The 72,089-nt window shown below is 41.7% G+C and overlaps 3 protein-coding genes and 1 long non-coding RNA gene across 4 annotated transcripts; 2 read left to right on the top strand and 2 right to left on the bottom strand.

The window, feature by feature from the left end:
• Positions 1-24,803: 24,803 nt before the first annotated feature.
• On the bottom strand, positions 24,804-26,009 carry LOC119656138 (probable ribosome production factor 1). Its single transcript, XM_038062471.1, has one exon. It carries the CDS (start codon positions 25,894-25,896, stop codon positions 24,841-24,843), a length of 1,056 nt encoding a protein of 351 aa, XP_037918399.1. The 5' UTR covers positions 25,897-26,009; the 3' UTR covers positions 24,804-24,840.
• Positions 26,010-26,115: 106 nt separating this feature from the next.
• On the top strand, positions 26,116-33,189 carry LOC119656137 (phosphoglycerate kinase). The gene is made up of 5 exons (XM_038062470.1): positions 26,116-26,283; positions 26,358-26,466; positions 26,520-26,780; positions 32,036-32,610; positions 32,669-33,189. The coding sequence occupies exons 1-5, from the start codon at positions 26,222-26,224 to the stop codon at positions 32,907-32,909; spliced, it is 1,248 nt and encodes a 415-aa protein (XP_037918398.1). The 5' UTR covers positions 26,116-26,221; the 3' UTR covers positions 32,910-33,189.
• A 20,884-nt stretch (positions 33,190-54,073) lies between these two features.
• On the bottom strand, positions 54,074-66,594 carry LOC119656139 (peroxisomal biogenesis factor 19). Its single transcript, XM_038062472.1, has 6 exons — positions 66,384-66,594; positions 66,211-66,328; positions 54,872-55,055; positions 54,718-54,801; positions 54,496-54,662; positions 54,074-54,444 (listed from the first exon to the last, which is right to left on the bottom strand). Exons 1-6 carry the CDS (start codon positions 66,445-66,447, stop codon positions 54,249-54,251), a joined length of 813 nt encoding a protein of 270 aa, XP_037918400.1. The 5' UTR covers positions 66,448-66,594; the 3' UTR covers positions 54,074-54,248.
• Positions 65,690-66,556, top strand: LOC119656140. The gene is made up of 2 exons (XR_005250004.1): positions 65,690-66,119; positions 66,172-66,556. It is a non-coding gene; the product is annotated as an uncharacterized LOC119656140 (long non-coding RNA).
• Positions 66,595-72,089: the final 5,495 nt, after the last annotated feature.

Raw genomic sequence — 72,089 nt, 5'->3', positions numbered from 1 at the left:
CGTTCTCACAGCATGTGCCTTGCTGCCTCGTAATTTCCGTTGTTCACATCGAGATGTTGAATGACTCTTGCAGCATCACCTGGAACATGAGTTTTCAAGTACTGCATCTTTTCAACCGCAGACAGCGTCTCGTTGCAGTGAATTAACGAATTGAACATGCGCCACTGACTGTATTTCCCATCAAACTTCGGGAGAGTCAATCTTTCCAACTACACCCGGTTCGTCGCCGCTGAACCGCTGCTGTCCGTATGTTGCGTGATGGGCTGGTATGCCACCAAGCCCGACTTGAAACGAGTAAGCAAATCCAAATACGTTTCTTCGGCGCTCTCATACTCTTCTAAATAGGACTTCTGTTTACTGGAATCTCCTGAAAGGTCATCCAGGACTGTTCCATGTCGTTCTTGGCAAGCTTGTCACAGTTCCTCCAGTCGTTGTATTCTGGCCTGGAAATAGCCAAGGGAATGTCTCCCCCTGCTGTCCTTCAAATGATTTCGGCTCAGTCTGTTCAGACTGGCGAAATTATCCCTCTGTACTAAGATCACCTCCTTGGTCATCTTGTCACGTCACGGATCTACTTACTACGGTACTTTTAAGCTCTCTAGCAACGGAGTCTTGCCACTCTTTTGCACCAAATTGATTTGTTCAATATACACGGTGTAAAATATTGAGCGCAAAGATTGCGGTAAAGAACAATTTCTCCAACTCGTTCAGTATCCGGCTCGACGGACCAGAAAATGTTGACTTTTCTAAGAAATCAAACTGAATATGGCCAAGTGCTTAGGCAGTCTCACCTAAGCTTTAAACAAATTAAAGACTTGTGTGCTTGAACCATATTGAAATTTTATTGCATTTGAACACTTATTATATACACAATTTTAGCTTACAGGGAAAATTCTTAGTAGACTAAAAAACCATAGGTACGAATATTACAGAAAAAAAACGCTATGTCAACCAATTTCTCATGCAATGTATTTTGAGCTGATTTTGTTCAATACATTTTACCACAGTAAATCTACTATAGGCAGTACCCACACTAAAATGACCCCACTTGCGAATGCGCTACAAAAGCTTATCTCTACACATCAGAGACGCTAAACAAGGAAAACGCATAATCTTTCTTCAAATCCTATTGGTAAGAGAGAGAGCAGTGACCTTTGGCTATTGGGGTACTACGGCGTGCTTACCCATCTAGCAAAAAGTTGTTTCACGTATTCACTTATGCATAAGCAAAAACTTGCCGATCTCACCAATACATTGGCAAGTCCGGACGGTATGTCAAACACAGTTGATCGGATTTTCGTTACATCTCGCTCATGGTCACGGGCCAAACAATTTGAAATCGCGCGTACTCGCACTGATTTTCCCCCTTGCGGGGCAAATACTTTGCATGCAAATTATTGCGAGTTAACATTATACTCTAGATAAAATGTTAAATAGTGTACAATGTGTTATATTTCGTAAAAAGACTTATTCTGATTATATTCTAAACAGTCCGACTTTTAATGATGCTGATGGAAAATTTAGTCACAAATCACAGGCATTAGTTTTTGTCAACCAGTCCCTCAACGTTCACAACTAAAACGTTGGAAACTTGGCGCTTCTAAAACAAAGTGTCAATAGAAAACTTCGCATTTTCAATAAAAGGGCTACAGCAGTTCGCGTGTATTGCCCGACAGCTGTCAACTCAGAACTTTTTTCGAAAACTATTTCGCGCCATGGTTTAAACTTCGCGTTATAAACTACAAAACGGGCAAACTATGCTAAATACCGATTCGAAAAAATAATTAACTTCGCATTAATTATTTTTTTACTCGGCGGACCAAAATTCTTATGGTGGAAAGAAAACACATTCGAACGTTATAAATTCGGTATCTACTGCTTTATTGCACACGAAAGACTCACCACTCTTAATCGATATACTTAACATGAAACCTAACAAGGTCGTTTACCGCGGTAATGCATAGATTCATAAAATATCTAGCCATCCGATCGACTCATCAATTAAAATTAGTATAAGAGTATAAGTCTCAAATTTTAATTGAGTGCTGGTTTTGTAATCTTGTTGTTACGAAACCAGCACTGAAGAAGGACACATGTTGTGTCCGACACACATATCTGCTATCCTTAAATAAAAAATCTATAGTTAAACTGGAAACTTTTCTTTTTAATAGTTTTACTTGACTTATGCAATTCGATGTCAGCAATTTTGATATCGATCAATAACCTGTTCTATAAAAACGTGCACTTTGTACGTAAACAAAAACCTTGCTAGAAGATCATGAAGCTGCGGCTGGTATTCCAGGTCCTGCATGCGTCGACCTGAAAGCGAAGTGAAGACGTATCCTGATATCATCAATCAATCACAGTTTGCGACGGTGGTATGGAACCATTTAGTAAGCATGTAAAGGGATACCGCTCGAACCATTGTGTGTTTGGGTCAACGGCATGTGCTTGATTTGTGTGAGGATATTTGTTAACAAAAGTCAACCCGCCATATGCCGAAGGCTGCCCACAATATTTACCTGAAATAGATAAGTAACGTTTTTAGCATTTACCTGACGAATGAGACGATGTCAGATTTTCGGCGACGGTTTGATGCTCTGGAGGACGCCGTTTCGAGCACGAGGGACGATTCTTGGTAGTCGGTAACTTTAATGCTAGGGCCCTTGAATGGGGCATGTCTCAGCCACACTACTGGGGGAAACGGATTCTGGAAACGGCGGCGAGAACCGGGTTCGTAGTTTTAAACACCGGATCCACACCAACGTTTCGGCGCCCAGGTTGTGAAGGAATCATTCCTGAGATCACTTTGCGTCGGAATCTCTGGCACCACCGGTGAGCATCAACCCGACGCTTGGGTGCGTGTAGAACGTCGGGAGGGTGAACATCGAGAAGTTCGTCGAAGTTCTTGGAGCAGGCAGAGCCGCGCTGGAGGGCGCTTCGGGGGTGGTAGCGTCGCAGCTAACACCGTAGCAATGAACCTGATAACGATGGCGTGTGAGGCTTCCATGCCCCCGGATGGGTCCCAGCCGTGGCAAGCCTTCTATGTACTGGGGGACGCCAGAAATCAAACGTTATGAGGAGCACCATCCGTCGAGATCGGCGACTGTGTGCCTCGGCTCTATGAACTGCATCCACGACCTCCATAACGGCATTAACTGTGGCTCTACCAGTTCTGAACCCGAACTACCTTGGGGATAGGTCCCTGGCTTCTCTTTCATTGTAAAAAAGGGGCAATCTTCGGCGCTTTCCGCGTTATTGACATCAATCCGTACAGAATATCTGGGGAATAATGTCCGTTCAATGCGGTCCATCAGGTCGGTACGGGTGAAAAGCTTATAGCCGTCATTATGGGAGCAACGCAGTCGGTTCTGCTCAATGACGGGAAGGTATGAGCTGATTCCCTTGACCGGGAGGTGCATCGTAAGCGCAAGCGCCGATTGCTTTGCAAGTGACGTCTGTTTATCGCCCGCCACAGAACCGGCCGTGATGGTGATCGCGGGAGTGATCCCCGTTGTCCTCCTTGCCAAGGAGCGTAAAGCCATCTACCGCCGCAAGGGCGAAAACTGAAGGTAAGGTGTTGCCCGTGAAGAACGTCAATGCACCCTTACCGAGTGGAGACTCCCTTAGCAAAATGAGCCAAGTGACAGGCTCATCGACAATTTAGATCCATGGCTGAACCCAACTTCTAAGCGGGCATGGAGGTTTCCAGTCTTACCTGCACAGGATTAGGAAGGCGCGATCTCCTGATTGTGTGTTCTGCAATGAAGCAGCGGACGACGCTGAACATACCTTTTTCTCTTACGAAAGGTGCAGAAGCTTTCCTCAGCAGCTTTATGCAGACATAGGGGAGCATTCTCCAGACATCATTCTCAGAGAGATGTTGAAGAGCTCTGGCAACTGGAGTCGTGTTGCGCATTATGTTCGGGCTCTTCTTATTGCGAAGAAGATTGAACTCGACCGGCGGAGGGACCGGATGGAAAGGGTTTAAAGGTTTAAACTAATAACTCCCTTCCTCCCCTCCCCTCCCGTTGGTGAAAGGAATTCCCTGACTTGAAGGCTCGCAAAGCTAGGAGAGCGGGAGGGCTAGCCCGAAGTAATGTGTCAAACGGTTCCAGGCTAGTTTTCTGATCACAGGGAGGTGTTTAGTTGACAATCCGACAGCGTACTGTTGTGGGAGTCCAGCACTCTGTGCGTAAACGCATTAACCTACCTTCCAAACAAAAAATACATTAAAATTTTCATTTTGAAATAGTAGAACCCATCTACCTGAACGCGGGTTTAAATCCTTTTTATCAAGTGTTAATTTAACAGCGTTACAGCAAGTAGCGATAGTAAATTCAATTCCGTGTAAATTAACTCTAAAACGTTCAAGCGCCTATACGATAGCAAGCGTTTCAAAAACGTGGGAATATTGTCATTGCTCAGTAGCAGACGTTCGTTTACTAGAGCATGATACGGGACGAAGCTCCCCATCGGTTCGTTTTTGCAAAAGAATAACCGTTTTGAGAATGATGGGGTCCTAAGTCCGCATCAACTTAATGCTGGACCGGACCAAATGGGGAGCAACTTACTCCCTCTTTCCTGGTCCAGCATCTGACGATTTGCCTCTGCCCTGGTAAGAAACCATAAAGCCGCCATCGCTTCACTTTTTTCAAAAGAATAGCACCAAAACCTGTCCGTCAGTATGAAGTTCAGTACTTGCTAGAGGGTTGTAAATAGCTGAGATCGGAGCCTCCGTCAAACAGACCTTTAGCTTCTCGAATGCTTCAAGTTCGGACGGACCAAAAGTTAACTTCCTTTCCTTCTTTAACAAAGCGTAAAGCGGACCTGCAATTCTAGCAAATTTCTTAACAAACTTTCAGAAATAACTTGATATGCCTATTATCGTACATCAGAAAGAATTGGAAAATCAGGGATTGCGGAAATGTGGCTCTCACTGGGCGAGATACCATCAGCAGACACGGTAACCTAAGAATTTCGGACTGGAAAATGCATATTTTAAAGGTTGCATCTCCAATAATTTATCGTCCATTAATTGAAGTACTTCTCACAATACCACCATCGTCCAGGGAAAGGCAATTCATCAGACGCTGCCTCACCTCTATCGTGGGAGCACCGTGACCGAAGGGGTTACAAGTTGTCATTTGCTCCCTTATATTAATTTAAAAACACGATATGTGTATGAATTGTGTGTGAATTATAATGCCCAGGACGCAATCGCAAGTTATGTATTTTGCAACTTGGGTGCTTTCCCAAGGATGAAGCTTCCGTAGACCACAACCGAGAAAGTATGTTGCTTTCCGTCTGGTCAGGTCCGCCATTAAGTGGATGGAGGGAATGGAGGCGAATCCCTCGTTTCTTAAATAAAATTTTAGAATGTTAATACTTTTGGACTAAAATGAATCGGTTTATCATTTAGCAGTTCGATTTTCATTTCCGTTTTTATGTACGACTCTTTACCGACACTCGGTTTTGACATTCATTACGTCTTTTAAAGAAATGATTGAAATCCCGACAGTTATTTTTTATTTATTTTTTAAAGGTCACAACGTTGAATAAAATCTCTGCCTAACAAGCAATGGTATTTCATGATATTCTTGGAAACTACGTAAAATTTGACATTGTTAATAACTATGTCCATCACCACACTACCTAAAATGTTCAATTTTGAATCATTAATACCACACATGGATACAAAAAGGTCGTTTATGTTACCACTTCTTACAACAGAGTTTTTAACTAAACTTACAGTACTTCCAGTATCTATTAGAGTCGATGTCTTGCCAGCTAGGAGTTTTACTTCCAATAAAAATACGTTATTTTCGTCGGTTGCTTCCACACATGTGATGTTCGCTTGCAAGTAGTGTATCTGAGCCGCCTCAATTGTTTTGTGCAATCGTTCCAAAAATGTCCCATCTAGTTACTGTTGTAACATCGGATACTTTGTGTATGTTGGCGGTTGTCAGATATAAATTGATGGTGCACTGACTTTTTAATACGGTGGCATAAAGTGCAATTGTGTTCAAAAATTGCGGCTGATGCGATGCAAATGACGGATGCAATCATACAGGCTACGGTTCGCAAATTTGGCCCTACGTTGGATGCCAACTTTATTACGATGATAGTCCTGCGTTGCATCTCCTTGGCACCAACACGCCACCAAGACTGTCAACCAACCAAACTCCCATGCCAGCCGTGAACATCGACTGCGCGAGATAATATATGGAACCGGGCCGCACGTACCGGAGCTAACCTGAAAGCTACCAGTTTGGCGGAATGTGGGCCGGGATTCTTGGTTCTCACATATTATCCCCTTGACTCAGGAGTTACCGAAAGTAAATCAACCTGGGGTAAACTACTCTAATAGAGACGTGAAGTTTCTAGGCGGATTGATACCACCGAAGATTTAAACTCAAATGGAGCTAAACTGCAAAACGGGCCTAACAAAGGAGGGGACTAAATCACAAAAACTTAACACGCGTGGGATGGATGGGGAAGGATTAGCTCTAAGTCGATTCTAGCATCTACCCGACGAGTGGCCCCCGTTTTCCTTTCCTCTTCGTGGGGGCGAGATGACATGGTGGCCCTGCGGCGGCCTACCCCAACCTAAACGTTTATCCCCCGCCGCTTCATAATGAGGGGAACTCTAAATAAATTGACTGACGCCCTCCAGGTGAGGTTAGAGCAAAAACATTTTAATTCATTTTTGCATTATATTTTGGTTCTCGAATCGCAATAAAAGAAATTACTTTCAATTCAGTTGGTTTGAATTTTTTGGATAAACTCATTCGAATTTCTTGATGTTTACGTTAAAAAAAATTTCCTCTTATCGAACTTTCTCTTTCATCAATTTGAAATATATAAAAACTAATTTACTTTCACATCCTTCACCTTAAATTTTCAATAGAAGGCCACTTTAATATACATAATTGTTTCTGTAAGTTATATTTCATGATTTTTATCCTTAAATTCTGCTTACGTCTATAGTTTCATGTTTCATATGCTTGAACAATATTATACAGATAGAAAATAATTATAGGTATTGTAAAATCAGTGTCCGGATAGCTGAGTGGTTAGAGCACAAGGCTGTCATACGGAAGGTCGCTGTTCGAAACTCACTGCCATGTGATTTGTATCGTGATTTAATGTCGGATACCAGACGACTCAACTGTGAATTAATACCTGAGTCAAATCAGCGTAATAATCTCGGAGGAGCGCAATGCTGAACACATTGCCTACCATAGGGTACTATGATCCTGTAGTGTACCGTTACGATTTTGAATGAAGTGCTCTAACAGACTTCAAGGCCCTGATCCAATATGCATTGTTGTGCCAACGATTATTATTATTATAAAAAAAGTTTGAATACTTCAATGTGTAGTTACTTCCAGGTCGGCGAAAAATTATTTCTTCCAGTTCATGTCAATGTTTGTCATTTGCAATAATCGAAAATTACTCGTGTTTTATAATGGGCTGTTATGTAGATAATGTGAATTTGATCTTGTGCAGTTTTCTAATTTCATTTCATGACCATTTCATGGTCATACATAAATTCCTATTTAAGTATATTGGGGTTTCCCAAATTCCTTCTTTGAAAGCAGCACTTCCAAACAAAAAAACTGCATATTCTATAATATTTCATTTCAACCCCACTTAAGGCCAACGTCCAAGATAATTTGTCTTTTTTTTTATTTTTTTTTTTTTTAATAGTTTTAGCTTAAATGGAACGTATAAATACATGAAATCTGGTTTCCGGAATGTACTCTGAATGTTCAATGCTTGATGATGATAATGATAATATTCACCTATTCAAAATTGCAAATTTCTACTACTACTTTTTTTATTAGATATTTAGTGTTTCTTAAGTATCACATGGGAGTGAGAGTTACGTCAACCACCCCATCATAACCACCCGATGCATCCACGCCAACGACCCCAATGCGAACTTCGATACCAACACATGCCATGCTAACTCATCAGATTGCCACACATGCCATGCACTCTACTTTTTTCTAAATATAATATGTTAACGCACTCCACGCACATGCACCTGAGTAAGCATTATTGTAATATTATAAATGATGCACTCAATTAACGTAAGTTCAGTTATTGTATTGTATTGCATTCGCAAAATAAACGTCTAAAAATAAAATCATTTATTTTTTTTTATGTCTATGGAACAAGTTCCATAACTGGCGCAGTCGACGGTTCGGTTTTCTTTTTGCGAATCCTTCCAATCCAAGTATCGAAGGATTATCGGTAATTTATTCGGAAATTCGCGTAGTGGAACGAGAGAATATCGTCCCCGAAGAACCGGTCAATCTACAATATCTCAACTAATTTTAGAATCAATGTGTTGCGTGTGGAAAGATTAAGGACCAATTGCAGTCATCGGTTATCAAGGAATATGATAGCTCTCTCTTGTCTAATCCATCCTTCTCACTCCTAGATTTAATGCCATTATAGTTTTTGTGTGAAAACATATATAAATTGTGAAATGGGAAATAATAATTAAGTGAAATTCAATTCAGCAAGTACAATCGCGACTGAGTGATCTCGACAAGTGAATTAATAATTAGATCTCTAAAACGAAATCTTTGAACCATCTTATTAGACGTTGTTATACTCAATTCGTTTAGTCAGAATGGCAACAAACGATAACGATAGCAACCATGTTACCACCGCAAAGGACATTTGTGAGGGTTTACGCGTCCCGGATGCGATCAAAGATCTACCAAAGTTCAGTGGTAATCCGAAGTAATTTTTTGAATTCCTCAATAATGTTGACGAAATTCGCTCACTTATTTTGTGTACAGAAGGCACTCCATATGAGAACCTACTATTACGATCTGTCAGAAATAAAATTCAGGAATCGGCTAACGAAATTTTAAATATGTATGGAACCCCACTTGACTGGGCAACCATTAAACAAAATCTCATTCATCATTACGCCGACAAACGTAATGAAATTTCGTTAATTAGAGACCTTCACGGTATCAAACAAGGTAAGAAACCTGTTGAAAAATTCTACAACGAAATTATAGAAATATCTGCAACCATGACAAACTATGTTCAAATTCACGAACAAGACAATAATGTAGTGAAAGCAAAACGGAGCTTATACACCGAAATGTGCCTAAACGCATTTCTATCAGGTTTAAAAGAACCTCTTGGTGCAACGGTACGAGCAATGAAGCCTGATAACCTGGCAACGGCATTTGCCTATTGCATTAAGGAGCAGAACATATCTTACGCAAGGTACGATAACTCTGTACTCCGCATACCGCAATACGTCAGACCTACTAAAAGAACACATTTAGCCCAAAACAACGCATTAAATCCAACCTTTAGACAGATAGCTGGCAATCCAAACTACAATACACCAATGATTTGGAACCCCAGCAAGTTACCCCAATTTCTGCAACATAATAATATACAAGTTAACCAATCGCTGCCCCAAAACCCCAACTATCAATTTAATAGGACAAACATTTTACAACTACCCAAAGCAGAACCAATGGAAATTGGATCTGCTAATACACGTCAAACTCGATCTCAAAACTCCAGGCAAAATGAATACCCACGGAACAATTTTTTCCACCCAACAGGACCAGCAAATTTCGTTTCTAAGGAACTATTCAATGTTTTTTCCTTAGAAAACTCAAATCCAAATATGAGCTCTAACGTTCAGGAACCAACACACTATCGCGACGAAGTGCCCGATCAACTTTTCATAAACGAAAACCAAGACTGGGACTCTTCACAAGATTTTAACCAATCACCTAAGCAAAATCCTTGTTACGAAATTGACGATCAAAATTTTTGGCAAATAGCCTCAACGAGCCAATCGGCTACTTAGACGTCAATAAACATGGATCAGTCCTTCCATACATAATATAATTATAGCATCTCCATTCGGTCGTCCCTTAAGATTTTTAATCGGTACAGGAGCATCAGCTTCCTTCCTAAATCCAGAATTTGTTCGGTCAGAAGATTTGGAGGATGTCAATCCAGTAACAATAACGACAATTTTCAATCAACATAAACTAAGCAAACGAATTACACTACCCAACTTCTTGGAATTTAACCAATATGGTGAGTGTAGTTTCCTCATTTTTAAATTCCACAAATATTTCGATGGACTGTTAGGACTGGACATACTTTCTAAACTCGGAGCCAAAGTTGACCTTGAGAACAAGACACTCATAACAAAAAGCGCAATCATACCTATTCTTTATAAACCCAACTTTGCATCCGCTAAATATACAGTACCAGGAAATTCAAAAATTCTAGCCAAATTGCCCGTAGACGTAAAAGAAGGAGAAGTGTACTTGCCTAAAACAGAAATCTCCCAAAATCTAACTATTTCCGAAGGGATTCATCTTACACAAAATTGGTTTAGCATTGTCGAAGTAACCAACACATCGGATCTCGACGAAAATTTGTACTTGGACCAACCTCTTAAGGCCAAGGAATATGTCAAAGAAAATTTTTGTGAACTTAACAACTTCAACATTTATATGAAGCCCTCGAACTAAATCAACCCTTGTATCATAAGTGATTGTATCCGAACGTCTCACCTGAATGAAGAAGAAAAAGACCAAATTATCAAAATCTGCAGAGATTACCAAGACATCTTCTTTAAACCTGGAGAACACCTTAGCTTTACAAATCCCATCATCAAACGGAAGTCCAATCTCAAATTCAAGACATGTTGGAACAAAGAATAATACGATCCGGCTTCTCACCTTGGAGCTCTCCAATTTGGATTGTTCCAAAAGAGAAAGACGCTAGTGGCAAGCAAAAATGGCGTCTAGTAACAGACTACCGTAAGCTAAATGAAAAGACCATCAGTAATAAATACCCAATTCCCAACATTAACGAAATTCTGGACAAACTCGGGAGATGTCTATATTTCTCAACGATCGATCTGGCAAGTGGATTCCACCAGATTGAGATGGACCCTCGAGACATATATATTAAAAGACATCCAGGGAACCTCATGTCTTGTCTACCTCGACGATATTATCGTCTTTTCCACGTCGTTACAGGAACATATTGAAAACCTCAGAAAAGTGTTTGACAAACTAAGAGCAACAAATTTCAAAATTCAACTGGCAAGTCCGAATTTCTAAAGAAAGAAGTCAGTTTACAAGCCAAGGTGTTAGACCAAACCCCGATAAAATTGATGCTATTAGAAAATACCTTACCCCCAAAACTAAAAAAGAAATCAAGGCATTCTTAGGACTTCTCGGATATTACCGAAAGTTCATAAAGGATTTCGCTAAATTAACAAAACCTCTAACCGAATGTTCGAAAAAGGATAGAACCATTGACTTAAACGAAAACTATGTCAGAACATTCGAGTTTTGCAAACAGCTTCTCACCAACGAACCGATATTACAGTACCCAGACTTTTCCAGGCCATTTGTATTGACCACTGACGCAAGTAATTTTGCTATTGGGACTGTGCTGTCACAGGGACCTATTGTTACAGATAGACCAGTATGCTACGCAAGTAGAACCCTAACCGATACAAAAATAAATTATTCTACGTCAGAAAAAGAGCTTCTAGCAATAGTTTGGGCAACAAAATATTTCCGCCCACACCTATTTGGTCGTAAGTTTCAAATCGTAACGGATCATCAACCACTTCTATGGCTCATGAGTCTAAAAGATCCTAACTCGAAGCTTATACGTTGGCGACTTAAGCTAGAAGAATTCGACTACCAAGTGATACATAAAAAAGGGAAGCTAAACGCAAATGCCGACGCTACTCCGATGTACGACAATACTGACTGACGTAAGAGAAAACGACCAACAAGACAGAGTAATTAACGAATATCACAATAAAAATAACCATAGGGGAATCAACGAAACAACAGCTCACCTCAAAAGAACCTATTACTTTCCATTCATGAAATCAAAAATAACTCAAACAATAAACAACTGCCAGGTGTGTCAAACTTTAAAATACGACAGAAACCCTCCAAAAATCAGATCACCATAACTGACAAATTCTCAAAATTCATCGCAGCCTACACACTAGTTGCCCAAAACAGCCTCACGATAATCAAGTCCATAAGATACTTTATAAGCCTTCACGGCATTCCAAAAACGTTAGTAGCAGATCAAGGAGATGAATTTACAGCTAATCTTTTCAAGGATTTCTGTTCCCAATATGATATTCAACTGCATCTCACATCATTCGCCCAGAGCACTAGTAATGCCCCTGTGGAAAGATCACATTCAACCCTCACGGAAATATACCGAATTATCTACAATAAAGTAACAAACAAAGACCATGACGACATCCTGCATGAGCTGTGATAACGTACAATAACGCCATTCATTCGGCAACCGACCACAACTCCTTACGAGCACGAATTCTTACAAAAACTCAATGAATTCCGTCAACTAATTTACCCAACTATCAAGGATAAACTTCAACAAGCTGTAGAGAAAAATATAGACAAACTAAATCAAAAACGAGAACCCCCCACACCTTTCGATGAACACGAAATTGTTTTCCGTAAAGAAAACAGAAGAAACAAATTAACTCGCCGATTCAGTAAACAAATAGTAAAAAATAATAATAGAGTAACAATGATCACCCATAAAAATAAGAAAATACACGTGCGTTCGTTTCAGCTTTTTGGCAAGTTGATACAGATCTCTCCCGCCATCGTGAGTGTCCAGTTTATCGTAAAAATTTTTGTAATGGGCCGCTCGTGATCGCTTTCTTTGCCTGCCAGTTGGCATTCTTATAAATTTGCCAATTGGCGAGCGTTTTATCGTCGAGAAACTTGTGGTAGAGGCGTTTCTTTTCACGGGCCTTCATTTCAACATCGTCATTCTAAAGCCAAGTCTTCTTTCTCTTTTTCTTCAGCCTTTGTCCCGTTTACAGACGGGGCCGGCTCGGCGTGATCGGTTTCGCCATTTAGCTCTATTGAATGCCTGATCTGGGTGCAATCTCAAGGCTTTTAAATCCCCATCCAGCGTATCAAGCTACTGTTGTTTCAGCCCGCCTTTTGGACGTTTACCATCGACTTGATGTTCAGACCAAACAGCATCTAGCACCGTAGAGCAGTTTTGTTCAGCAGCTGGAGAACTGGAGTTCTTGGACAGGGAAGAGCGACGGAGGGGAAGGTTTGGAACTTCTTGGAGACCGAAACCTCCACTGCATCACTCCTCTCGTCTCGCTCTCAAAACCATCGTAAGCGAGGTATCCAACGATTCGGAATTTACACATCCGAGCGACGAAGAAGATGATAACCAGCTTGAGGCTATAAAGCCTACTCCAATGTGCTGGAACTGTCGAGAGCCTGGCAATCACTGGGATATGTGTCGGGCAAGCCGTAATGTATTTGGCCAAGGATACGGCGTGTGTGCATGAAAAAACGGCGTTCCACTCTCTGCTCCGTCCCTACTGGACTACACGAAAGAGGGCACATCAGTTCCTTTCGACAGTAGTGTTAACGGACAAGCCGAAGGGAGACTTACGACCATATGCGAGCATCATCCTTTGGGGTAAGGATGTACTGGGCTTGGTGGACGCCAGAGTTTCGGTGAGTTGTATCTCCGCTGAACTGGCTGAGCAAGTCTTACGTGAAAAATTAGACTCCATCCGAAAATTACGTCTCACTTTAAAGATAGCAGATGGGGCTTCTCATTCCACACTAGGAAAGGCTTCTGTTACGGTCATGTTTAGGGGATCCACAGCTGAGCTGGAGTTCTGGATCATCCCCAGCCAGTCAAAACTTGTACTTGGAAGTTAATTTTGTTCACGCTTTTAATCTAGCATCTAGGTTCGAGACCTTTAGAGACTTTCGATGACACGCACATCGTTGGTATCGAATCATGTTGATATAGGAAATGCCAAACCGATCAAATAACATACTATCCGTGCAGAAGCTTTTGTACGCGAAGGCAGATCGATTGTTGGAAATGGACGTCGTCGAGAAGTCCGGTGGCGGTTATCGCTAAAGCAAGCAAGGTGGGAATGTTCCTCGATGCCCGCAAAGTAAAAAGTGCTTATCCCAGGCTGCTTATTGATGGGATGTTGAGTGGGTTGCCAAAGGCTCAATGCATTTCCGGTATTAACCTTCAGCCGTATTCGTATTCACTTGTATAAATATCGAGATATTAAATTGTTCGAATATGAATACATTTGTATTCATAGAAAATCATCGTACGAATTTATTCGTATTCATATTTACGAATATAAATATGCACAACACTGTTCGGCACACTCCTAGGCAGCTCGCACCTAACCACCACCCTCGGGGCCAAAGTGCTGCACATCAATCTGTCGCTTCGTTAGAATTGGATCAAGGCCTTGAAGTGTGTTAGAGCACTTCATTCAAAACCGTAACGGTACACTACCGGATTACAGTAGGAAGCAATGTGGACAGGCTTGCGCTCGGAGATTATTACCCTGACTTGACTCAGGTACTCATTCACAGCTGAGTCGACTGGTACCCGACGTCAAATCACGATACAAATTCCACTGCCACCAGTGAGATTTGAACCTCGACCTTTTGTACAAGAGCCTTGTGCTCTAACCACTCAGCTATCCGGACAGGGAGTATTTATACCTAGACGAAATGCTTACTCAGAGTCTTCTCCAACTGGACTCGATAGAGGCGAGCGACTTGGATAACATCCAGGCCGCTCGCAACGAGACCATCAGACGATATAAATTTTCTGGCCGGTTTCGAGGTTTGAATATGCCAATTGGAAATTCAAATTTGAATCTTTGGGCTTCAGCCACGAAAGAGATAATTATCGTTGGGATTTCCCTGCTTTGCCGCACTACATGATTAGCGCAATTGGTTTCTGGAAAGAAAAAGAGAAGGGGAGCTGATGCCGATCATAGGACATAGTATATCTAATAGACCGTACCGACACTAAATGGTCCGGACTTACGAATGTATTGGAAAAGCTCATCCATACACATAAATAAAAATGAAATGAGCAAACTACCCAAGATCAAACTTAAATTACACAACACAACAGTCCTTTATAAAACACGGATACTTTTCGATTATTGACAATGACTAACATTGACATGGACTCTACTGGAAGAAATAATTTTTTGCCAACCTCGAAGTAATTATACATTAAAGTATTCAAACTTTTTAAGGTTTTGTGTGAAACAAAACCTTATTAGAATCGAGTCGATGTCTGTCTGTTTGTCTGTCATACCCAATTTATTCGGAAACGGCTAGACCGATTGTCGCGAAAATTGGTGAGAGCATGTGATCTGTTGTTTTCTTTACATACAGTATGTGACACCATTTTGTGTTAAGTTTAAGGGAGGGCTCCCCATACATGCGAATGGAGGGTGTACAATTTTTTTTCATAAAATGTGGTCATGTGGGGTTTCAAATGAAAGGGCTAAATCAGTACTTTTCGAAACTGGTTCCATATTTGATATCGGGTGAAACGAGTTAGGGCTCAAAATATGACCCCCAAAAAGTGTAACAGGTCTCGTTCTCAGAACCTATCCAACTGAAAAATCTGAAAAAAAAATCACAGTGGTGCATCTCTACGAAATCTAGGCCTCAAAATACATCCGGTTCCGATATCTGCCCAAATAAACTTAATAATAGCATATTTCCACATTTTAGAAATTTACCCGGCAAACCCCCTTATGTTCATTCCAGAAGTACAAAATTCGATATGGGGAAAAGGCATAACATAATGCACAATTTGGCCAAGTTTGAAGAAAATCCAACTATTATTAACAAAGTTGTAGGGGGTGATACTTTGCCATTTTTTGCAAATTTCGTACACTCTACAACCTGTATGATGTCATCATCACATTTCAATTCATCACTACCATAACGAAGGGATTTCGTATGAATGGTGTCGCGAAGAATTATTTTGTTTTAGTTTTTTAGTCATTTGTATATGAATATCAATTACTCCAAACAGACGTGTGTGTATGTAGGTATGTAGCATATGCGCACTAATGAGTTTGCGGGTAGTGTCTAATTCAGGTAGACACATTTGTATTGTATATGTACGTATGTATGCTTTTATGCACGAAGTAAATCGGAAATATGGGTACGATCAATTTATATACGTGCATATATATGTACAGTATTCGGAAATGTTTGTTTAGGGTAAGGATAATATCTATGGCTGTAATATGTACGTATGCCTTGTAGTTTGAAAAAATATGAAGGATTATTTTGGATTTGTAGTTATCTATATAACTATCCTATCTATCTATCCCTATGGATAGAAAAATGTGCGTTGAAGTTTCTTACATAAGATGAACACAAAACCTTTATACCCGAAGCGTGAGCTTCCGGTATTCCGACTAGTTTTATAATAAAATAATAGTAATAATCGTTGGCGCAATAATGCATATTGGATCAGGGCTTTGAAGTCTGTTAGAGCACTTCATTCAAGACCATAATGGTACACTACAGGATCATACACTACAGGCAATGTGTTCAGCATTGCGCTCCCCCGAGATTATTACGCTGATTTGAATCAGGTATTAATTCACAGTTGAGTCCCCTGGTATTAGACATTAAATCACGATACAAATCACATGGCAGTGAGTTTCGAACGACCTTCCGTATGACAGCCTTGTGCTCTAACCACTCAGCTATCCGGACACTGTTTTTACAATACTTATAATTATTTTCTATCTATATAATATTGTTCAAGCATATGAATACATGAAACTATAGACGTAAGCAGAATTTAAGGATAAAAATCATGAAATATAACTTACAGAAACAATTATGTATATTAAAGTGGCTTTCTATCGAAAATTTAAGGCGAAGAATGTGAAAGTAAATTAGTTTTTATATATTTCAAATTGATGAAAGAGAAGGTCCGATAAGATGAAATTTTTTTTTAACGTAAACATCAAAAAATTCGAATTAGTTTGTCCAAAAAATTCAAACCAACTGAATTGAAAGTAATTTCTTTTATTGCGATTCGAGACACAAAATATAATGCAGAAATGAATTAAAATGTTTTTACTATAACCTCCCCAGGTGGGCGTCAGTCCTCCATTTATTTAAAGTTCCCCCCGTTATGTTTGAAACGACAGGGGATGAACGTTTAGATTGTGGTGGACCGCCGCAGGGCCACCATGTAATCTGGCCCCAAGAAGAGGAAAGGAAGACGGGGGCCACTCGTCGGGTAGATGCTAGAATCGGCTTAGAGTTAATCCATCCCCGGCCATCCCGCGCGCGTTAAATCTTTGTGATTTAGTCTCCTCCGTTGTTAGATCGTTTGGTAGTTTAGCTCCTTTGGGATTTAAATCTTCTTAAAACTTCATGCCTCTATTAGAGTAGTTTACCCCAGGCTGGTTTACTTTCGGTGACTCTTGAGTCAAGGCACGTGATAAAATCTCTGTCCTGGCAGGGAGATAATATATGAGAACAAAGAACCTCGCCCCACATCTCGCCGAACTGCTAGCATTCGGGTTAGATCCAGCGCGTGCCGTCCGTTTCCATAGATTATCTCGCACAGTTGGTGTTCTCGACTGGCAAACCTGTTAGGGGAGTTTGGTTGGTCGACATCCTTGGTGCCAAGGTGATTCAATGCTGAACTATATCGCAGCATAGTCGGCGCCCTACGTGGAGCCATAGTTGTTGCGTATATAACCGAGTTGGCGCCGAACGTGGACCCACAGTTGTTGCGTACGTAACAGGGCATTTGTACCTAGCTCGTAATATTTATCCATTTAGTTGGTCAGAACATTCACTTTATTATAATACCGACACTCAAAGCCATGGAATACAATCAATTTATATAAAAGTGACAACTTCGACTTATTATAACTCTGATCGTAATAGTGCGATTTTCACCAAATACTAAAGTATAGCCTTCATTAACTCAAGAGTTGATGATTCTACCAGAAACTTTAGAGGGGTTCCTTAAAAAACGATATGGAGAGTATGAAATCTAGATACCATGTGCATGGACCACCATAATTTTTCATATATTTCGATTGAGTAATTTCTGAGAACGGGTCCATGACCCATTTCATACTCTCGCTATCCTCTCTTTTGCAACCGATGTCAAAACTAATATCGGTTTCGGTGCTAATTGAGACCTTTCATTTGATACTCTACAAGATTATATTCCGTGAAAAAAATGTACACCTCCCTTTTGCATGTATGGGGACGCACCTTAAACTCAACCTAGAACAATATTACTCACTACATGCTATTGTATTCACAGGTCAAAACTTTCTGCCAAATTTCTACCAAATTTTGTATCAATAGGAACAACCTTTTCTAAGATAATAGGTGCGACGGACAGGCAGTCGGTAAAACGATTTTGATAAGGCTTTCTTTTACACAAAACCTTAAAAACCAAAGGAATAGTTCATGATTTAGATTAGGAGGTAATTTCTTAGTCGAAGTCTTAAAATAAAACATTGCCTTGGAAGTTATTTTTCCCAAGCGTCCCCTTCTTCAGCGTTATAATTTTCTCCAAGGAAGAAGAAGAAGGAAACGCATTTGTTTAAATTAGATACATTTAGCCAATAAAACGGAAAAATATCTTCCAAGGCAATCTTTCATTTAAAGAAATAGTAATTTACACAAAAATTGTGGAGGAAATCTGCATATTTTAAAAAATAACCCCTTTTTTTGTTTCACACAAAATCTTATTAAAATCCATCAATGTCTGTCTGTCATCCCCGATTTACTCGGAAACGGCTGAACCAATTTTCACGAAATTTGGTGAGAACATGAAGTCTGTGTGATCCCTTATCACACACATCACAGTGATGTAATTTTGTGAAATGTAAGCCTCAAAATACATCCCATTCCGATATCTGCACAGGCAAAGGTAATAGTATATTACTTTGTTTTAAAGATTTACTTGAAGACCACCCTTAAGTTCAGCCCAGAAATATAAAATTTGGCATCAGCATAGGCAATAATGTAGGACATAATTGTGAAAAGTTTGAACCCACTCCAACTATTACTAACAAAGTTATAGAAGGTAAAAAAATTTCGTTTCTCAACTAAATTTATTGCACCCTAAGATGTATCATATAAATCATATAAAGTGAACTGTATGAGCAGCGGTGGCCATGAGAACGTTTTAGTTTTCCTTTTTTGACCTTTTTTAGTTAAGGGGGTCATCCCGTGTGAAGACCACTTTTGGCTTTTTTAGAAATTTTTTTGTGAAGAACTGGATAAAGATACAAATACGAATTTTTCACCATAAATTTATTAATATCTTAAGCGTGCATAGTACTCTTCCCACCCCGATAGCATAGTTGGTTATTGAAATACAGGGCAATTTATGCACCCATCTCCAAAAAAGTGTGTTTTTCTGTGACCATCTTAAAGAAAAAAAGTAAACGGCATTTTAACGTACAGACGTAACTACAGTCCGCAAACTAGGATTATTAAAAAATATTAAAAGCTAAATTTTCGGTGCCGTGTTGAATTTTTTTTTGCGAATTTTGGTGTTTTTTCACGGCTTCTTCAATAAATAAAAAAAAATACTGAACGAATCGCAATTATCCTTAGGTTTCTGCAAGAAACACATGAAGTCATTCGAACGCCATTCGGATGGATAAATAGGAGCTTTATTACGGCGATCGACATGAATCTGGCATGTGACTTATCACGTGTTTAACACTATAATTTCCGAAGGACTCCGAATATCAAAAAATCACTTTGCCCATATATTCTAGACTATATCTAGATACAATTGGTGCCAAAAAAAATTCGATTCAGCGAATCCGACACATCGTATATCAGTTTCAATTAATTGAGGTAGACATGTGAGTGTTTATTTATGGGCTAGTAAAAGTTGCGGTTAGTAGCCAATATAATAAACATGTGTACCTGCTTACCACCCGTGTTTTTTACGTACATAAATTATATCTATGATTTTGTGCACAGAATAAAGTGGAAATACGTGAAGATGCGTTAAATCAATTTAGATGAGCACACATGTAGGTATACATCGTCATGCGGTAACAAACAATGCTTGTTCAGTTACGGTTAACACAGTATTTATGTCGTCAATATGTATGTATGTACATATGTCTATTTGAGTTTGGATATGATGAAATATTTTGGTATTGTTAACTATGCACGAATGGAAAATTGTGCATAGAGATTTTCTCGCATAATATGAACACAAAACCTTCATACGAAGCACCCAGCTTCCGGCATCCCGACTTGTTTAAATACAAATCAAATTTTTATTATTTTTATCATAGATCATTCATTACATATTCACTTATTACTTACAGTCTTTGATTTCGAGTATCTTTTTTAAGTTTATGCTTCAGATAGTTGAAAAATATGAAAAAATAGAAAAAGAAACAGAAGCGAACAATATATAAACAAGTCGGGAAACCGGAAGCTGGGCGCTTCAGGTATGAAAGGTTTTGTTTGCTTCTTTGTGAGTATATTTAAGTGTAGAACTGTTCCATTTGTACGTAGCGCGTTATGTATATGCATTTAGCATGTCTGACTACCCACTTTAGTGTGATATTGATATTCAGTTGCAGTAAATTTACACGGTAAAGTCAACTTTGAGCTACTGTAACTTTGTTGTAATATTATGATTTTGATCAAACTTAGGGAAAGTATGCTTCATATTATATTTTATATTACTACCAACTTTTATAACTCTGGGATATACTTAAGGGGGGTTTTACTCAATTTCCCCAAAAATATGGCAATATATTATTATTAACTTAATTTGAACAAACCTCGATATGGAGAGTATTTTGAAGCCTGGGCACCATATAGAGTCAGCTTCATATTTTTTTTCAGATTTTTCGGTTGGATAGTTTCGGAGAATGGGTCCGTTAAAGAAATCATCACTTTCAACCCATCTCACTCCCCGCCTTTCTAATAAATCTCAAAAGTAAGATCGGTTTCGAAAAGTACTAATCGAAACCTTTAATTTGATACCCCACATGACTATATTCAATGCAATGTAATTTAATGGAATATTCTGTTTGTTCCTCAGCTTATTTGACATTTCGTCGCAATTTTTTTAAGTCACATCGCGAAGCCGATCAAAAACTGACATAACGCTTGCGATTAGACGCAAACCTCAAACGCCTTGCGTGCACACCGCGAGACTCCCGAGTAATATCGGGATGTCCCTATATTAATCGCTTTTCATAAGTGTCCGATCAAACAAACAGATTCTACTTTCCTATTTGTCAATGCAGAGATTCCGCTGAAGAGGGCAGCAAGTGGCTGCCGAAATTCGGGGATATCAATGACAAAGAATCGTTGACAAAGAAGAAAGTAGAATCTGTTTTGTTGGGAGTCTTAAATTATGGCACAGGTCATCCAGCCTAGTATTTTACTAGGCGCGCTTATTTCTTGGGAGTGACGGTCTCCTGTCCCTTTGCCCCTCGCTACCGAGTACAAATGATAGATGTGGAATAATTCTCCGGGTCTTACCGGGATTTATTTCTAACACAGTTAGTTCAACGTCCTCAATGAAGAAACCACACTTTTGTCTACATTTAACACTTTTATTTACTTTTCCACGCTACTACACTAATTTCCTTACTCAGCCGCTCGGGCACTAAGCAAATTCCACGTGCTAAACAAACCCGTTAATTAAATTCAACTACTTCCGTTATTTCCGCCTCGCTGCAACTTAAATAGCTTCGGCCGTCAAGAAGTTTTGTTTGTAAGTTCTAAATACAGTCAGCCGATGGGCGATGTCGTCAGAATATACTCATGTGCATATATCACTGGATCTATGGTGCTGGTGAGGACATAGTTCGATAGCAAGCCGGAAAATGGAATCGCTTACAAAGTTATTCATTAACACATGGAGGTTGCTAATGTTTGTCATGGAAATTAATGAAAAAAACAAACAATGCCTATTAGATAAACTGTGATGTTAGTCGAATGATTCTGTATTTGAAGTAGGCAAGTACAGTGGGACGGAAGAAAATATTAAGTGGTAACCAAATTACGATGCGTGCGGAATGCGGACGAGGGAAGTTGCGGACCGCACGCAACTTCAATGTACAATGAAGATTTCAAGTCGGCAAAGTTTTCTTCACGTCGGTAAGGTTCGTTCTGACGACAGATTTTTGACTGCTACTTTTGAATGTAATTAATTTGAATGAATTGGTTTTGAGAAATGTGGAAGGTACTATTTGCGTTGTAAGGTTAATTATTAACGTCAATTGCTTTAGTCCCGTCGCTTACATTCATAAAAAATTGAATTTGAGCCGGAGATGTGTGCACTCTTAGTGTCATTTAATTGTATAATTTTCATAACATAAAATATCCACGCAGGTCGATTGTCTGCACACAAAATTGCGGCATTACACATAATCTTCAAGTTTCTACAATTGGCGTATGTATTTTCCTATATTTTATATTATGAAATTCATACAATTGAATGCCGCTAAGACTGCACATATCTCCGGGTTAAATTCAATTTTTATGAATTGCAGCGACGAGACTAAATCAAGTGACAGTGCCTTTTGCAGTTCTCAAAACGAATTCATCCAAATTAATTGCATTCAACAATAACTGTGGAAAATGAAAAGCGCCGCCGCGTCGCATCGGACTTACTGTATATAAGTTCGTGTAATGAAGTTCATTTGGCAGCTCTCTCACTCCTTGCGCATTCAGTCACTCCCCTGTTGTTTTTGGGCTTTTACTCAGATCGCAAGTCTTCCTGTTTTCATTAATGGATAGAATATTGAGGGTGTAGATCAATTTGTATATGTAACAAGCGTTGTTCCGCCCGATAGCGGCGACAAGTTTGCTGCCGCTCGACATATTAAACCTAAATCTAAAAATACGACTCCCTCAACATAATCGAAAAACCCCAGGATGATCGTCGTGTGGAATGTCATAGCTACATGGCGCAGGACAATGAAACAGGAATACAAGCTTCTTAGAAAGTGACACGTCGTGGACGAAGCACTTTGTCAGGAACGGACAATTGTCGTATTCTATGGTTTCGATGGCTGATCGGCCACCAACTTCCTACAATGGCATACCAAACTAATTCGCAGTGACTTGGCGCCAACATTCAAGCCGACTAAAATAATGACACGGTGATTGAGTATCAGCCGTTCGAATCCCGGTTCGTCTTTGTAGAAAAGTCAAGCGACGACGGCTTTACGGTTTCGTACCAGGGCAGAGGCAAATCGTTTGAATGCTCCCTTATATAACTCGTAGAACACGATATGCCTACGAATTATATTGAGCGCAAATCCGCCTTATTGACCAGAGCTTGGCCAGAACTGAAATATTCGTTTTGAGAATGATGGGGTCCTAAGTCCCTTCGGCACTGTAAATGATATGCACTTCTTGCCGTGAATTTAGACATTTGGCGACAAAGTTGGTAAAGTCAAGCAGATTGGAGGCAGTGGACCTACGTTTAACGAAGCCGTGTTACTCTTTCACTATGTTTTGGCCAATGTGGGTGGACAACCAGTCACTGACATATCTTTCCAGGATTTTGGAACAGGAGGAGAGGAGGGAAATAGGACGGTGATTCTCGGCAAGCGAACGATCGCCACTTTTGTGAATGGGGATAATGAGAGCTCCTTTCCACACGCCGGGAAAATGATTCTCTTCGAGGCTTTTGTTGAAAATAAGAGATAGGGGAAGGGAGATGGACTTACTAGTTTTGAGCAAAAAGAGGTTTGAAAGACCATCGTAGCCAGGTCCGACATTGGCATCAAGTTTGCCAATGAAGTATTCGACAAGGATAGGGGTAAGAAGGGGAATGGTAGGCGATGCGGGGCAGGCTACATCCACTATCGGGAGGGATTCGGAGGAAGGAGGGGGAACATAGACTAACGAAAAGTAGCGGCAGAGTAAATCACAAGATAGTTTTGAGGAGTTAACTGAGAAGCCAGAGAATTTAATGGACGGAGGGGATAACTGCGCAGGGCAGCGGGAGTTGCGAATGTGGGACCAGAAAGGTTTCAGGTTAATTGTTAAGCTCCAGATATACATGTGCACATATATATCAAACACATAAATATTGAGCTAATCCTAAATAAACAAACATTGCCCATCTAAATTGATTTGAAGTTGTGCTTTATATTATCCCTTATACCTCTAGAGTTCGGGTAAATTTCTAAAATATAATAATATGCTATTATTAACTTTATTTGAGCAAATATGGGAATGGCATGTATTTTGAGACCTAGATTTCGTATAGATGCACCGTTGTTAAATTTTTCTAGACTTCTTAGCTGGATAGAAACTGAAAACGAAACTGTTTCACTTTTGTGGGCGGCACATGTTCAACCCTTACTCCCGTACGTTTCACCTGATATCAGAAATCCCTTTCATTTGATATCCCGCATGCTTACATTCAGTGAAAACAAATTTTACACGTTGGACATTAGATCGATTTTAATAAAGTTTCGTTTCACACAAAGCCTCAAAAAGCAACCCAAAGCCAACACACCGACAGGTTTACACGTTGAGCAACGACGGAAACGGAAGGATCACCCGGAAAAGCGATGAGCCCAATTCAGACGAATCGACCCCAATGCAGAACAGCAAAAGGTTGGACAAAAAGAACTTAATTTCACAACCAGTTAATGGAAATACGATTCGTAGTTGACCTTCAGTTAGCACCTTTAATGCATTTTAATCAAGTAAAGGTACTTGCAAAAGGGGGAAATAATCGAAATAAAGGATGGTTTGCTTGCGAAGGTAAAAATGCTGAGCCAACTTTTGCACCGACTACCCTTACGGAAATATCAGCATCATCTGCAAGTCGCAGACGAAAAGGCAAAGTCCTTGTAGAAAAACAATGTTTAAATAGACTGCGAATTGATGTATAGAATAATTTTTATTACTAGCGTCAAATTTACAAGAAAAATCTTCTCCTTCCTTCCATTGTGTGACGTTTGTTTGTTATAATCCATGTGTAATCTCCGCATTTACTATCAAACGTTCCTTCCTGAAGCGAACGCAATTTCAGTGTGAATCTAGGCCCGAGTTCTCGCAATTTCGCTCTCTTCCCATCTTTCGTGAATTCGTATCGATGGTGGCGGAAAAAGATAAAATCACGTTGATTGTGGAATGTTACAGCGCGACGCCCCTTGAACTCAGGATCATGGTGGAATAGGGCGCCCAACATACGGCCTATTGTTAAACCTAAACGTGTAGTGAAATTCGTGAGAATAACTTCCGGTCGGTGCCGTGTAATCTCCCGATGATTCCGTCTTATATCTGAAGTGAGCTTCACATTACTCAATTTAAAGTGAGCCGTTGGTCCGCCCGGCAAGTGAATGACCAATAAACCATTGGGTTTCCTTCGATTTTCGTTAATAATCACAACATCAGTGAACCCTTCCCGGGATGCACTTTTACAAATCTTCTTTACCGAGGAGCGATTACGAATTTTCACTAACGCGTTTGGGAAGATTCGAGATAATTCTAACCCGAAGCGACGGGTCCTTGTGACTGGATTGTCCGCAAACGTAATCAGAACTTTTGGGGCATAGCTGCGTTCATAAAACGAGCTGAAGTCGTCAAGTTCCAGTTCTTTGCGGAGTTCTTCATTGTCTTCGTCATTTACGTTCGGTATAGCCGTCTGGTCTGGCTCACGGAGGCTCTCGATAGTGTGCCCCGGATTCTTTGGCACCCCTTCTTTCCGTCGTTGCTTCCTAGCAGCTTTCTTCTTTCGCATTTTTTCCTTAATTATTTTCTTGTAAAGAGCATTCCTTTTTTCCTTATTCTTGATTATACTGAGCGGGTTCAGAACAGGGACTCTTACACAGTCCACGGCCTCTTCCTCGTCCTCTCCCATGCCGGCAGATTCTTCAACACCGTCTTCAACATATTCTGCTTCCTCCATGTCCCCTCCTGAATCTTCAGCATGGAAACTGTCGCTTTCCATCTCACTGTCTGAAGAACTCATTTTCCCGAAATAATTAATAACTCTTGTTGAGATATATTCACAACATAGAACACCACAAGCACGTGCCAAACATACGATGTTTCTCCGATTGTCACTTCTTCTTCTTCTTATATTGTTCTCAGCTGTTTTAAGAAAAATTGTTTAGCCGTAGTGCTTGCAGGTGCCGATGGATACACTTGACGACTGTAATAGCTTTCATACTGTTATACGAGCCGGCTCCAACTATTGGCCACTGACCTTGCGGTGACATTGTTGGGTTCATCAAAGAGTTTCCTTCACAATAGTCCTCTGGCTACTGAAAGTTGCAAAGTTTCTCAACAGGACGATGGCGTTAAATAAATTGAGCATCGAAAATGTTGATCTGAACGGCAAACGAGTACTTATGCGGTAAGTTCTTACATTTTTGTCTGGATTGTTTGAAAGAATTTTACAAAATTTGTTTGGGTTTGTCTGTTTTTCAGTGTCGATTTCAACGTGCCAATCAAGGATGGGAAAATCACGAGCAACCAACGTATTGTTGCAGCACTGGACAGCGTTAAATATGCGCTAAATAAAGGAGCAAAATCTGTGGTACGTATGTCCAAGTCTGCTGGGTAGATTCCGATTAAAATGTAATATCACAGGTACTTATGTCTCATCTTGGCCGACCGGATGGAAATAAAAATCCAAAGTATACCCTAGCTCCAGTTGCGGTAGAACTGAAGAATCTCCTTGGAAAAGATGTATTATTCCTGAATGATTGTGTTGGCCCAGAAGTAGAAGCCGCATGCAAGGATCCAGCACCGGGATCGGTTATTCTTTTGGAAAATCTTCGATTCTACATAGAGGAAGAAGGCAAAGGTGTAGATGCTTCTGGGGCGAAGCAGAAAGCCAATCCAGAAAAGGTATGCATGCATCAGTATTAAGTGGGGAGGATTGTGAATTTTGACTTTGGAATGGGTTCGCCGTGCTATGCTTTTGGTTGCGAACAAATTGATTAAGGTGATGACTTTATATGTTACACATGTGTACTTTTATTTCCGGGAGAAATTCTGACGCTGAATGAGAAGTATAACCATATTCGGAGGGAGAAAATTTTAAATTGGTTGTGTTAGTCTCTATTCCGGAAAAGAACTATTGTTCCCTATACTGTAATTTTTTTTTTAAATTTTCCTTCCACATACAATTGTTTCGTTGTTTGTTTAGTGAAGTACTAATAATAGTCAAATCCACGACCGAAGCAGGACTCCCTTTCCGGTAAGACCTGACCGTCGTTAGTCAATATGATATCCAACTGTACGAAAGCCTCCAAAAGACAGTGACTTCTTGCATTCGTGAGTGAACTTCGCCATTCTGTGGCCTATGCATTGAAGTCACCGGCGATGGCTTTTGGTGTCTGTGCTTTTGCTTGCAGGCTCAATCAGTCCAAAATGTCCTCGAATTCAGCCAACGTCAGACTTGGGCTGTCGCATGCTCACAAAGTCACCCCATCTCTTTGATGTATTACCCACACATTGTTAGGGTTTCTATAGGATTTGCTTATTATAGCTACTTCCACTTCCGATTCGCAGGTAGTCTGCGAGAGCAGGTCTTGAGCGACCCTACCTTGATTGAGGTTGATTCGGATCAACCTCTTTTTACCTACTGCATTTAATGCATTTTTAACTCAGGACACTTGCTGATTCCGACCATATGCCCGCTGCCCAGTCCTCCTCATCGCACAAAGTTCATTTGGAATCCCTGTTATAGACCCGGACAATGCGGCGCGTTTTCCCACATCGTTTTCATCGGCCAGACCAATCAGGGCCCTTCCTCAAAGTAGGCGGCACACCTTTTCGTTTTTTAGGAATTTGCTTCTTTCCTAGATGTTTGTTTTCCTTTTCCCAAACCCTCTTTTTTCTCTGTCCGGTAAGGTCGAGCGTCATCTGCGTTGCCTACATTATCGTCGAAGGAGTAATTTTAGGGCCTTCGATTTTTTCATATCTTCCAACTTGATTGCTTGGTGAACGTTATGTTTGTCTTTGATAAATTCCGACAATAGACCCTCGCGTTAGAAAATAACTATACGTTTTTTTACGTACGTACGTTTTTCACCTCCCCAATTACTATATCTGTTGAAAAAAAAATCAATTCAGAAAGTTCACTTATTAAATATTATGTTTTAAAAATTGAATTCGCACAAGGCGGAAAAGAAAACGCGGTGATTCGCTGACACTTCATGTGACGTCGCGGAGTGAGGGATTTGAATCTTATTGACGTGAAAGCGTACGGTTTAGTGTTTGTTACTTTTGAAGTAATCAGCTTCTACCAGAAAAGTGAAAGGACAATTCTTCCATTTACCTTAGGTTTTGGCAGTAATGGTAGCAGGCTATATAGCAAATTGTGGCAAGTACAACGTCCCCCAAAAAAAGGTATAAAAAAGGAAAGTTCAATATATTTTTTACGGGATTTTCATTATACTAAGTAGAAATTATTAGTTGAATTGAAAGTTATGTCCATGTTTTCTTTACAGTTAATATATAAATTAAGAAAGAAACTATGTATTGTTCCTTATACTGTAAATTTTTGTTTTATTTTTCTTTCGCATACCATTATTTCGTAGATCAGCCTCCTTCATCAGTTCTAGCCTCTAATTAGGTATGGTCTCCGAAACAATTGTATAATAATAATAATCGTTGGCGCAACAAACCAAACAATTGTATGCGGAAGGAAAATAAAAAAAAAATTACAGCATAAGGAACAATACCTAGTTGCACGACGGACATTTTGAATTAATCAGAAGCAAACCTCTTTACCACTGCACTATAACAATACTCCCCGCCTTATTTTCACTAATAACGGAAATCACTTCTATAGTGCAATTTAATAAAACGCTCAAAGACAGTTTTTAAAGAAAAACTGTGTGTTTGAAATTATCAGCATTTGAAATTTCAATCAAATTCAAAGAGACTGAAAAGCACGCGCCATGTTGTGACGTCACAACTCGAGCCTAGAAACTTCAGTAGCCCGGTAACTGGCATGGTACTCATAAAATATAAAACTGTCAATTTTAATTTCCCGCGTGAAATGCTAAGGAAAACAATGAAATATTGTTTCGTGCCTTGCTGTACTAATAACTCCATAAAACCTCGCAGAAAGCTTTATTAGCTGCTCCGAAAGGAGAAAGGGAGAAGTGGTTCGCCATTGTCCGGCGGAATCCAGTTTCTTTGGAGTCAGGTTTAAATTGTGAGGGTCATTTCAATGTGAGTTAACATTTTTTAAACTTTAACTTCAATCTTAATTAATAATATAATATAATAATTAATTAATAATAAATTCAAATCAAGTCACAAGGGAGGAGATTCCGCAGAAGGTTCAACGTACCCAAGGTTCGAATCGCGCTCAGTGTCAATACATTTTTTTGCGTACTATGAGTCCTGTAGAAGCATACGTTTTATTGAAATCGTAGAATCATAGAAAACGTAGCACTGTCTTTGCCGCTAGGAGTTATATTTTATTAAGTAAATATCGATATTTCGGGAACAACTTGTTCGCTTCTTCAGTACACGAGTGTATACATTTTATTGCCTTTCAGGTACAAATGTCAGAATTTGCTATATAGCTTGTTTCCATTACAGCCGAAACGTAAGGTAAATTGAAGGATTGTCCTTTCACGCAACAATTACCGAATTCTCTGTTAAAAACTTATTGATTACTTGAAAAGTAACAAGTAACAAGCACTAAACCGGATGCCTTGACGTAGATAAGATTTAACTTGCTCGCTCGCCTTGTGAGAATTCAATTTTTAAACCATTATAAATAACAAATGAGGGTTTCGAGTTGCTTTTTTTAACGGATATGGTAATTTGGCAGGTGGAACTACTATTTCGGCGTAAAAAACCATAGTCATTTTCTAATCAGTGGTAGGCTGCTTTCGGAAAGAAGGAATCAAGAAGGACGCCAATTGAACTGTGGCTTTCGTTTTTAGTGGGCTAGTCAAAAATTAAATTCCTCAAAACATTTGAAATCTTTTCTTTGAACTTACTACAATTAAAGATTTTGTTATTTGCCTTCCTCTGTTGGCGGTGATTTCCTAAGTTGAAAGCCTTTGTTGTGTCCTTTTTCGATTGATGGATTTAATAGGGTGTCATGCATTGCTGGCGCTTTCTGAAAATCCTTGCTAGTTCCATCGTAAGCACCGAGATACCTGTTGTATGGAATTTATAGGATGTATTTTCATTGTAAAAAATGTCAATCAATCTTGCTTGTCAAGTTATTATCGTGCATGGTAGGAAAGAAATAACCTGCATTGGCTATCAACACATAATTTTCACACGTTTTGACTATTGTTGTTTTCATTTGCGTTAAGTGGCTTTTATTTTTTCTTTTTTTTTGTGTTACCATTTTGGTTTTAAGCCATCTAGACCCGCGTTTGTTGACCAACTTCGCTATGTGTATTTACCGTTATAGGTTTAATCGCTCCCATCGACATTTGTTACTTTATTATATACTATATTTCGGACCAGGGTATAACGATATACAAAAAAAAAATCGAATAAAAACTGTTAAGCGGACGTGCCAGATTCAAGTGTTTCAAATGCTTTATTTGTTTAAGAAAACGAAATATATCTCAATGGAGGGACTCAAAAGGGAAACCTGACCCATGCAAAAGGCGTTGCATATTTATTTCAGTGAATATAGCTATATGGGTTATCAAGCAAACGATTTCGATTAATATTTTTTGAACCGGGTTTTCAAATTGATAAAAATATGCACAAAAATGATACACGTGAATACTACACGCTGGCTATAATGTCCTTTCCTAAACATGTACAAACATACATACGGAGAAGACTCGAACCAGAGCAAGGTACTACATTCACTCTACGAACCTTTTCGACGAAGAAACATGTATGTACAGTTAAGTCCTTAAGGGTTTAACGTGAGCACCTGTCTTGCGACTTAATCCCACGGTCTTCTTAATACATGGATTGATTTTGTGACCACAATCAGAGCCCCGCTGAGACAAGCAACAACGGTTCCAGTCTGTACCAAGTGCATGTTTTAGCATTCATACTGGTGGATACAAGACATACCTAAATCTCTGCCGAACTAAGAAGTACGGCACCCGTGTTGAAACGCAACATCACGCCGAGGCCTGAAGGTCTCTTCTCGCTTGAGCATAACCACAGCCCCCATGAAACTCCCACTAGGGGGCCTACCGCAAATAACCGCGCTGTACTCACATACAACGGGAGTTCACCCGAAGTATGAGAGTCCAGGAACTATCCCAATTCCCATGGTACCAGTATACCCCTGGTAAGGTTTCGTGGCCAATTACCACTTCAGTTGAGTCCCCGCGCAGACTCGGGTCTGATCGCCCTGATTAGGCCTTTGGAGCATTCGTCTACTGCATCACGGCCGGCAAGCCAAAGTGAGTACAGCGCCTCCCGGTGCCACCACTATGGAGGTTCTCCTCGGCTACTTGATTTTGGTTTGGCCGACAGGGTTGCCGCCCCGTCTTCCTCACCGCCACCTCTGAGCACCATATGTATGTACATCGCTGAATAGTCAAGAGCGAGGAGAAAATTAAGAGGTGAGAGTAGCTTACGATTTGGTACCGTGGCAGACAGAACTCGTCAAATGCTGCCTCACCTCTGCCCCGCATCCATGTTGCCCTGGTACGAAACAGCACCTCACCTCTTAATTTAAGAAAACTTGGCTGTTAATCCCGAAACGACGGGTCCGTGTACCAAAAAAAGTGGCAGGATTCCTCAATCCTTAAACAAAAAAGAGTGAGGAGGATATAAGGAACCGCACAAAGATGCGACCGAGATAATAAGAAATCCACTATAATATATTCAATTTCATTCTCTTGCAGGCTAAAATCTCAATCGCAAGTAGGTTTTGTCTCTTTTTGGTATTGCTTTTTTCTTCCAACGGGTTCCAGATAACAACGGGGCTCAAGAAGTTTTACTTAAAAATTATGAAAAGCAATTGTTATAAGGGGTTAAACAAAGTTTGAAAAATCTGGATTATTTCTCGATAAATCACATCAAAATTTGTTTTAACACTTTGGGTGTTTTTTGCACGCATATTTAAGATAAAATTTCTCTTTTTAATCATATGTAAGAATGCTTGAATCAGTTCTGTTTGTTTTTTAATTGTTCTGAATTCCTAGGTTAAAGAATTCCGTGAAAGTTTGAAGAAACTGGGCGATGTATATATCAACGATGCATTCGGTACAGCTCATCGTGCTCATAGCTCGATGATGGGTGAAGGATTCGAGAAACGAGCAGCAGGTTTGCTACTAACAAAAGAACTCAAATATTTCTCACAGGCCCTACATAATCCCCCGCGACCATTCCTGGCAATTCTCGGTGGCGCCAAAGTCGCCGACAAAATTCAGTTGATTGAAAATATGTTAGACAAAGTAAACGAGATGATAATCGGCGGTGGAATGGCTTTCACATTCCTCAAAGTTCTGAATGGAATGAAAATTGGGTCGTCGCTGTTCGATGAAGAAGGCGCTAAAATTGTGCAGAACCTCGTGGACAAAGCGAAAAAGAATAATGTACAATTGCATTTGCCTGTAGACTTCGTGACCGGCGATAAATTTTCCGAAGATGCAAAAGTAGGAGAAGCCACTGTGGAAGGTGGAATTCCGGATGGATGTATGGGCCTAGATATTGGACCAAAAACACGTGAGGCCTTCGCTGCCCCCATTGCGCGAGCTAAACTGATTGTCTGGAATGGGTAAGTGTATGGGACTTATCGAAAGCTGCAGTAGTTAATTTGATTGGAATGTTTACAGCCCTCCAGGTGTTTTTGAGTTCGCTAACTTTGCAAATGGAACAAAAGCAATGATGGACGGCATTGTCAACACCACGAAAAACGGAACGGTTACAATAATTGGCGGAGGAGACACAGCCTCATGCTGCGCAAAGTGGAATACGGAAAGCTTAGTTTCCCACGTCTCCACCGGGGGTGGAGCATCTCTTGAGCTTCTGGAAGGAAAGAATTTACCCGGTGTCGCCGCTTTGAGCGATAACTAAACAGCAAAGGCGAATGTATGACATATTAGATGTAAAAATGTTGAAGATTAAATATCTATTCTGCCACTAGAAGCACACAAGTAGTTCAGTTCATAATACATTTACGATTGGAGTTGCAAAATATGTTTATCAAATATATTCCAAAAATTATTGAAAATAATTGGCAATATTCGTATTTGTTCTGCTTAATTTGTAAAGTTATGGTGGAGATAAAACTGAAACTTCACTGCCTCAAAATCATTTGAATAAATTGTTACGAACTTTGGTAGTGGTACGAGAACTATGAAGGCTTTACTCGTTATTACATTTTCTTTAAAGGAAATAAATTGTAAATAGAATGTGATCTGCTTATTCGCATAATCGCAGCACCCACTGTTCGAACACAAAGCCTGCCATAAGGCCAATTGGGTTTCAGCTGGTTGGCAACGAACATCGTTATCTGATCGCAGTAATGGATTTAGGAGTTGTCTTCTGAATATGAGTTACAGAAGGGGCGCTGAAATTGGCCTCATCATCTTGGGAAGATATTGACTAAAATCATCTTCTAACGCACCAAAGCACATCTCGAAAGTTTGATCGACAGCGAACAGGCTGATCTTTTGGATGATTATGGAACAGTGTATGGAGTTTAGATCAAGTCTCCACCTGTTCTTTATCGATTTAGGGGAAGCTTTTTACAGCTAGAATATTGAATGTATCTGGAATGCTTTACGCATAAGGGGTATGCCGAAGAAACTGACAGCTATTTTCAGAGCGATAGACCAAGGTGCAAAATGTCATGTGCGGCATCGAGGTAAAATCTCAGCGGAATTTCAAGTTCAAATCAGAGGACCTCTTGCGTATTGCTTGTTGCTCAACACCAACGACAAGTTGAGATTGTTTCGCCCCAATATTCTCTCTGTGCTGGAGAGAGTAGTGCATGGAAGGTGACTGCCACTGTTACTTTGATGCTCCAAGCTTTCATCAATTCATATCTGGGGTTTCTGGCCTGAGGATGTAACAAATGAAGAACTTTGCGGACATACCTACCAGATACTCGATGCCTTGGTGAGAAAGAGGAAGTGGCAGTTGATAGGTCACACGTTAAGAAAGGAATGCGAAGCTACGCTATACAATAGCCACTGTCCCCGAAATTCCGCTAAGTTGGTCACCCTAAAACAACGCGGCGTAAAATAGCCGAGGCAGAGTGAGTCTCTTGGAAAATCATGGAGTGAATTGAAGCATATTACCAGGAATTGACAACGATGTCGCGTGGGTCTGTTTGACACGCTACACTCCACATAGGCGTTTATGACAATCATTATTGAAGAGCTTGTTTTGTTTTGAGCTGTTATCCAACTCCGCCATTCTATTCACATAGAATGCTGTTCCCAAGTCCAGATAAAGGAGGAGGCTTTGAGGCAACGTACTCTTTACTGTCCTCAGTAAAACATAAATAAAGTGCTGAAAACGGGGTAAGAAATAAATGAAGAATAGTTAGTTATTCCACAATGCCAAATCCTACCCGATCTCTTTTGCTTGTCCCATGACAGGTTGACAAAGCGAATGCATCCAATGTCGTTAAAAACCAAATGATCAGGTTGAGTTATACGCCTCGGAAAAATACTAGGGTGTTCACCGCAGTCGCAGCAGGACGGGCCCCCTGCGGACAAATGGGCAAGCGTTCTCGTCGCATGCATATCGTCAAGACGTAAGTAGATTAGTCCGAAGAAATGAAATACGTTTCCGCACGCGTTCTACAAGAAACCCGACGAACTAGTGCTAAAAGCTGCAACATAGAACGCGAATGTGGTAAAAATGGTTATAAACTTTATTTTGGTAGACTACACACTCAATACGACTGGTAGGCTACACTCCCCATTGAATCAACTGATCGCACTATTCACTCCTTTATCGTGTGGGCACCACAGGCAGGTCGACCTGATACCGAGAAGGATGCCTTCTGGAAACTTCTCGATGCAAAAACCTGTAACGTGCCCGTCGTTGACTACGTCATCATTACAGGTGACCTTAATAGTCATGTGGATGAAAAGGCAGACTGGAGGTGACATTAGAGAAAAGGGTTTGGAGCACGCAATGAGGGTGGCGAGGCTATGTCAATTTTTCGCACACTCGTAACCTTGTAATTAAGAATACATAGTTCATCAAATGATTGTTCCATTTTCCTATATTTTATAGTACTAATAATATAATACTAACCGTTAGCGCAAGAATCCATATTGGATGAGGCCCTTGAAGTGTGTTAGAGCACTTCATTCAAGACCGTAACGGTACACTACAGTAGTACATTGTAGGAGGCAATGTCGTCAGCATTGCGCTCGTCCGAGATTATTACCCTGATTTGACTCAGGTACTCATTCACAGCTAAGTCGACTGGTATTCGACGTCAAATCACGATACAAATCCCACTGCCACGAGTGAGATTTGAAGCGCGACCTTCCGTCCGATAGCCTTGCGCTCTAACCACTCAGTAAAATGCAAATCGACTATATTCTCATAAGACGATAACATTTTACCACCTTCACTGACTGCAAAGCCGTTTCCTGTGAGACCATTGTACCCCAGCAGCCACCGTTGATTGTCGTCTTGCGAATCAAACAACCGATCAAACAGCATGGGGAATGCACTGGCCCGCTGCCCATTAAATGGTGGTGATTTCGTGAGAAGAAAAACGCGATTACCAACTATTACGAATGTGGAAGAATAGTGGAAGTCAATTGAAAACACGATCCACAAAGCGGTTTATGCAACACTCGGGGCCACCAAGCCAGGTAAGCGGTTCATCAACCGAGATACTTTGGAGTGATGATGTTGAAAGGAAGATCCGAGAAAAGAAACGCCTATACCACAAGTTACCGCTGGCTAATGGGTAAATTACTAAAAATGCCAACCTGTAAACAAAGAAAGCGATCGTTGTCACTGGAGCGGTCCATTATAAAGATCTTTATGATAAACTGGACAGACACTCCGGATGGCGAGAGGGATATGTATCCACTTGTCAAAAGCTGACGTCAACGCACACAAGATATCGAACATTTCTTTTGCGTTAATGGTAAGAACGGCACTTTGCTTACCGACCGACGAACCGCGACGGACAGATATTTCGAGCAGATTTCAACGGCAGAATTTATTCATTATTCATTGATGTCGAGGAAGCAATAAAACGAATATAATCGAGGAAAACAACGGGACCTGACGATGTAGCATCTGAGCTCTGGAAAGCGAAGAGCTGGAATTCAACACTGTGGCTCAGTGAATTCTTCAATCGGGTTATTCAAGACTGGCAAGAAAGTACCACATTTTCAATATGGAAAAAGAAAGTTAGTCTAGTAGAATGTTCAAATTACCGTCCAATCCGGTTGATATTCATATCATGAAGATTTTTGAAAACATTATTGAAAACCGTATTCGCGAAATTGTTCAAATAACCATGAATCAAGTAGGGTTTTTCAAGGACTGCGGAACCACTGACACACTACGCGGTTATCCATGGAGAACTACCGTGAGAAACATTGCCACATGAACTAATCTGGTATACTCTACGACAACATCTAGTACCAGAGGAAATCGTGCCCTGGGTTAAATTGCTTTTCCGCGATCCATCCGAAAAGTAAAGTTCGAAGTGTGGCGGATGTATCAAAACCGCTTCGTGTCTCTGTCGGTGTTCATCTAAGAACCGCCCTCTCACCACTCCTTTCTGTTGTTCATCTAAGAACCGCCCCCTCACCACTCTTTTCTGTTGTTGTTACAGACAAGGTTACATAGGATATCTAACGTCCAACACCCTATACACTGCGTCTCAAATCTAAAATGTATCGCACTGTCGTTTGTCCTGCCGCCCTTTATTATTCTGAGTGTTGGCCAACTATAAAGGACAATGAAGGGAGTTTTGCGGTAATGGAGACGAAGATATTGCGAAATGAAGATATTCACGATCAATATGGGGGTGCACTGATCGTGGAGAGGCGTGTTTGATGATATGGTCACGTAATACGCGCTAACGAGAATTCACTCTCCAAAATTGGTCTGAACATCAATGGTCAATGGAAAGCGACCAAAAGGCCGGACGAAACAACGGTGGTGTGATACACTGGATGGTGATTTGAAAGCGACTACATCTAGATCGGGTCTTTGATAAAATAAAATTACACCATCGATCACAACGAGCCGACTCCGCTTGTGAACAGGACAAAGGCTAAAAAAAATGAGATTGTATTACATTATCCACCACTGTTTCATTTTAATTAAAGCAGGAAGACCGAATACAGGAGTAGCAAATCAAGTGGCTAAGGGGTATGGAATGTCATTGCGTATCCATGTGTTTAATATATTGGTGTTTCGATTGCACTTAGATGGTTTTCCTTTTTTGTGTTGCTCTACCCCTCTTGAATATCCTGTGTTCAGTCTTCTTGAATTGAAGTTACCAACTAGTGACTAATTTTGATTGATTTTATGCATGAAAATCTTTCATTTCTACTTTATGATAAGATTTGCAGACCATGTTGTTTGGGAATAGGTGTTAAAGGGTAGTATAAGTCCCTGGGCGAAATATGGATTGGTACCCGCGATGGTGTATACAACCTAGGAAACGCCTGCTGACAAATTGTACCAATTGGTCCTCCAGGTTGGGGGTTGGGTAAGGGTGACAACCCTACGCGGAAAACCGAAGTTTCGAAGCCACGGAAAGGGCCTCGGACAGGATAGATTTTGCAACGATGAGCCCGGCATAAAAATGGCCCGATAGAAAAGATTACAGAGTCGGAGAAGAGTAACTTCTACGAGGCAGTTGAGCGGACTCTCGAAGCCTGTGTCAGGAATGATATCAAAATCATACTTGGAGATTTTAACAGCCAAGTAGGAACGAAACCTGTATTCAGGCGATACGTTGACTCCCATAGTTTACATATGGACACCAATGATGACAGACTGCGGATAGTTGTTGGAAGTACCTGGTTTGCACGGAGAGCGGTCCACAAATATATGTGAGCCTTTCCAGACGGGACCAGAGGAGCGCCAAAATAGATTCGAATCACTATCTCGTTGGCATAGTGCTCCGGGATCGAATTACACCACCGCCTAAAATCCCCTCTGACATCAGGTGAGAGTGAATACTAAAGCCATCCACAACATAGCCTTTAGTAACCCTTTTAAGGGGGAATGGAGTACATAATAACCGTAGCTAACAGATGTCCTGGAGACGAAATGGTGAAAAATCATGATGAAATGAAATGAATGGACGCGGGCACGTGCGTAGACTTATCACGAACTCCGTCGAGCAGAGAAGCGACTTCACAGACGGAAAAAGGAAGCCTGGGAGAGCAGCCGCACCAGGCGCGCATGTTTTACCAAGAAGTCAGCAGGATGAAGGCTTATACGCCTTGATGCTCATCCTGCCAAGACAAAGACGAAAATCTGATTTCTGACAGAGTGGGCATATTGGTGCGATGGGTTGAGTACTTTTTGTGAACTGCTCAACCACCAGAACATCGGCGAGTTGGAGGTCACGCCAACTGAAGACGACGGACAAAAGCTGCCACCACCAAGGATGAAACCTTACACACCTCGATGCTGCTCGATTACAGCCCAATCGGCTAAATATGAATGTGACCAATTACACCAATTACCGTGTGGGATAGAATCAATTCCTGACGACTGGCAACGAGGCATTTCTGTCCCATACATAAAAAGGGGGATATCACCCAGTGCAGCATTTAGAGATATCACGTTACTGAGTACCATCTATTAGAAATTCTCCGCTATCTTGCTAGGCCAAATAGCCCCATACGCCCAGAACATCATTGGCACATACGATGGATTCACTCCAGGTAAATCTGCAACAGATCAGATTTTCTCTGTTCGGCAAGCGATGGAAAAACTGCTGAAATATACCTATCAGTTGCATCATTTTTTCATCGAATTCAAGGCCGCCTATGACAACATAGTGAGGGTAAAACTGTACACGGCCATGGGAGAAATCGGTATCCCAACGATGTTGATAAGACTAACTAGACTCACCCTAACCAATGTGCGAAGCCAGATAAAAGCAACGTGATCACTTTCGACACCATTTAGCATCAACAACGGTCTAAGATAAGGGGATTCCCTGTCATATGTCCTCTTTAACTTGGCCCTGGAAAAAAATGATTCGCGATGCAGATGTCAATGCAAGACGCACCATCCTCTTCAAGTCCAAACAACTACTGGCATACGCTGACGATATTGACACAATGGGAAGAACAGCTCGAGATATACAGTCTACCGTCATCCAGATCGAGCATGCGTTGCGTAAGCTGGGGCTGCACATTAATGAAGGCAAGATGAAGTACATGGCGGCAACGTCAGCGCCAAGAACAAAGAACCAACAACATCGAATCGCACTGTGTAGAAAAAGGGAATGCTCTATCATGCATCCTCCTTAACCTGACCCTGGAAAAAGTAATTGGCGATGCAGATGTCAATGCAAGAGGCGCCATCCTCTTTAAGCCCACCCAACTACTGGCCGATATTGGCACTATGGGAAGAGCCGAGACCCGAGATGTACAGTCTACCTTCATACAGATCGAGCAGTTGACGCCAGATATCGGAATGAAGACTGGTGGCAACGTCAGCGCCAAAAAAAAAAACAAAAAACCAACAACATCGAATCGCACTGGTCAAACGAAAACAATAAAGATAGGAGCCTATAATTTTGAGACTGTTGAAAATGTCTCCTATCTATGGTCGAAAATCACAACTGATAACATCTATGACGATGAAATCCGTGCACGGTTGTTGGCAGCTTAGACTCTATTGGCTTCAGCTTACAAACACTGTTCCACTCGAAACGTCTCACCATAGGATCAAAGTTCATATATTCCTCGGAGACCTGGCTTCTGAACAATAAAAATTACGAATTCTTGGCCGCGTTCGACAAAAGAATCTGCTGAAGAATTGTTGGCCCCTTACATGAGGATGGACGATTCCGTAGCTATAGGCTAGCGACGAAATCTATAAGCGATACCACGATCGTTTAGTTGTGGATGAAATCCGGCTCAACAAGTTGCAACTTGTGAATTGAATTGTGAATACGTGTAGCCGAAACTGGTAAGTACGAAAATACCTCTCTATACGTTTACATCGTCTCACAGTTGTTTTGCTTCTCGTGTTTTTGCACTCCATTCCATACATTTTTTATTTCAGTATTGAATTAAATTCTTATTAGGTTACACTTCGGTTTTCGCTTATGGGTACTTACGCCAAAACAAAAATCTACTGTGTTAATACCTAAAATCGGCTACAGATTTGTACTTTGTACTGTCCGGAGTCTAATTGCGCAATAAAGTTGAGAAAAGCCGAACTTCTAACAGGATGAAGGATGGAAACAGAAAAAGACTTTGACTAAAATGTTGATTTCATGAGGTACATTATTCAGTCAGAGTTCGCCGCATAGGTCTCTAAACTCTTCAGATACCCAAGGAGAAAGTTTTGGTGAAGTAATTAGGAACAAATGCGCGCAACCAACTGAAGACAAAGGTCGGGGCTTTGGAAAAGGCATTCGCTAATAATAATAATAATCGTTGGCGCAACAATCCATATTGGATGAGGGCCTTGAAGTGTGTTAGAGCACTTTATTCAAGACCGTAACGGTACACTACAGTAGTACATTGTAGGAGGCAATGTGATCAGCATTGCGCTCGCCCGAGATTATTACCCTGATTTGGCTCAGGTACTCATTCACAGCTGAGTCGACTGGTATCCGATATCCAGTCGCGATAACAAATTCCTCTGCCCCCAGCGTGAGTTGAACCGCGACCTTCCACTGCGACAGCTCAAAGCTCTAACCACTTGAGCCATCCGGACACATTCAATACCGCCTTTAAAGTCTTGTGGTGCGGCAGGATTCGCGGCATTCCAAATTTATTTCGAATGTTACGAATACGAGTGGATAGGTGACGCACCGGAACTCTTTACGTTTTTTTTAGAACTCGCCACTGAAGTGGAGAGCTAGCGGTGAGAAAGTGCCGTTGTTTGGAAGCAGAGGGACTGCATGGAGAAGAACCGGTCTCTTCTGCTTCTAGTCGTCACCCAAAACGGACATTGTTATGGTTATGGTTTAATAGAAAGTTGCTATTTCCTGCTTTTCGTTTTAATTTCATGATCCAGTCCTTAGTACATAGTGTGAATTCTCGGCAAATGAAAACAGTGGGCAATAAACGAAACATCGTGTATTTTTTCTCGAGCTGTGAAATTCAAAATACTAGGGGAGGCTGCACCGTGGAGTAGTGAACAACTCGACAGTGTGCATGTGTGCTCCTCAGTCTCGTGCCCTGCTAAATACAGTAAGAAGACACTGCTACACTGGTGGAATGCAGATCTCTTCAGCCTCAGGAAGCTGACCAGGGAAATCTTCAACATCTGCTACAAGTATAAATATTGGCAGCCATACAAGGACTGCCTGAAGAAGTACTGCCATCTTCGTCTCCATTACGACAAGACGCCGTTCATTGTTTTTGATAGTCGGCAAATATTCAGACCCATAGAGAGCAACAGGACGGACGACATTGCGATAAATTTTAGATTTGAGACGTTCGTTGATGAGTCGATCACAAAGGACACCAGTTATGGAACGTCTCTTCATCCAAGTTGCGTTAATGCGTGAAGCAATTTCGATTTTCTCCCTCGAGCCAGATTGCAGACTGCTCCGAATCTCTGGCCATTCCTCTCCTTACGCCTTCCATGGTTGAGTTCCTCATTGGTAATCTTGACTCCAATGTCGGACTTGGCCCCGATGCACTTCCTAACCTCTTCCTCCCTAATTATAGAAATCACATTTCCCTCCCCCTGAGTATAATCTTCAACAAAAGTCTAGATGAATGCTACTTTCCCCGTTTCGGGAAAGAGGTCCTTATCATCCCTAACCTCAAGAGCGGAGACTCTTCTCTTGCTGTGAACTAACGCCCCATTTCTCTTCTCTCCTTTTGCTCCAAAATCCTGGAAAGATATTATACGTTAACTACTGGTTGACCGCGCACTTCGGTCACCTCATTGTCAAAGAGCAGCATGGTTTCGTGAAACATAAATCTAGGGCTTCCAACTTTCCGGTATTTACCAATTTTATTGTTAAATACTTCAATTCACGACAGGAGGTACGTGCTATTTATACCGATTTCTCCAAAGCCTTTGATACCATTGACCATAACATTGTCCTCTCTAAACTTTCATTACTAGACTTCCCTTCCTCAGTCATCTCCTAGCTTTCCTCCTATCTCTCTCATACCGTTCCTGAAAAGTTTCTTTTCATTGTTACTCATCTCGTTCCTTCCCTCCTTCCTCTGGTGTTCCCCAAGGCTCTATACTTGGCCCGCTACTCTTCCTGTTTTTTATCAATGACCTCGCCTCGATCCCCACCTGCCCATATTTACTTTACGCAGACGACCTTAAATTGTTTGCCCCTGTTTCGTCTCCGTTGGACTATGCTCTCTTACAGTCCAACCTGGATAATTTAGTCCGTTGGTGGTCGAACAACAAGCTAACACTGAATGTCAACAAATGCCACTGGATGTGCTTTTAGCTTAAACCCTCCCCCATCCTTTTCCTATTCTCTCAGTGGGCAACCACTTTCACTACTGATCTCCTTCAAAGACCTGGGTGTAATATTCGACGACAAACGTTTCAATTTCTACTTCATTCACATCATCAAAAGAACTTCCAAAATGTCTGGTTTTATCCAACGTTCTTCTTCCGACTTTACTTCAATCCAGCCCTCCTTAACACTCTTCAATTCCCTTGCCGGAAACATCCTTGAATATTGCTGTGTAGTCTGGTCCCGCTTCCGCATTCATGACTGAAGTTGTAGAACGCAAATTCACTCGGACCCTCTTTTACAAAAAGAACTTTCTAAGGGTTGATTAACCGTCACGAATCCGCACCCTCAATCTCTCCTCCCTACAGCAACGCCGTATCTTCCTTGTTATGTGTATTCTTTTCAAACTCTGCAATTGTTTGATGGACTGCTCCGCCAACTCGGATATTACTTTCCGTTTCCGTATCGCCTCGTTCCATAACACAGGTAGTGGGGACATTTTTGATGTACCCTTCGCGGAGCTCGAGACTTACTTCCACTCTTCGATCCCGAGGCTGTGCCGGTCCTACAATGCCCTACAGCATGGGTCCTTTGACTCTATTTCCTTCTCTAGTTTTAAACGTAAAATAACTTGCTCCTCCCTCTGAGGACAATATGTAATAAGGAATTTGTCTTCTGTGTATTGTCCTCATTAAATAAATAAATAAATGAACCCAGTTCTCCATTGGCTGATACGGTTGACCCGAGGTATTTGAATCGCTCAGTTCTGGGCAGATTACTGCCGCTGACAGTGATTGTGCCTGTTTCATGAGGATCGGTCGTCAAAAAATCAGTTTGTTTAGATTCAATCGGAGATCGTGTTGCATGAGGCGATCATTCCATTTTTGGACAAGTTGCTCGAGATCGTTTTTGCTGAGACGCTAGGAAAACATGATCTGCATAAAGCAGTGTCTAGGGCGTTGGACGTTGAATGTCCCGTGTGACGGTGTCCATAACAAGAACAAAGAGGAGTGTTGAGAGGGCGCTTCTTTGATGAACACCAACAGAGACACGAAGCGGTTTTGATAACCCATCATACTTCGAATTTTACTTTTCGGATCGTGGTAGTGCAATTTAACCCAGCGCACGAGTTCTTCTGGTACTACGTGTTGTCGTAAAGCATACCAAATGAGTTAGTGTCACACGGTCAAACGCTTAGAAGCGTTTATTTTTACGGACCTTAATTTCAACATCGTCATTCCAAAGTCAAGCCTGTCGGTTGATGTACCGCTTGCCAGGCTTGGTAACCCCGACGGTTGCAGAAGCCGCTTTGTGGATCGTGTCTTTCATTTGGTTCCACGATTTTTTCACATTCGTAATAGTTGGTAATCGCGTAAGTGAGATCATTTCTTCTTCCGCCAGTGCGTTCCTCACGCTGTTTTATCGGTGGCTTAATTCGCAAGACGGCAATCAACGGCCGATGTTCAGGTACGATGGTCTCGTAAGGAGCGGCGTTGCAGTCAGTGACGGTGGTAAGATGTTATCGTCTTATGAGAATATAGTCGATTTGCGTTTTACTGTTCCCACTATAAAATGTAGGAGGATGAGATAATCGTTTGACGAACCATATATTCATAAGTACAAGGTCATGGTTGTCCGCAAAATCGATTATACGTTCGCCACCCTCATTGCGCGCTGTCTGCCTTTTCACCCACATGACTATTAAGGTCGCCGGCAATGATTATGTAATCGTTAGCAGGCACGTGACAAGTGTTTTCATCGAGAAGTTGCCAGAAGGCATCTTTCTCGGCATCAGGTCGACCTGTCTGTGATGCATACGCGGTGAAGAAGTGAATAGTGCGATCAGCTGATATAATGGTGAGCTTCATCAGCCGATCATCAAAACGTTCGACTTCTTTAATGGCATCACGGAAACGTATGGCAGCGGTGCCGTCTTCAGCTGAAACCTAGGGGTTTTGACGAGAGAACCTGCGGCGAAGCTACTCGGCTGCGGTCGACTGGCGGACGTCAAAACGAAGGCAGTGCTCTCACTTCCTTCGAGTACCGTCTGCTTTTTGGAAGAAAGGCTTCAGTCTGCTCCCCACACTCGAGGACCTTATAGGGACCCTCGCATGGCGGCTGCAGCGGCTTCCGGAGTGCTCTGCAGGGATGTCACGGACGGCTGTAGGAAGGCCAAGCAGAACGAAAAGCAAGACTTGCAACCAGGACGGTACGTCGCGCGCCATAATAGCTGCCTTCAGCGTCCAATGCCAATGTGCTATCATCCCATTGGACTGTGGATGGTATGCAGTAGTTCGTTGACGTTTGAGGCCCAGGAGCTTGCTGAGCTCCGAGAAATAACTTTAAAATTCTATAGAGTGTAACAGCCGGGTTAAACTCTCCACTCTCAGGGTTTTTTTCGCGAAATTGAAAGACCTCAGTAAAGTGAAAAAACTATTTCGACCAATGACGTGCACTGGAAATTGTTCATAATCAAGCAGCTAATCATCTCATTTGCCTGTTTATATGAATAAAATTAATTGAATAGTATAATACAGTAAACACGGTCTCATGCCTTATACAGGGTGCGGCAGCTTAACTTCCTTTTTTCAAAACTCAATATAAGCTATTGTATGCATCGGAAAATATTTAGTTATTTTTTATAATGTAGGTACGTGTCTAAAGTTTTTATTTACATTGTTTTGAAGATCAAATTTGTTAGGTGACGTCCCCCATTCTCCATACATTGCGTAAACCGATTTCTGGCGTTTGTCATGACTCTTGTTAGCATAGCAGGTATTATGTTGGCAATTTCTTCTTGGATGCTGGTCTTGAAATCTTGTAGGGTTCTTGGACGGTTCACATAAACACGGGATTTCAAAAAACCCCATAGAAAAAAATCACAAGGGGACAGATCGGGGGAGCGTGCCGGCCATTCCAAATCGCGCTCTGGAAAGTGTTCCATCGTGTTGCACCGTCTTGTTGTAACCAAGTGTCCCCAAAATTCAAATTTTCTAGCCGTGGGAAAAAAAATTCTGTAGCATGTTTACATACCGGTCCGAATTCACTGTCACTGTAATCTCATTTTCCTCAAAAAACCAGGGACCAATAATTCCAGCTGAGGAAATAGCACACCACACTGTGACTTTGGGTGAATGCAAAGGCTTTTGATGCAATTCTCGAGGGTTGGTGTCAGCCCAGTAGCGCATGTTTTGTTTATTAACCGACCCACACAAATGAAAATAGGCTTCATCGCTAAAAAAAACAATAGCACCCTCGGGAACGACATCAAGAAGAAGCTCACACGCGTTCATCCGAGAATTGAAGTCACGTTCTGAAAGTTCCTGCACTATCGCCATCTTATAGGGATGAAAATGAAGATCATCACGAAGAATTCTTCTCACAGAACGATCGGATAGTCCAAGGGCAGATGCGTGTTTGCGCATAGAACGCCGTGGCGATCGCAACGTTGACGCTCTCACTGCTTCAATGTTCTCAGGTGATCTAACGGCCGAGGGACTCCAGTTCTTCCTTTTGTCGCACTTGCAGTTTGTCTGAATGTAGTGACCCATGTAACAATTGATTTGCGGTCTGGGACGGGAGCCAACGGGGCTAAATTAAAGCGATTCCGAAATGCACGCTGTGTTGCAATAACCGAACATCCGCGTGAAAAGTAAACCTCAACGGCAAAGGCACACTCCTCACTATTCCAACGCATGATGGCGACTGAACCGTGTCGGAACAGAACTTTACAGTATCCCCTCTTGAACGAGACCATCAGGGCTCCGCTATGACATCAACTAAGTGGCGCGCATTTTAAAAAAGGAAGTTATGCTGCCGCACCCTGTAGAAGAAATCAGGAACACACGAAAATAAAATGTTTTCGAATATATAAAAACATCGATAAATATAAACTATAAACAGTGGTTAATTAATTAAATAAATATATTGAAATCTAACCAAATAAATATTGATTATTTTTATTCTAGGTCTATGCACCGTTCTTTATGCAAAAGCTCCTTAATTACTTTATCAAAAAATCGTTCTCTCTTCGCATTTGTATGAGAATATCAGTTGTTGTTAAGATTGACGATTTCTCAATAAAACTAGGACCGATTTTAGTATCGAGAATGACCTCTCGGCACTAACCATGGTGACTGGAACTTTTGTTAATAGCTTCCTCAAAAGAAGTGATTTTAACAACTCGTGACATGAGGTCGAGTAATGTTAATATTGTAGAATTTGATTTACATTTACCTTTTGGAACTCATCTATCGGAAAGTTACTTTTAGTTTTTTCGCTAACTTTATTTTATTGAAAAATTCATTGTTATATTCAACGAGCGAGTCAACGGTTTTCCCCAGAAAATTTAAATTTTGAGAGAAACATTAAACCGAATCTTTCTTTCCAAATTTAAATTGATAAAACATTTCAATAAATACATTTTGATTCCTTTGTATAAGAGAGGAAGTATGTCTAGATTTAGATTTATCTCTTATAGTGTGTCGAAGAAATCCGATGACCATTTTTCTGAGTGGCTATAACCTAAAATGTGAGAGCGTATTGCTACTGCAGTACGATTGTACGAATCCGACGAATCTCCCTTCAATGTCATTTGAACATCATTGCCAATAGCAGCCGAGAAGCTAATATCCGGCGTTTCGTCTACCATTGCAATTCCAAGATATTACGATCAACGTTTTCCTTATTTAAACTAACTAATATTGCCGCCTGGATACTTAGAATCAACTCTATTCACTGAGATCCAAAGCAATCCAGTTACTACCTGAAGATGTTTTTTTCGTAAAATTAAATTAATCACTAAATATAGCTTTGATCTGAACATACTTCCTGTTAGCAAATAAAAGACATGGTTTTGGCCGACCCGACCCAGAAATTTCTCCTTTTTGTCGAAAAAAGATTGAAAATCCCGGTTTCAATATAGCATCCGACGCTCAGCGCAACTCCGGCTCAATACGAAGCGAAAACTTACGAAATTTGTCGCAAAAATCGCAGTAAGATATGAATACACTTGTATTTTTACTATTTTTTCTATTTGAATATAATTGAATATCATAGGCTGACCTTAGACGATCAGTATTTCATCAGCCGGGCGTCAGTCTGAATGACAAAGCTATGGCTCACTGATCTTCTAGTGTATTTTTATGGCAATGAATGATGAAAATTTGAATTTTTAAATAAAATCTGTCAGACTGGCTGCACTGATGATAAGTTGAGGGTAGTGCAATTCTAATTGTGTTGTTAATCGAAACGTGGCTTCCGAGTGGACTTCTTCTGCTGGCGTCGTTCTTCGCGAATGTGTTTTGAGGTTGCTCGTGGTTCGGTTCGTTTGTTCTAGTTGAAGTTTTCGCTTTTCCTCTCTGTCCCGCGAAGCCGGAAGCAGGTATTGGAGCGTGCTTGCGTGCTGGTTTTCGTATTCTGTGGGGATGTCCCGTTTTTTATTCTGATGCGTGGTTTTTCTGCTGTGTAATTTCTTTGGTGGCGTGTGGAAAGAGCTGTTAATCGCGTATCCCTTCTTTAAATTGTACCGTTAGTGCAACGGTTTTTTTGGCTTTTCACCACAGGTAGCGGTTTATAACCTTGAACCTAGCCTGCTTTTGTTTTTCTATTGCCCGTTATTGCGTCACATGTTTATTACTTTGTTCAAATGTCTTTGATAATCTTTGAAAATTGAGGCTCAGGAGCGGCCGCCTGATTGTCCCCCTGGAAGAATTCCGTTTGCATTTCCCTTTAACTCCCTACAGCTGTATCACGAAGTTAAATTGTTAAGGGGGTCATCCCGTGTGTCGGATCTGAGGAAACGATTTTTTTTCGGTATCAATTGTATTTAGATATAGTGTAGAAGATATGGGCAAAGTGATTTTTTGAATTTCGGAGTAGCTCGGAAATTATAGTGTTAAAAACGTAATAAGTCACTTGCCAGATTTATGTATGTATGTATGTATGTATGTATTTATCGGTCTGAATAACGTTCCAATAATAATAATAATAATAATAATAATAACTCCGCCGAAGCCGGTCCCAAGCCCGGTTGTGAAAGGAGGAGGGATGGATAGCTTCAGTCTGAATGGCTGTACGCCACCGCAGCGTCTCAGGGGGTAGGTGAGGAAAGTGCAGGAACTTTACAGACTTGCAGATTACTCACTAAGGAAGCTATCTACACACCTGGCAGCTAGGGATAAAATGCACCACCAAAAAATGAGAAGAAGGAGAAATTTAAGGTCCGGTACGGATAACCGGCGGGAGTCGTCTGACTTGGTGACTGGGTCGGGCTCTCGTAATGGACAGCACGGCGTCGAAACCGCTAGTCGTGGGGCGGTTCGACATCTAGGCGCCACGACGACCAGGAGCACAGCTCCGCCTGCTGCAGCTGTTTCGCCACAACCTGTGGCGACCACTTCAGCAGGTTCGCGTAGGAAGCGGATGAAATGGACTGAAGAAATGAACCTCTTCATCATCCGCTCCTACTACGAAATAACGGCGGGGGCGGGTACAACATCTTACCGCCCCTTGTTGCACCAGAGATTCGTCGAGCGTTTCCCGCAATTCGCGCACGTGACTGTGCAGCGGTCGCAGACCAGTACCGCTTTATTACTCGCAGCAACACAATCCCGGCCACCATCAGGGAACGTGTTCGACTTGAAGTCATCGGGGAAACTGGTGACCGAGAGTCGATGGGGGCAGAGGCGGCGGCATCAACAACATCACGCCGCACTGCAGGCAACAGGTTCAGTACTCGCCGAAGCACTCTTCTCCACCGTCCAGCTGAGGTTTCCGCTGAGGTTCGGGACGAATTCCAAAGAGCGTGTATAGAATTCTCGGATATGGATCCTTTGCATAGACCAGGCATTCCCAGGCTCTATGCATCTCCAGCAACTCCGGGAATTCTATCTCAAATCAATGATGAGATTGCATCTCGACTGTGTGCTGATATGTCGCTGCTGCAACTACAATCACTTGTGTATTGTGGTGCAGTTGCGGCTATCAGATTGCACGGTCAGAAGATTCGCTTTCGTGTTATTGGTTTGAGTGACAAAAGAGATCCACCATGGAAAATTCGTCTGGAACGTCGGCGGGACTCACTAAGGCAGGACATTGCTAGACTGATTCAGATCAGCACTGGCAATGCCAGCCGACGGGTGAGAAACAAAGTGCAGAGGGTTTACCGGAACTATGCCATCCCCTGTGAGACACCCGTTGTTGAAATTCTGGACACACTAAAACAGAAACTTTCTGTCATATGCAGTCGGTTACGGCGGTATGGCGAAAGTTATTCCAGACGTGTCCAGAATGCAACATACGCGAGGAACCAGCGGAGCTTTTTCAGATCTCTCAACGAATCCCAACAGAGCGCCCAGACAATACAGTTCTCGGTGACGGAAGCGAAAGAGTATTGGGGTGGACTTTGGGGGTTACCTGCCCAGCATGCTGAGCATGCTGAGTGGATCACCGCCGAAGGCACCCGCCATGTCAATACACCTGGCATGAATTTCGCGGATGTTACCGAAGAGGAAGTTCGACGAGCCATAAACAGCTCGAAGAACTGGAGGGGCCCAGGTTTGGATCGGGTGCAGAATTTCTGGTATAAGAAATTTACCAGCGTACACAGTCGGTTGGCACGCAGTATAAATGAGGTCATGAGTCGGCCGGAGGAATTTCCACCTTTCCTCACTGCGGGGATTACCTACCTTATCCCTAAGAAGGACACGGTGCAGGACCCCGCAGACACAAGACCGATCACTTGCTTGCCAACCCTCTACAAATTCATCACGTCCATTATTAGTGGAAGGATCAATGCGCACCTCGAGACCAACAACATTCTATCCGAGGAGCAGAAGGGCTGCCGAGTTGGGTCAAGGGGTTGCAAAGAGCAACTCATTATCGACTCGGTAGTTGTAGGACAAGCAACTAGAGGCCAAAGAAACCTCTTCAGTTGCTATTTCGATTATGCCAAGGCTTTTGATAGCGTTCCGCATACCTGGCTAATCGACATCCTGCATCTGTATCGCATTGATCCGAAACTAATAAAGTTTTTGGCGACAGTCATGGAAGGGTGGCATACCACCTTGTCAGTCCGTACATCTGAGGGTGCTAATACCTCAGAGCCCATCCGTATACGGAGGGGCATCTTCCAGGGGGATTCATTGAGTCCTCTTTGGTTTTGTATGGCACTGAACCCCCTTTCATGGCTACTGAATGATGCTAGAGGGCATGGTTTTGCAATAAAATATGGCCTACGTGCTAAGTGCGAACTGACACACTTGATGTACCTAGATGACATCAAGCTGTATGCTGGTACTGACAACCATCTTAGAAGTCTGTTGAGAATAATAGACATGTTCAGCCGTGATATTCGGATGGAGTTTGGATTAGACAAATGTCGAATCCAAGCCATCCGCAAAGGTCATCACGAGCCGCATGCCGGACATAGCATTGGTGACCTCCACATCGAAGCTATGACCGAGACAGACTTCTACAAATACCTAGGAATTCTGCAAGGAACCCATGCTCGAGTTGGTGATCTGAAGGAAGCTCTGCTGTCCGAATTCCTGCGACGTGTAAAGCTGGTGCTGAAATCGCATCTCTCGGGGAAGAATAAAATGAGCGCGTTGAATGTATTCGCTATCCCTTCACTGGCTTATGCATTCGGAATATTGCCGTGGACGAAGACCGACCTGGAAAACGTCCAGCGGCGGATACGGACAACTATGTCCAAATTCCGAATGCATCACCCAAAGTCTGCCGTGGAGCGGATGAACCTGCCTCGTGACATCGGAGGTAGGGGCGTGGTTGACGTGGCGGCACAACATCATCGCCAAGTCGACTCGCTGCGCGCTTATTTTTACAGTAAAGAGCAGGCGAGCCCCTTGCATGCGGCTGTCTGTAAGGCAGACTGTGGACTGACTCCACTAAACTTGAAGGATCGATCTTTCAATCCTCTGAGTGGGGTGAAGTCGGACCAAGAGCGGATCGAGGAATGGAAGTCGAAGGCAATGCACGGTAAACACGTGAATTGTCTTTGGCAGCCATTTGTCGATTTGCATCTGTCGAACAGGTGGCTGTGTGCTGGGGAGCTCTTTGCTGAAATGGAGGGGTTCATGTGTGCCATTCAGGATGACGTGGTCGCCACCCGAGCTTATAAAAAGCGCATCATGAAAGAACGGGTGGAGAACGACCAGTGCAGAATGTGTGGTTCGGCGTTAGAGACGTTGGACCATCTCATTTCTGGCTGTACTGTTATGGCACCGGTGCAATACATCACCAGGCATAATGCTGTATGTAAGGTTATCCATCAAAACCTTGCATATAAGCATGGGCTGATCACGGGAACATGTCCGGTTTACCGATATGAGCCGCAAGCAGTACTTGATGGTTCTGCTTACAGCATGTATTGGGACCGGCAAGTTCTGACTGATCGCCATACCGCACACAACAAGCCTGACGTACTGCTAGTTGACAAGACGGGTCGCTCCGCGTATATTATTGTTGTTGCTATCCCCCATAATAGCAACATTGAATGGAAATACGTGGAGAAGAAGGTGAACTATGAGCCATTGGCTCGGGAAATCAAAGAAATTTGGCGTCTCGAGCGGGTGGTTGTAGTTCCCATAATATTGTCAGCTACAGGTATTGTACCTAAATTCCTCACGGCTTCCCTTGATGTCCTGGGACTTTCGCACAGTCTGGTTCAAACCATGCAGAAGTACACCATTCTGCATACATGCTCGATGTTGCGGGGGGTACTCGACGGATTCTCCCACTGACCTACCACCGGCCACCACCACCAGTGCCCCTTTAGTTTTTAAGTAGGTAGGATCGTCCGAGCCTAAATGCTTGGCACTTAGTGCTAGTATTAGGTAAAATCCGGTATCTGCCGAGATTGTGATAACTCGGAAATAATAATAATGAATGAATGAATTCGCTAAAAGGATAATAATTGAAGCCAAGGCCATACATGTGTTTTTTGAAGAAACCTAGATTTATGGACTAGGTATAGAAGATTAATGATCAGTTAAGATTTTATTGCTAAAAATCTATTCTCTCTATTCTAATTCTACTTTTTAAATGCGTTTTTCTCGAAACTGCATATTGAAAATCTGCTGCCACCATAGCTCAAAATCTATCCAACGAAATTCTTTGAAATTTTCACGACTTATTCAGAACATATTTCTACGGTCTGCAAACTAGGGTAATTGCGATTCATTTAGTAGTTTTTTTATTCATATAAAAATATTTGAGGAGCAGCGCAGCTTGTGGCTGCATCGCATTGTCTGGGTGCGGTCGCACCTTAATGTACCCGCCCATATACACTACGCTACGTGGCACTACATTCACATTGCACTAGCGCGGCAGCCAACTACACATTTTAACATTTTAACGGGTGGATATAAACCAAAACTGAAAAATCATCGCAGTCAACTGAGTTCCTTATAAATGACACACGACACTGCAAAATATTCTCTGCCAGACAACTTAGCCGCGTCGCTTGGCTGACAGTGTCGTTCAAGTGTATTGCTGCCTACAAAACCATATAAAGATACAGGGAGCAAAAGTGAAATCCGGACTCCGTCGTACGAAATACATAAGTGCTCAGAAAGGGGGTAAAAGGAGTGGCATGTGTTTTTTTACAAGAACGTTACGTAGTCTGTTGGATACAATGCAAAAATAAAAAACCAAAAAGGATAAAATAAAACTCTTGTTGAGGGCGAAAAACAAAAGAAATTCTATTTTCGTATGTAAAATTAAAATCGGGGTTAATACTCCGTATGGAGAGCATCATGTATACCCTTCACTAGGCAGTGGCATGGATTTGATCAAACTTTAGTTACATTCGGCTGGAATTTTTCTCCATTATCCGAGAAGACGTTCACGATTGTTCCAAATGGGAACTTCACGAATATTGCACTCAGAGGATTATGCAGAGGTAATTGAACCCCACCCACATGCTTGTATTTCACGCTTTTTGTTTCGGCATCTTGAACGTTTGACACCCAATTTCTCTGCCCTTGTATGGAGATTTTTAAAATGTCGATGCACATATTCGCACCCATATTCCCCTCCACGAATGACATATTTTCCACACCGTAATAGCCACCATACCATAGCTCTTTCTTAGTAAGGATTCCACGTATCACACGGGAAATAAATTAATGAAGTCAAATCAAGTAAAGCGATTTGAGTTTCCCCAGAACTATCTTTTTGAAGATCAAACGTTTTGGGGTAATGGACTCTTTGTCCACAAGTCTCAATTTAATGTATTCTCCTGCGATGGAGAAGTAAAAGCGACGAGAAAGCGTAACATAAAACTAGCCGAAAAACTCTGAAAATCACAGCAAAATGGATAGGCTAGTGTAAATAACTTCAGGTTCGTGGGAAAAGTTAGGTTGTTGCTTAAACGTGACCTTTCCGCAAAACTAATTATAGAAAAGCTCCTATTCTGCGTTGTTTTCTTAGTTCTTCGATTTTGAATAGCAAAAATCTCCATTTTGGTTTGCACGTATTGTACCGAACTTTTGGTATTAGGAACTGACTTCGAATTTTTTCGCTGGGGAAAATGACAATCTACGAATTAGACTTGGTTTTGAATTAAAACCCAGGTACATTTGTCCATTGTAAAAGTCACATCTTATTTTGTAATAAAAACATATTAACAAATCAACATTCGTTTTTTTCCATTACAAGTATCATAAATGTACATATATGTTCTCAGTCCTATATAAAACACCGAAGTTACTAGTTGAGACTTTTTCAAAACCCATACTCCAGACTACCAACTGTTACATTAACGGGCATTGCGCGCCACCTTCAACATCGCCGATCAAATCTGCAGGGGGTTGACCATATTCGTGTAACTTTTGCATATTTTGCAATACTCGTCCGAAACGCTCTTTCTTCACATTCGCTGAATCATCCGGTTTTTCTTCTTCCAGATCCTTGCATATTACTGCGAATAGTTCTTGTTGTTTCTCATATCTGGAAAAGGGTATTCATAAATGTTTCTTCATATGCCTTACAGCGTTTTACCTTTCCTTGTCAGCTGCGTCGATCTTATCTCCATTCTCTTCCAAATATTGGGGAAACTTTTCCGAGAGTTCTTTCATACTTGGTAAGAGAATTTCGGGGGATAATAGAGTTTGCATCATTCCTTGCATAAATGGTAAGAAAGGATTTAAGTCTCCTTCACCTTCGCCCTATGAGAAAAGTATAACTTTTAACGGATAAGAAAACCAATTCCTTTCTATTTACTTCCAAATTCACATTTGAAAACATATTTGCTAGGTCATTTTCGGAAACTGGTGCCTGTAACTCATCTACTCCTTCTTTTAAGCCCTTTTGAACAAAAAAAAAAAATAAGATAAATTTAATATATTCATTTAAAAATATTTTCAGGAAGTAATACCTTCAAAGTTTCTTTAATGCTATCTGCGTATTTTTGCCCGGCATCGCTTTCGGCGCCCTGAAGAGCCATTGCTGCCGCTTCTGCCATCCGCTGGAATCCTACTTGTATCTGTTCTTCAGAAGGGCCACTAGCGCCTTCACCGAACATAGCATTCACACGTTCACCCAAAAGTTTTGCCTGTTCCCTGAAAATTTACACAAACTTTTTATTTTAGAGATCCCAAAATGGCAGCAATTCGAAAGGATGTCTCATTTCAAGTGACGTAGTATAAAGGAAAACTAACCGCCCGCCCTATCTACCCAGCCAAAAGGTTGCCTCAGTCTCAACCGATTAACAAAATTTAACTTGCGAAAGACTGAATAAAACGTAATGAAAACATGCCGTGTATGGGAAATTAGGGTGAAACAATTAAGTAGAATTGCAAGTGAACTGAATTGCAGCGTGAATAGCAAAAACAACTAGGCAGAAAGAAAGAGTGGGCAAGGTGCATGCAGAATTGGGGAATCATATAATTGTAATTGTAAGTGGGAGGGGAACACGGTAAACCCGTGCTGCAGGCTGGGATTAAAAAAAGAAGGAAAATGGCTCCGGTATGGAATGAGGTCTGCAATAAATTCATCAAAATGATGGGGGGTATACCCACGCCATATGGTAGGACGATAAAAAATGTGGAATTGACTCTGAGCAATGTTTACGTCCTGAAGAGACTTTTAGATGAGTTTCGAGACGAACTGAGAATGTGCAAACCATGCCCGGAAAGGAACTAAAACGCATCAGTTTAGTTAGGGGTGCCGTAGGAACATTGTCTTTTTCAATTAATTTAACTACATTATTATTAATAAAAAATATGAAGTGGACTGTCATTATTATTAAAAACAATAAAAACCATACAACTACAGTTGAAATCCTTTCAAATGATGTCATTTAACACCGATTAAGGGCGGAACTGACCCTACAGTTGGTCAAGTTGAAGAAATTGTAAAACTGCCCGCCTCACTGGAAATTTTATTCGTGGTTCTGAATGAAATCATCACGATTATAAAATCGTTACAAATGGGATTATCCATAATATTTGGAACAATGACATTTGGCTTTAAATAGCTCTTTCCGAACTTCAACAAGGAGAGCGGTAAATATTTGGCCCTGTACAACGTCTTAGCCAGTAATAGGACTTCGCTCGTCTACAATTATTGCTGCTACACAGCTGTTTCGACCCTAATCACCACTGAAGCTTTTAAGTACAAAATTGGGCATGCTGTGGCTTCTGGCGTTTCTCGTGGTCTCCCCTCTTGATATTGACAATGTAAGTAAGTAGTAAGCGTGCTCAATGTCATACGACAACAACGCACTGCCTGTGGCCGCAGTGGCGGTCCGGGTGCCACCGTTTAGGCAACATAACCCGGAGGTCTGGTTCCGCCAATTGTAGGCGCAGTTCGTGCTCACGGGCATCACTATTGATGCCCCGCGTTTGTCAGCTTGGACGAGGAGTTGATCGGGCTCGTTGCCGACCTGCTCAAAGAGTGTTCTTACATAAAGCTAAAGGGCATTCTCATTAAGCGACTGTCAACCATACACACTTATGGCTACAGGCAAGTGGACGTAAGTCTGGGACTTCGAAGAATGTTTTCATAGCGGACATCCGCAGTCCTAATTAGGCGCAGACTTCCTAGGCCACTATGGATTGCTGGTAGATCTGCGAAACAGGCCTCTTATGGACCCCAAAACCTCGTTCATTTCTTCAGGAAAGCTTGCCACCTGCTCAATCGTCAGTGTTTATCATTTTTGAAAAAGTAGACGCATTCGCGTGTTCCTTCAAAAATACAGTAACATAACTACCGAAAGTAGTCTCTGGCAGCCAGCTAAGCATGATGTACAACACCATCCGCACTACTGGCTCTCCATCAAATAGCTGCTGCTCTTTTCCACTAGACATGGTCCCAAAGCCCAACAGCGAATGTGGCGATTACAGGCGTCTGAATGCTGCCACCATTCCAGAACCCGACCCCACACCACTCATCCACAACTTTGCAGACCATCAAATCCCTGCAGCTCCAGAAGACATTCCGAAAGCGGCAATAGGCACACCCTTCGGACTCTTCAAGTTCACATGGATGCCTTTTTGCTTGTGCAGTGCGGCGCAAACTTTTTAGAATTTCATCCACTTTCTACTGCCAAACCTTAGCTTTTGTTTTCTATACTTAGTGATGATTTGGTCGCCTCTTAGTCTGAGTCTGAGCATTTGGATATCTCGAATGCATTTTTCAAAGTCTCCTTGAGGCCGGTCTTGTACTTAATGTCAAAAAATGCAAATTCCTGATTTGAATTAGGAGATATTTAGCCGAAATTTGAAGTGAAAGATTTGCCTTTGAAAATATTTTCCTTTTCATCGGCTAAAAGTATTTTGTAATGTATGCAAATGCGTATTTCGGGAAGCAACTGTCCCCCTTTTCTAAGAAGATAAAACACTGAAAGACAGTTGATCACCCAAATACTTATTTGTATACATCGCAAAATATTTTTAGCCAATAAAAATGAAAATATTTCCTAAGGCAAATCTTTCACATGCTAATTCCATCAACAGCAGATGAGCAGTGTTATATTTTCGTGTCTACACAGGTGAATACGTGTACGGCTGTATTCTCACGTCCGGCAGTGAATACAAACGTATTCGTTTATTTACTCCCACTTGTAAATACGAATACGTTTGTATTCATTTCGAATTCTGTTGGATGGATATCTGTATTTCCAAGTGCGAATACGCACTTGGCCTATGTGACTCAATTGCCCAACCACCTGTTTGCCTTAGTCACAGGCATCCGTCAGCCTCTTGTTTGATACAGCTGTCTGATGTCTGAGGATGGCTCAACCATTTGTCTGATACAGAATATCTGAAACAGATATTTGTTTTTCTGATATCTGATACAGGTAGAAACATTTACCTGACACAACCCCAGAAGAAGAAGAATTTTTTTTGTTTTGCAATTCTTTAGGCTTGAAAATATCTTTCGAATTTATATGTAGCTACTTTTTCATCTACACCTGTAACGTCTTTTAATTTCCTTATTGGATATTAAATCCAACTCCACCATACATACGTACAACATTATCAGATCATTGAGGCGCTAATATTCGCTATCCAGGCGAATGCTACCATTTAGATACAAATAAAATCGTATTCGCACTTGGAAATACAGATATTCACCCAACAAAATTCGAAGTGAGTACAAATGTATTTCTATTTACGGGTTCGAGTAAATACAAATACGTTTGTATTCACTTTCGGACGTGAGAATACAGTCGTATTCGTATTCACTAGTGTAAATACCAAAATATTCAGTTTTTCGAGTGCGAATATATTCGTATTTATGGAAGATCATCATACGAATTTATTCGTTTTTACGAATACAAATATGGCCAATACCGCCTTTGAGGGAATACACTTGGACCCAGACAAGGTTCGTCGTTTCTTACCAAAAGCCGCACAATATCAACCGATCCTAAACACGTACTTGTCAGGGCCCAATACCAAAGACTTTCCGCATGTTTGCATGGTCTGTAGAGGCCGTCCAGGCATTTGAGCTAGCTACACGACAGCTGGCGGACGCAACACTCGTGGCATTCCCTCAACAAGAGGCACCTCTAGGCGTATTCGTGCTTTATACATCGCAGTAGGTGCTACCCCTCATCAAATCTGGTACCCGTTGAGTTTCTTTTCGTCAAAATGTCTAAAAAAATTAATACTTTCAAGGTCAAATAAGACAAAATCAATAACTTTTAGTGGAAATGCACAAATGCACACTCAAATCTCTTTATAAAAGAAATATACAAAACCGTTCACAGCTGAAGCGTCTAGCTTCCAGATTCCCGAATTGTTAAGGTTTTTATAAAACAAAACCTTATTAGAATCGAGTTTAAGAGGGGCTCCCCATACATGTGAATGGGGAGTGCAAAATTGTTTGCATAAAATGTGGTCATGTCGCTTACCAAATGAAAGCACTCGAAACTGGTTCCATATTTGGTATCGGGTGACACATAGGGGAGTGAAGGCGCAAAATATGACCATCAAAAAGTGTAGCAGGTTTCGTTCTCAGAACCGGATTCAAAGCCAAACAAAACCACAGTGGGCTTAGAGAGTCGCCTTGGAAAATGCCACGCCTGATTGGCATCTCTCCTGATGTTTGCGAAGATACCGATAGCTTCGTGCTCCAATTCTTCATTACTGTTCTCAGTAGAAGAACGACATTCGGGTTGATTTTATACAAGCGTAACACTTGTAGTAACCACGAATGTGATATGGAGTCAAAGGCTGATTTATAATCGATGTAGGCTGTCGAGATGTTTCGTTTTTGGTGGACAGCCTGCTTTACAGCTACCGTATCGATTATAAGCTGTTCTTTGCAGCCTCGGGAGCCTTTTGCGCATCCGTTTTGCTCCTCAGCTATCAATTTATGAACATCAAAATGTTTTGAGATGTTTGCGCACAGAACTGAAGTGAAGACCTTGTAGATGGTAGGAAGACAAGTAATTGGTCGACATTTTGAAGGGCAAGAGATACCCTGTTCCTTGGGGATGAGGAAAGTTATCCCCTTGGTGAAAAATGGTGGAACTAAATCAGGATCGGCAATCATCTGATTAAATTGATTTGCCAATATCCTGTGAGTGCTCTTGAACCGCTTCAGCCAGAAGTTGTGAATCTTGTCAACTCCTGGCGCCTTCCAGTTACCTGCCTTGTCAAGGACTGCTTTAACGTCGACTTCAGTTACGTCAGGCATGGTCATTTCGGGGAGGGCCTCGCATGAACGCATAAGGTGTGGGAGCCACGCTGCTTCTAAGTTGCAACGGCTGGATTCGCTCCAAACACTTGTCCAGAAGTCTTCTGCCTGATCCAGATTGAGGTTACTTTCCCTATCTGAGCTGGTGAGATTTTTGTAGAATTCCCGTTGGTTCTGGAAGAACAAGGTGTTGTCTGTCCTTCGCTGAAAGCTTTTTTGATACCTACGGATGCGATTGGAGCATACCGCAAGTTTCTGCTTCAGCACCTCGAAGATTTCTTCGATTGGCATATCATTGGACAGATGGTAGTTTCCAATGATGTTCGCAACGCATCTATGCACCCTTGGTGATGGATTTCCAAGGAGTGCTTGCGTCACACGACCAATCTCCTTTCTCAATTTTTCGACTCTTTTGTTGAGTCGAAACACCCAGAACGGTAAAGTCCTTCTGCGCATACCTCTGTTATTCGCTCTAAGATGTTGATTATGGAGACGAATAACCGTGGCAGCTGCAACGTAGATCAGGCTGTGAACTTCTGTAGCAGTAATCTCGCTAGCCAAACGATCAGCCAAAATTCTGTCAACGGCAGCAATGATGTTAGTAGTTGCCGAAGTAAACTTCAGTTTTAGGATCTTTGGCCTAGCGTCTGGGCGAATCTCAGCATACTCTGTGAATGCGACCTGGAATGCGGTCAAAGCCTTATTATAAATTGGGTCGGCATCCCCAGTTACTAAGCTTCTCCTGACTACTGGATTCCTGGAGTGCCTTACAGGTGGAGTACTTATGTCACTCCTTTGATTAGTCGGGTAATTTGATGACTCCAGCCCGAGCTCAAGTGAAACCTCTTGAAAGATTTGTTGCCTAGTTGATAAGGCAACTCGGTTGTTATTCACTATCACCCGGTACTGGTTGACGACGTTCTGTTCCGGAACATGACTTAGCTCCGGAAATCGGGTTATGAACGCGTCATGTAGTCGATGTCTGTACCCTGATGGATTCCGTTCCAAATCCGTGACACGGTAATAGGCGCGGACGATAAATTCGTTAAGTTGGTTCGTCCAAACCATACGATGCCTAGGTCTCCCGTCCCTGGTGGTTGACGGCATAACCGCCAAAACATCCAAGGGCGAAGAGCCGCTCTGATGTTGTTGAACGACCCTTAACCGTGTTGGGTACTGTCTTCGTGTCCCTGGGGTCCCATTTAAAGAATTTAAACCAAAGTCCCCAATTTGATTCCCACGAGTAATGGGGAACCAGTCAGCCCTGCAACAGAGCCCCAATGTTGCAATGCCCCATGGTTACCTCCAAAGGTAGGGAAGGTATTTGGAGGAGAGCCGCTGAAATACAGTGTAACGTCACTGCAATTCATCCGATAGGCGCGTCGATCCCTTCACCCCGGATTACGGATTTGTTAAGGAGGTTTACTCCCCCTGAACGGGAAGAATCGGTAAGGGAGGACGAACACAAAGGGAAACGTTCTGCTTGTCCGCGGCTACTTATTTACAAGATTAACTTGCGATATTCGTAGCTGACCCGGTGGGTCATGTCATTATCCGCAACCCATGACACGCGCCTGGTCGCATGCAGCTCTGCGTTTGCAACTCAGGTGAGGATAAAATTTGTTGTTGTCAGGCATTGACATCGAAGCCTCCAACAAATGGTTGACAAATGGTGTACTTTTCTATGAGACCGAAGCATTCCTAACTTCAATTCAGGATACTTCGCTCCCAACAAAAAAATAATAAACGGTACATTCTTCACGACTCCTCAATCAACAACTCCAGTTGTAGGTTATGCAACTGTGAAGAGGAGACCATCCAGCACATAACATCTGCGTGCAGGATGTTGAGCGGTACTGAGTACACCAATCGTCATAACTCCGTCTGCAAGATTCTCCATCAAAACCTTGCGTTGAAGTATAACTTAGTGGCAACCTACCATCCTTACTATAAGTATACTCCGCAGAGAATCTTGGAAAATGATCGGGTCAAACTACTGTGGGATCACACTATTGCCACCGATCACAGTGTTAATCATAACACACCCGATCTAGTTCTGCTTCTGAAGGAAGAACGAGCGTGCTTTATAATCGATGTAGCCGTACCGTTGGACCGGAACACTGTTGAAAAACAGCACGAAAAAATCCGGAACTACGGATTAGCCCTGCAGAACTTACATAAAGCGCTGAAAACGCTCGATCTTAGGGCTGGACTATACATGGAGATGCAAAAAGCGGTTATCCTTGCAACCTGTGCTATAGTCCGAAGAGTCCTGTTCCGTAACAATCTGACCTAATGGGTTTCAGTCTTGATCCGCACTGTCTTCGATATAAGATCCATGTCTCTGTAGTGTAGAACCTCCGCGTCATTGGTTGAAGTGTTTGCGACAATCGGGATGTAGTAATACATTTTCGCATGGTCGCACACACTTTGCGTTACAACGCATCATCGCTGTGATGCGGGTCTTTGCATGTTGCCTTCAGCCCATCCTTAGGTTGGTCGCCCCTCGGTCCGGTTGGGCGGGAAGAGGGTCCGTGGGCTTTTTTAACTATATCCTGTGTGGAGTTGCCATCAGGTGCATCCCTTCGGATAAGGGAATGCTCGGTGAATGTGAACCAGCCAACTCAAGTAACGCCGGTTCAAAACACAAAAGGGAAGAAATCGGGGAAGAGGCTACGCGAAAAACTGAATGACTCTGAATGAATGAAAAAAGGACTCAACTCCCAAAAAGACGGAGTTCATGAAAAGTACAACTGAAGCTGCCAGTGAAAGTATTGCAGCGACTACCTCGAGAAAAGGAATTGGACCTTCAAAGGCGGATGTGGAAGCTTGGAGGAAAGTAGAACCGTGAAAAAGAAATGATCGGAGGAAGATAATACTGGAGGTGATTATCATTTCCAAACGAGGCGAAGGGTCATACGCCGACATCCTCAGGAAAATGAAGGCAGACCCCGAACTCACCAATTTGGGAGACAATGTCAGTCGCATTAGACGGTCCCAGAAGGGAGATCTTATGTTGGAGCTTAAGAAATCTAAGGATGTAACCGCGGACAAATTCTTGAGCTAAATCGGTAAGACTTTTGGACAGGAAGCCGACATAAGAGCTAGCAGGCCGGAGATCACTATAATCTGCAAAGATATAGATGAATCACGACGAAGGAGGAGGTTCACGAAGCGTTGGAAAAGCAGTGCGATCTTGCCGGACTACAAGTGTCAGCGGTGAAAACGCTAAGGAAAGCCTATGGGGGAACACAAACCGCACTCAAGCTGTTAGCAGCAGGGAGAGTGAGAATAGGCTGGGTTATGTGTCGCCTTAGGGAACAGGTGGCGTTAAAACGGTGCTTTAGATGCCTTGGCTTCGGTCACATTGCGAAAGCATGCACTAGTTCAAATGATAGGTCAAAGCAATGCAGGAAATGCGGAGTGGAAGGCCATATCAAGGAGGACTGCGGAGCTGACCCCCCCTGTTGTCATGACGGGTCGACAATCACATGATGGGTTACCGAGGCATGCGACGTTGATATGCCCCGGAGGCGAGAGTTTGCAAGTAGCAAACAGCAAGACTATTGGTGGAATAACGGAATCGCGGAGCTAAGATCGGCAGCCCCCCGCAAGAAAGCAATTCCAGCGATCCAGGGGAAGACCCGATCACGAGGAGCGCGAACGGGATTATAGGACGTTGCATGGCAGAATAAAGGAAGCCATTCGTAGGAGCAAAAGATATTGGTTATGAAGAAGTTGCAGGGGCAAAGGTCGCCTCAGGCGACCTGTTCACAGTTTCTGTAAAAAATTCTAACCACGCTCTTTTCTCACCATACGGGGAGCAGCTATCAAGCGGAGACCCAATTCCGTTACCGAGGAGGAAGTTCGGGAGGTTTGCGGAAGATCGGCGATGGAAAGGCTCCGGGTTTGGATAGCATCCCTAATAAAGCGCTGAAGTTGGCGGTGGGGACTAGACCTGATTCGTTCACAAATACCTTCGAGGCGTACATGGCGGAAGGCGTATTTCCTTCACAATGGAAAAGGCGAAAACTGGTGTTGTTGCCCAAACCCAGTAAGTCACCGGGGCACCCAGCATCCTATTGGCCTATCTGTTTGTTGGACACTATAAGGAAGATGTTCGAACGCATCTTTTACAATAGATTGCTCCAAATCGTGGAAGACAGGAGTGATCTTGCCGATGAACAATATGGATTCCGGAAAGCTCGCTCTAGTATTGGCGCGGTGGGAAGAGTGGTGAACGTGGCTCGAGAGGTAATGCTTTCTGGCAAGCGCTGTGCCGTGGTGACGGTGGATGTAAAAAATGCATTCAACTCTGCCAACTGGGGCCACATTAAGGAGTCATTGGCCAAAATTAATGCACCTGGTTACTTGGCTAAGTTAATCGAGAGTTACCTGTTGGACAGAGCTCTCTGGTACGAGGCGGACGATGGCTCCAATGAATACATCATTACAGCAGGGGTACCACAAGATTCGGTGTTGGCCCTCTGCTCTAGAACGTGATGTGAAACGGGGTGCTCTTACTTCCCGTAGCAGAGGACGCTACGTTGGTCGGTTTTGCAGATGAGCTGGCCATAGTAATCGTGGCAAAACTCCCGAAGAAGATGGAGGTTTACGCCACCGAGTCGGTCATGGCTGTAAGGTCCAGGCTTGAGGGTGCCGGACTGAGCCTGGCGGAGGAAAAGACGGAGGCAATCCTCGTTACAAATCGCCGGAAAAGAAATACAATCAGTCTGCGGATTGGAAGCCATATGATCGTCTCAAAGCCAACCATCAAATACTTTGGAGTGACTCTCGATGCTAGGCTGAGTTTCAAAGGGCATATATCGTACGCCTGTGAAAAACCTCCAAAGGCCACCACGGCCCTTGCCAGGATGATGCCGAACGTAGTTGGGCCAAAACAATGTAGCAGGCTGCTGATAGCTGGGGTCGTGCGATCCATATTGTTGTACGCGCAGGGATGGTCCTGCGATGCCTGTATTGACGGAGGCGAGCGGATCCAACAGGGACGGAAGCGAATCACCAGCGAACGGCAAGAAAGGAGTCGCATAGACTCTGGCAACGACGGTGGGACGAGTCGTCGAAGGGTCGGTGGACATACAAGCTTATTCCTGATATTAAGGAATGGCTTGACCGACGACACCGGGAGATGAACTATCACCTCACGCAGTTTCTCACTGGACACGGTGGTTGCTACCGAAAGTATCTGCATCATATCGGGGTGGATGATTCCCCCAACTGTTACAGATGTCATGGGATGGCAGAGGACCCGAAGCATGTGCTGTTTGAGTACTCGAGATTTCGGGAGGAGAGAAGAAGCCTGAGCGAGGCCCTGGGATTCGGCGTGAGCCCCCAAAACTTAATCCGGGAAATGCTCAGGTGGAAGGCAAGCTGGACTTCGGTCATCCACATAATTGCGCGAATACAAACCCATCTCCTGAGAGAAGCACGCGCAAGAAGAGCGCAAAGAAATGGAGAGGCTGTACCTTAAAGATAGAATGAAGCAAAGAAGCGGAGGACTGCTAAATTGGAAACATGAAGGCCTACGGAAGGCAAGACCGCCTCCCGAAGTAATGCCTAAATAGTGGTCTCGTGGGGCAAGGACAGAAGAGATATGGAGGTGCTTTTGAGTGGGTGCGAATCCCATAATACATCCATGCCAGCTTTGACGTTCACACGCCGGAGTTGACTTGGATGTGTCTTTCTAAGATTTTTTAACACCTCCGTGTTATCCAATTGGAGGTGGATGTAATACCTCGCATTATCGAGGGGGAACTTCGGGAGGTCTGCGGGAGGATCGGCGGTGCGAAGTTCCAAATTTGGATAGCATCTCTAATAAAGCGCTGAAGTTGGCATTGATTATATCTATATATATAGTTAAAAAAGCCCACGGACCCTCTTCCCGCCCAACCGGACCGAGGGGCGACCAACCTAAGGATGGGTTGAAGGCAACATCCAAAGGCCCGCATCACAGCGACGATGCGTTTTAACGCAAAGTGTGTGCGACCATGCGAAAATGTACTATTGTTAACATGCATACTATTATTAACTTCATTTTTTGCGGATATCGGAACGGGATGTATTTGCGGACTAGATTTCCTTTAGATATAGCACTGTCTGTTTTACACAAAACCTTAAAAATAGAGATTGACATATGCGATTTTAATTTCCATCCATTGCCATACGTAAGTTATGCTGTTTTTTCTTCCTGTGAACTCAGACGGAAATTTTCTAGGTTTTTTTCGCTAGCGTATCGCTTTTTCACAGGCGTCCCCCGTGAAATAAATTTCATTCCAGTTTGTACTGGATCGTACGCTTACTTTTATTAATTGTTCCCAAAAACTTTAGACACAGCAGTTCAATTCGGAAATATCTACTGAAGGAATTCAAATTTTCCTGTTTGTGTCTAAGGTGTACACCCAACGAAAACTTGGTGACAACATTTCCTCCTCCTTCACGGAAATCCTTCAGGACAAGTGAGTTTCAATAAAGCAATGCTCTGACTTCAATTTACACGACGCATTGTAGACAACAGAGTGAAGTCTTCTACGAGCTCGGGTTACTTACGCGAAAAAATCATCGTTCCACATCTCTGTAGCGTCAGCATCCGCAACACCGCCTCCAACCGACGAGCCGCTGGGGGCGCTCCTTCCCGGCTGAGCACTATCGAAGTCTTTGAGCGCATCTACAGATTGCAATGTTTAAAATTATGTAACAAAAGTCCAAACTGAGTAACAAACTGTCAAGCAGATCGTTGAGCTCTTTTTCATCAACATCGGGCTTTGCTTTCTTATCGTCAGACATTCTAAAATAAATTGAATATCGAATACAACGCACTGCTTTAAATTATGACGGAAATTACTCGCGGCAGACAAAGTCGTAACTTTCAACACGATAGGGTTCACCGCGAAAACCCGTCATTCCAATTGACAGCTAGGTGGATGAATTAACCGGGAAACACAACAGCGGAATGAATGCGTGCGTGCGCAGTGAGAGAGCTGTCAAATGAAGTTCACTACACGGACTTTTATGAACCATTATACACCAAGTCCTATGAGTAATGCAACACGCAGAAAAGTTCGGAAAATTGAACTTTTGTGTTTGGGTGACAGTACAATACGACAATAGTTTTTTGACACTACGCCTCACTTGGGGCTTTTTGTTCACTTTTCAATGCAATTAATTTGATTGACTTCGTTTCGAGAGCTGTGTAAGGCACTATTTGTGTTGCAAGTGCTAATTATTAATGTCACTTGCATTAGTCCCGTCGCTTCCATTCATAAAAGTTGAATTTAAGCCGGAGGTATGTGCACACTTAGTAACATTTAATTGTATGAATTTCACAACATAAAATACGAGTAGATGCATAAACTAATTGGATAAACTTGAAGATTATATGCAATGCCGTGATTTTGTGCGCGAACAATTGAATTGCGTGCGTATTTTATGTTATGAAAATCATACAATTAATGCCTCTAAGAATGGACATATCTCCGGCTTAAAGTCAATTTTTATGAATGGAAGCGACAAGACTAATGCAAGTGGCATTATTAATTAGCGCTTGCAACAAAAATAGCGCCTTCCGCAGTTCTCAAAATGAATTCAATCACATTATTTACTATCAAAGGTAACAGCTGGAAACGAAAAGCGCCGCCATATTGCAAATGACGTAATATGTCATCAGAATGAACTTTGCCGACCTGAAATCTTCATTGTAAATTTAAGCTGCGTGCGGTCCGCAGCTTCTCTGGTCCGTATTCCGCACTCATCGTAATGTGTTTCCCGCTAAACACTGTCAAATAAATAAAATGTTACTACGCTTGTTCAGATTCAGATTAATTTATTGAGCAAAGAAAAGAAGTACATGTGCGGTACAAAAAGAATACTAACTTAAAAGCTCAAGCGTGACTAATTGAGTATGTAACGCTAACCTACGGTGTAAAACACTGTAAAACTTTTGCACATTATCATTACTACATACTTATTGTCATTTTCAATTATATATTATATAATAATATAATGATTATAATATTTTCTCCGATACACTACATTCATATGTACCTACAAGTAGAGGCATACTAAGCATATGTAAATTTTGTATAAATTAGGAAACATGAATTTAGAAATATATAGTTCGTGAGAATTATTAAAGCAGAACGGACGCGTTTGAATCTTGTGGAGTTTAGGCAATTGCTGCTCCCAAAATTGGTTGGCCTGGAGCTCGGCACTTTAGCTGCTCCGACTTTCCATAAACCCGTATAGAGGGAAGAAAAGATAAAGTGGCTAGGATCGGAGGGGGCAAATACGACCCTTAGGAACTATCATTCGACTGGTAACATCACATGGCGACCGTCGAGGTCGTGCCTCCATAGCTGCTAAAACAGACTGCTAATGAACGATATTCGAAGAAAGTTCGACCAGCTTCACAAGAAAGCTTGGTGTCTGCTCAAAAAACCAGAGCAAAACACCGGAAGCGTAACGCTTTATCGAATTGGAGCGCAACCACCGCACTGGAAGCCGTCAGAGTCAACCCCGACAACCGCGGTTGACGACAAACTTGCGGGACCTCGTCGTCGAACATTAGAGGAGTATAGGGAACGGACCAAACAACAAGAAAGCCAACAATCAACTAACATACCTGTCAGCGCTAAAGGAGGACAAAGAAAAGAAGTCCAGCGACAGTTTGCAAACTACAAACCTCTACAGCAAATTGCAGCCACACCGGAGAAGACTAAATACAAATATCTGATGACCATTGTGAAAAAACAGATTAATTACTTAAAAAAGGTAAGTAAAATTATATAAAAAAAAATATTTTCCCAATTAGAATTAGTATAATAAATAAATGAATTCTTTCGAAATAATGTTAGTATCGGTACCACACAATCAAAGAAAGTAGAAAATACTGGGCAAGGAGCCAGCAATATAAAAGAAGACTAAAAAGGAAATATCTCAGCCGGGCAACCAACTTAAATATCTGAAAATGTTATTCTTTGCTTTTTCTAAATGGATAAATTAGAATTTCTAAAAGAGAAACTACAAATTACATTAATAAATCTACGGAAAAGTATAAATTGTCCTTATAGTGCAAAAACTTTACGCGAAAAATGCGAATTTATTGAAAAAACACTAATAGACGCAAAGTCGACTGAACGGAATATACGAACAGACGTTAAAACAGCAACTTTAATAAAGAGACTTTACAAGGAAATACAGCAACTATCTGATGAAAAACTTTTACTATTAGACAAACAATAATTAAGGAACTTGGCTTTCGACATTAAAACAGCCACAGCCTTAGTCAAATACTTTGACGGAAACCCGGAGGAAACAGAATCCTTCATTGAGTCAGTTTCGCTAATAAACGAACTCACACCAGTAGAACACAAAGATATTCTACTTAAATTTGTGAAAACCCGGATAACCGGCAAAGTCAAATACGCGGTATCCGAGAAATTAAACACAATAACCAAACTAACCGCAAACTTAGAGTAAAATTCTCTATAAAAATATCGTCTGATGCAGTTCTGGCACAGCTTAAAAGTTGTAAACAGGGAAATACCAAATTAACTGATTTTACAAATAAAACAGAGGACTTATTAAGACAATTGACAAGAGCCTTTATATCAGAAAAAGTCGCAGAGGGCGAAGCTTCAGAGAAATTTGCCGAAAAATTTGCAATACAAACAATAGCAGAAAATGTTTCGAACAGCAAAATCTCTTTAATTTTGCGTGCCGGCAATCTTACAAACCTATCCGACACAATTGCAAAGGCAATTGCAGTGGATAAACCAATTCCCAAAAATGTCTATCATTACAAAACAAACAGAAGAGGTGACAATCGCAATAATAACTTCAATAACCAAAACCGATGTAACAATCAAAATTTTAATAACACGGCAAATAGAAATTCATATCAAAATTTTAACAGAAACAGTACTCCAAATAGAATCCAAAATTATAACCGCAACCAAAATAACAGGCCCAGAAATAAGAACAACAATTACTGGAAACCCTTCTGGAACAATAGTCACAACCGGCAAAATATAAATCATTTCAGTTCGGGGGAATTCCAATCCCCTCAATCAGTACTAGAAACCAACCAAAACCGATTGGGAGGAAATCAATAAAAAAAGTCACATTCCACACTGTAAACCCATCGCTCACAAGCTTTGTACGATCTTTCGTTGAAATGTGCAACATAACATGCACCTTTATAATAGACACAGGGGTTGACATTTCCATATTTAAACTGGAAACAAGTCGGAATACCGGAAGCTCGCGCTTCGGGTATAAAGGTTTTGCGTTCATCTTATGTAAGAAATTTCAACGAACATTTTTCTATCCGTATATAGCTACAAACCAAATATATTCCTTCATATTTTTCCAAACTACGAGACATACGTACATATTACAGCCATCGATATTACGCTCACCCTAAACAAACAAACTGCCTGTTTCCGAATACTGTACATATATATGCACGTATATAAATTGATCGTATCCATATATCCGATTTACTTCTTATATCTATCTGAATAGGCACTACCCGCAAAGTTCATTAGCACGCATTACTATATACCTACATACACAATTGATATTCATATACAAATGACTAAAAAACTAAAACAAAATTATGGTTTGGGACCCCATTCATAAGAACTCATTTGGTCGTGGTATTACGAACTGATATGTGATGATGACGTCATGCAGGTTGTAGAGTGCACGAAATTCACAAAAAATGGTAAAGTTTTACCCCCTATAACTTTGTTAATAATAGTTTGATTTTCTTCAAACTTGACCAGCTTGTGCATTATGTTCTTCATTATACGCATGCTAAATTTTGTACTTCTGGGATGAACATAAGGGGGGTTCCCGGTTAAATTTCTAAAATGTGGAAATATATTATTATTAACTTTATTTGTGCAGATATCAGAACCGGATATATTTTGAGGCCTAGATTCGTAGAGATGCACCACTGTGATTTTTTTCAGATTTTTCGGTTCTATAGGTTCTGAGAACGAGACCTGTTACACTTTTTGGAGGTCACTTTTTGAGCCCTCACTCCCCTATGTTTCACACAATATCAAATATGGAACCAGTTTCAAAAAGTACTAATTGAGACCTTTCATTTGATACCCCACATGGCAACATTCTATGAAAAAAAATTTGCACCCTCCATTCACATGTATGGGGAGCCCCCCCTTAAATGTAACACAAGATAGCGCCACTTACTGCATGTAAAGGGAACACCAGATTACATACTCTCACTAATTTTCGTGACAATCGGTCCAGCCGTTTCCGAATAAATCGGGTGTGACAGAGAGACAGACAGACAGACACCGTCTCGATTCTAATAAGGTTTTGTTTCACACAAAACCTTAAAAAGGGCTAGGGAGAATCAGATTCTTCTTGAATGGAATTTTAATATTTCACTCGAATTTCAATTATTCTCGTTAAATATGACGTCAGCATCTTATTTGTATGGCTTAGGATCCTGTTAATTAGCACAAAATTGATAAGTTTGAACTTCTATAACTTTGACACTAATAGTTGGATTTTCATAGAACTTGGCATGTGCATGCACGGGACTGTCCTCTATGCCGGTGCACATAGGAAGCTTAAGGGGAGTTTTTTAGTTAATTTCTAAAAGTTGATAATATACTATTAGTAAATTTATTTGAGCGGATACCGGAATGGGACATCTCTCGAAGATTAGATTTCACATAAGTGTTTTACACAAAACCTTAATTGGGCTGCAGATAAATAGATTCTTCATAAATGCGACTTTAATATTCCAGGCGAATGTCAATTATTACGGGTAATTATGACGTCAGCATCTGATTTGCATGGCTTTGGAAGCCGTAAATTCGCGCGAAATTGTTAAGTTTGAACTATTATAACTATTATAACAGACAGGCAGACATTGAATCGATTTTAATAAGGTTTTGTTTTACACAAAACCTTAAAAAATGACAATAATCGAATATACTATCCAGATAACACATGCACAATACAGGGCATTACTGGGGTACAGAAAGAATCAATTGCTGCAACAAAACCCACATAAAATTCTATACTATTCTCTCAATTGAGCACACATTCCAAATATTTGCTAATGACTTTCCACTAGACGTAGATGCGATTCTAGGTTTAGACTTCCTTACTAAAAATAGGGCAATAATCGACTATGACACCTGGATATTGATAATTAATATCAATAATATTCTTCAAGAAATTCCAATTCTAGATGGCCCTGCACGGAACACAATCTTAATCCCGCCCAGATGCGAAGTAATACGCAAACTAAACAGTCAATTCTTAAACGACATAGTTATACTCGGACAAGAAATACAACCCGGAATATTCTTAGCAGCATCAATTATTTCTCCTCAAAATCGACTAGTTAAAATCCTAAACACCACTTCAAGTACAGTAAAAATCAA

This window comes from Hermetia illucens, chromosome 4 (genome assembly GCF_905115235.1).
Source record: "Hermetia illucens chromosome 4, iHerIll2.2.curated.20191125, whole genome shotgun sequence".
NCBI lineage: Eukaryota > Metazoa > Arthropoda > Insecta > Diptera > Stratiomyidae > Hermetia > Hermetia illucens.
This window is presented reverse-complemented; position numbering and strand designations above follow the sequence as displayed.

Excerpts from the sequence above, each read along its gene's own strand:
- LOC119656138 (XM_038062471.1), bottom strand. The coding sequence starts at position 25,896 with ATGAGTTCTTCAGACAGTGAGATGGAAAGCGACAGTTTCCATGCTGAA.
- LOC119656137 (XM_038062470.1), top strand. The coding sequence starts at position 26,222 with ATGGCGTTAAATAAATTGAGCATCGAAAATGTTGATCTGAACGGCAAA. Across the intron at positions 26,284-26,357 it reads GGCAAACGAGTACTTATGCG|TGTCGATTTCAACGTGCCAA; the intron begins GTAAGTTCTTAC and ends TCTGTTTTTCAG. Across the intron at positions 32,611-32,668 it reads AAACTGATTGTCTGGAATGG|CCCTCCAGGTGTTTTTGAGT; the intron begins GTAAGTGTATGG and ends GAATGTTTACAG.
- LOC119656139 (XM_038062472.1), bottom strand. The coding sequence starts at position 66,447 with ATGTCTGACGATAAGAAAGCAAAGCCCGATGTTGATGAAAAAGAGCTC. Across the intron at positions 54,663-54,717 it reads TTTCAAATGTGAATTTGGAA|GGCGAAGGTGAAGGAGACTT; the intron begins GTAAATAGAAAG and ends CTTTTCTCATAG. Across the intron at positions 54,445-54,495 it reads GACGCAGCTGACAAGGAAAG|ATATGAGAAACAACAAGAAC; the intron begins GTAAAACGCTGT and ends ACCCTTTTCCAG.